The following is a 72089-nucleotide window of genomic DNA, read 5'->3' as shown; positions in this document are numbered from 1 at the left end:
TCTGGGATTCTTTTTGGAATTTAAGGTTCCTTAATTTGCCAGAATAAAATCTTATTGAAGCTATACAGTGCGAAGCAGATCTCCACTTGGTACTCTTGATCTTCTTTCAAAATATGTGACCACTCCAGGATGGAAAAATGAAGTCACTCCGTGTTTCTTGGGGTCTGAACTGGAAAGTCAATATTGAGGACTCCTCTCTACATCCCCCAGAAGACACACAGTCTCTCTTCCACATCTCTTGGCTTCTCTCTGGTTTATCTGCTTCATTCTCTCTCACCCTTTACAACTTTCCTTAGTTCCTGCCTCCCACAAGCTATATGGATGCTCCTCTCTTGCCTCTCTGTGCATCTTAAGGTCTCAGGTGGAGAGCTTTCCAGTCACTCTTTATACCTCTGTGTCTCCTAATTAGATTTATTAAGAGGGAGAATCTGATTAAGACAGCGGATCAGCTCAAATTGGCTGTCCCCAGGTCAGTTTCCTTTCTGGGTTGTACTAGTAATTGCCAGAGTTCGAAGGAGTAGTTGGATGCCGGACCTGTCTTTTTTCAGGTACTGTAGTCAGCAAACCCTGGTTAAGAAGCAAAGGACCAATCTACGTGTACAGAACAGTGAGCAATGGCAGCAGTGAGGGCTCATTTATTTATTGAACGATAAGATTGAATTCATGTAATTTGAAGGTATTAAATCAAAGTTTGGGGATAAGGCAGTAGACAAGAAAGCTGTCATGCCCATCCCATTGAACCACGTCACTCAAAGATTCTTACAGGAAAGGCCCATCCTACAGGGATAGAGCTAACATTCTAGAAGAGTCCTTGAGATTAAGAGGTTTTGTAAATATTTTTATATAATAATACATCAATTACAGAATACATCATTGAATTTATTTTCTCTTAATATGTTCACTTTAATGAATTGTGCTCAGCACGCTTAGAGGAGAAGTGTTTTCCCCCTGTAGTTTTGATAGTAGTTTAAGCCAAGAGGAGTCTGATAAGATTCTTAAAAAAACAATGATTGTGAAATGCAGCTACTTATGGTTTAAAGTGTGGAAAAACATTAGAACATTGTATCAAATTATATATATATTCAAATCAAAGTTTCACTCATTAGATACGTGAATTTGTGAGAGTAATCTTTTCATTCAGTGAAGCCTACTTATAACAACAAAAACAATAATAATATGGTAATAATGATAAGAACAATGCTAATAAAGGACATTGAGGTCTTAGCATGTACTAAAGACTGTCGTGGGCACTTTAAGTGATTTATTCATTTAATTTTCACTACAGCTCTGCGACTTAGGTCCTCACACTCATGAGCATCTAAAAATTAACAATGAGGGAACTGAAGCAGAGAGAAAGCAATCTGTTACAGCTCGTACAGCTATGGAGTCGCAGCCCAGCAGACCGACTATAGATCCACCAAGTTTGATTTGTCGTACACAGAACACACGTAACTATATATTATCAGATAATTTTTAATTCAGTACTACAATTAATAATTTGCAATTCCTATTCTCTATGGTCAGGGTAATAACCCAGAGAATGTGAAGCACAATGAGAGGAAAATGTGATATTTTCCACGAACATTCACTGCTTTCTGCAGACATGATTTATTGCAGATCCCTTTATAGAAGTGCCTTTAACATAATCTATAAGTATGTTAAATTGGTATCATGTTATTGTATTAATGTTTTTTGTCTGCAAATTTAATTATATAAATGGCTTCCCTGAAAGTACAGATTTGATTTTTAAACACAATGGTAAATGAACCCATTCTACAAATAGAATATTTTCTTGAGTTTTGGAAGACTCTTTTCTTTTAAGTTTTTTTCTTTGGCCAAAATGAGGTTGTGGGACATCGTGCCTTTTTAAAGTCTCATGATTTATTAAATGTAATACTCACTAGTCAACACTTCTTTTTAGATAATCTATCTTCTTCAAGAGTCTCTTGGTATAAAATGATTATTATTGAAAATCAATACTTGTCTAATTCGGCCATAAAATTAATTACTAGCTTAGTTGTTCAGATCTTAAGAGAATTGAGAATGAAAACTGTCTGGAAGGAAACCCACCAGATTGACAATAGTTGTTTCTACAGATATGGTGAAGAAGGGGCTAGATTGAGGCTGATGAGCAGAGGTTATAGCAATATTATTATTTTTTTAAAATAAGAATGCACTGATCTATTACATGTGCATTTATAAGCTGGTTTTAAGAGGACATTATCTTTTCATCTCTAAAGATGATCGTGACTGGAAGAGATAAAGTTTTTTCATCCTAAAAAGTCAGTGCAGTGAAAAAAGTAGTTAATTTGGGGCCCCAAATTTTGAATATGCAGTCGGCATCTACTGATGGCATAATTTAGTGATATATGGTTTTTTAGATCTGGAGAGGACCTTAGAAATCATTAATAATTTGTTTTGTCATTTGGTCTATGTGATTTCATTAATTAGCTGCGACAAGTGACTTAGATCCTACCAATCAGAAGACAAGCTGGATTTGGAGGTGAGAAATGAGAGCAGGGGACCAGCTTGGGAGAACTGACCTTCTGACAAATGTGATGGCAGATACATTTCATTTGTTGGGGATGCCAGGGTGGAGATTTTTGTGATTGGGTCTAGTGTCATAGACACTGGGCAGTAGGGCCAGGCAACAGTTCACCAGAGCAGTGTCTGTGGAGTGGCTGTATATTGTTCCTGCCTCAGAGCACTCAAGTCTGACTCACTGGTGCCAGGGGCCAAGTGATTTTATTTGGTAACATTTTCTTTTGTATCAACGAGACAGACTGGATTCTGTCTTTTAGTTCTTTTACTAAAAACCTGGAGTGATACAGTTAAAATTTTTATTTCTAATTTACACACCTTTATGATGTTCTTCTCATTGGAAGAACCAATTATAATTCTTTACCCTCATTTCATTTTTTCTCTAGAAGTACAGTGTATATTAAAAATTAATGCATAAATGAGATAACTTAAATGTCCCATTGAGCACCTGTGTAACAAGTGTTAACTTTTGTGAAATGGTCATAATTCAGTTTTTATAGGTAGGATTTGGGAGTTTATAGGAAACCATAGAATCCAGAGCAGTTTTAGTTTCTCTATTGGTCATGTAATTTATCTATATAAGAGTCTTTGGGCAAAAAACAGAGGCCTGAAATAGAAAACTCTATTTCAAATATAAGAACCTAGGAGGTATTGAGAGAAATTGAGAACAAATATTCCTAAATTCATAAATCCTTGTATTTTATGAGCAAAAAAAATTTTAAGCCCAAAGTAATTAATGCTTATTACACGGTTAAGGACCATCAGAGCTAAAGCAAAGCCTCTAGTGCTTGGTTTCCTTCTGATGCTCTTTCCATTTCACTCGATTCAGGTTCCCTGAGAACATTCTCGGTCTTCTTTGCATTGTTGCTGCTGCATCCTCTGAGAGCAAATCTAGGAAATTTCAGGCTCAGGCTTCCTGTATTTGCTTTCACTGCCTCTACCACAGTTCTTGAGAATCCGGCCTCTTGGGTTAGTGCATTCCCCTTTCTCTCTCCAGTTTCCATTATCAGGAGAAAGATACTAACAGTTTGCCTAATTGAGTTGCAGTTATTTCTAAGGTGTGTCTGCCTAAGACGCTGAGTAATTCCAAAATCTCTCATAAGTTGATCTCTCACTGTCCGATCATTATTACCCAAAGTTCTTCTCCTGAGTGGGAAAATCTGTTCTCTCTCATTCTTCCCAGTGTAATCATCATCCCAACCTTTCCTAATTACTGAACAAACAGGACCTTTCTGTTGATTTTCCAGTTTCTTGTCCATTAAAAAAAATGTCCTTTCTATATTGATTCATTCAATGAGTATGTAGGAAAGGTGTCTATTATGAGCCTGGCAGTGTTCTAGTCTATAGAAATATATTCATAAACAAAATGGATGTTGTTTACAAAATTCCTGTCCCTGTGGAGCTCACATTCTATCAGGGAAGACAAACAATATGCCTACTAAATAAGCTCATTATATGGCAAGTTAGAAGGAGCCAAGTGCAGAGGAAATATTGAGCGGGCAAAGGAGGACAGATTCTGGGGCCTGGGTAGGGATCACAACTTCAAATAGCATCACAGAATCATCATGAGGAAGTTGACACTGGAGAAGAAATCTGAAGATGAGTGAAGATGGCAAGGATATTTTGAAATTTTCAGAGAGGAGGGTGTAAAATTTTGTCTGGTTGAATGGAGAGTGAGGTGACTTGGGAAATGCACTAGGTTTGCTGGGCCCTATTAAGGGCCCACTGGAGATTTGCGGGTGTTAATTTAGAGTCAGACAAATCAGACTACTTGTGGCGCGTGTGTGTGTTGTGTGTGGGTGTTTTCATCCACATTCAGTCACACAGGTGCAGACATTCATGGAGTAGGCAGAAAGTTGGATTTAACAAGAATTGTGGGCATAATGAAGCCAGAGATGGTGAAAAAAAAAATGAGAATAGAATGTGATTCTATTGATTGCCCATAAAATTTATACTAGTACAGAGAGAAGAAAGGCTCATTATGAGGATGAAGATGGTTAGAAGGTGGGAGAAACAATTGATTTAGTGTCCTGATAAAGTCAAAGGATTACTGGAAGCTTTCTAACTAATATTGATAACCACACTGACATTTATTGAGAACTTGATATATTCTGGACATGGTGCAACATGCTTTAGATGCATTATGCCTTTTAAGTCTCACTATAGACCTATAGGGTAGATACTGTACTATAATCAACCTCATTTTGCAGAGGAAGAAACTGAAAGTGAAGTTAAATTGGAGGTAATAATAATGCTGGCCCTCTAACTCTCTGGATCATCACATTAAGATAAGGCATCCTTAATACATTTGAAACCTCTATGCTGCTGTACAAATATAACTATTAGTCAATGGATAGGGGACTTGAACATACACAACACGTAATTTAATTAAATAGCTAAAGGCAGCAATGGTGACAAGTCTTCGGTATCCTCAAACGCAAGCCTGGAAATATTCTATGGATTTAGGGATGTGTTTTTATTTCTATGTTCAGCAATATGATCTTCATACACATTAAAGAAAGCACACTGTGTATGAATATAAGGAAAATTAAACTCTTAAGACAGCAATGTTTTAGTTTAGCTCATTGTTTCTCTTTTAAAAGATAATAGATCTTGATATCTTATTTCGTGAGTTTTAAAACACAAACCAGCTTTTAACTAAAATTTCCCCATATTTCTGTTCAATTTCAGAAATAAGATAGCATGAAATATCTTTTGTATAAAAGTAAAGTGGTAGGATATGTATTTATCAGTGACTACAAAAAGCCTAGCACAATTACCAAAGGCCAACATGAATTAAGTAGTTTCTCTAGATAAGACTCTGAAAGAAGGAAATTAAAACTCATCAAATGGGTTCATAAAATTAAATGATAAGCTGATAAAGAGCTGCCTCCACCTCAGATGTCTTTTTCAACTATCAATCATTTGCAATCTATCTGTTCAATTGAAGAAAAATGACTCAGCCCTCCCTGTGCAATGCACCTTGCTGAGAAGAAGCCATTACCAGAGAATGAATCGTTTAAGTGTTGCCTCTGAGACTTAAAGCCCTTGGGCCCCAGATATCCCAGTTGTCATTGCAGTGGCTGTAATAACCAGAGCTGCACTTCTTTGATAGTTCTTTTCTCCCATTTTCCTTTCTTTGAGTTAGTGGACACTGTATAGTCACTAGTTTGGGTAACTTCTCTTAATTACCCATGTAATTGGCAGCTTTAGAAAGGAGTTTTTAAAATAAATGGATATGGCAGCCAAACCTCTATCCATGAGTATTTAAATGATGACAGTGGACAAGTGAGAAGAGCTTTATTCTGTGATCATGCATGCCATGTTAAATCAGCGCAAAAAAGCAGAAAGTATCATTTGAAGCATCTAATCCATTCCAGTAGTAATGAGGGGCCATCAGTTACACTTTATTTCTCAGTGTTTCTTTCAGTGGAGGCTGTCACTTTTAATTGATGCAAGTGATAGAGGCTTCTGAACTCGGCTGGGGAGTCAGTTCTGGGCTAATATACCTCACAGTTTTTTTCAACCTCATTTCATCTTAATTGTGCTTAGGAAAGACAACAATTTTATTTACTTCTTTCTTTCCCTTGAAAATCTCTCTAGAATCTCTATGCAATTCTATAGAAGACTTGATTTTAAGTTAAAGTCATTCTCTCTGTGAAGCCAGATGATATATTAATATAGGAAGTACTCCTACTCCTGAGAACTCTGTATACTGTAGAAACTTTCATGTCCTTAGGAGCACCTGACTTTATCTCCCTTTTTCATTTCTTTGCCCCAAAGTTGCTTTGTCTCACTGTCAGACTTCACTAAATAGCAAACAGGAACCTCAGTGGAAAAATGAACAGATGATATGAATAGGCAATTTTCAAAAGAGGAATCTTAAAAATTCCAAGTAATCAAAGAAATGCAGATTAAAATGACTGTGAGCTACCAAGTGACGTGTTATTAGCCAGCCTAGATGCTGCCAAGAGTTGAAAGGGATGTACTGTTATAGGGTCCTCATCTGCTATTTGTGGCAATGGAGAAGGCCCTACCCATCCTGGAGAACAACCTGGCACATCTTAATGAATTAATTATCTATATCCTTCAAGATTCAGCAAGTCATCTCCTTGACTTATATTCAAATTAAATTATTTTACAGGTCCATGAAGAAACTCGCAAGAGTATGTTCATCACAGTGAATTTGTGATGACAGTGTTGAAGGCAGTCAGAGTGCCCATCAGCGGGTGAGTTGGCTGGGTTAAATCTGGTGGATTCCCATCGTGCAGTACTCTACAGCAGTTAGAAGCAACTGACTAGATAAAACCCTGATAACAAGGATGGATCCTAAAAGCAAATTGTTGGTTGAAAAGAGTAAGAGTGAGATAGTGAACACCATTTAAGTAAATTGAATCTACACTCATACAACATAAAATTATACGTTTTTTAGAAACACATAAAAATGAAACAGTATATATTAAGCACTTTAGAATGGTAACCTTTGGAGAGGGGAAAGAATGTGTGTGGAGAATGGGGATAACAGGGAAAAAATGGTATAGATAAGCACATACACCGATAAGATTGCTTTTGTGCAGTTTTGCTTACTCTCCTTGAAACCCAAAGATAAAATAAATTATTCTTACCAACTTTGACAGCTTTTCTGCTCAGCCGTCTCCCTGATTGAGGACACTGAATTTTCTTTCATGATATCTCAGCTAAAACATGTTCATTCATTTTATTATTATAGACCCCCAAGATCCAAACATTCTTTGGGTTTCCTATAGCCCTCCCATGTCAGTGCCCTGATTTGGGCCTGGTACCTTACCTGGCGTATGCCCTTTTTACTAAGGAAAATGGCATTTGAGTTTCCTATCCAGAAACTTCATCCTCTGTTCTCAAGGTCAAAGGAAGGGAGAGTTGTCCTTGAGGCAGAGCTAGAAGTTGCAGCTGCCTTTGCAGAGGCATTTTGAGGTCTTGGGGGGGATTGCCTTGAGAGGTCCTCCATGTTCCCTACTACTCCATTTAAAACCTTTCTAAGGTTGTGGTGCCCCAAAGCCACATTTTGGGTACAGAGGAGTCATCCCAAGCCCAGGCCACACTTCCATGCTCTGCTTATGCGCCGCTACATCCGTAGCACCATTTTTCTTCTCCCAGACCCTATGTTCCTTCACTCCTACTTTCATTTTCCCCCCAGCTTTATCGAGATATTATTGACATACAACGTACATAAGTTTAAGCCTATCTTCATTTTTAGCCTAGCTCCTTCTTACCCCACCTTATTTCTGATTCTTGCTCTGTCCTCCCAGTTAGTACCTCAGATTCATAATTCAGCTCTTGCCAGAAACTTCCTTGAATTCTGCCCTCCCACATGGAATGGATTCTACCAGTGGTTCCTAATTTGGAGTTTCTCATCGATTAATGTCAAAAAAATACTTAAGTTAATTTTAGTAAGAATAATCAGGGTCTCTAAAATATGCTTTTAGGGTTTTGACTGGACTTATTTAACTCAGTGTAGTGGATTGAATAGTATCTCCCGAAAATCCATGTCTACCTGGAACCTCAGAATGTGATGTTATTTGGAAATAGGGTCTTTGAAGATATTATAAAGACAAGGATCAAAAGGAGATTACAGTGGATTGGGGAGGTCTTAAATCCAATGAGAGTCCTTATTAGAGACAGAAAAAGACACACAGATACACACACTGATAAGATGGCCATCTAAAGATGGAGGCAGAGATTGGAATTATGCTGCTATGAACACCTGGCACATCCATAAATTGGAAGAGGCAGGAAGGAGTCTTCCTTAGAGCCTTCAGATGGAGTATGACCCTGCTGACACTTTGATTTTGGACTTCTGGCCTCCAGAATATGAAAGAATAATTTTTTGTTATTTCAAGCTACCAAAGTTTGTGGTATTTTGTTGAAGTATCCCTGTTACCTAGCAATGGGTTCGCTCTGCTCACAGAGATATGAGCCAATTAATCACAACGAGTTAGAGGTTGAGAAAGGAAGCTTTTATTTTGATTAGCCAGCACAATTGGAAGATGGCAGACTAATATCTCAAAAAAACATCTTAAAGAATTAGAATCTAGAGGCAGTTATACAGGGAAAATGGGCAGTAAGGAGGGGGTTTAGAGATGCTGGCCTTCACACACGATGGACTCCAGGGTCCCTCATTGTTCTTTTCTTCTGTCCGTGATGATGAATATCCTACAGGTGTTCCTTCTTCCTGGAGGTCTTCTTATTCCTTGGGGACATTTGCTAAGATTGCTAAGAACAAAGCTATCAGAGTACCTCAGCTGGGGTGTGTGCAAAGGATCAGGGCCAGAAAATCGTGAAAGCTTGTAGCAATTTATAATAGTTACATGCTAGAAGGGTTTTAACTAGGAAAGCATCATTAGTGTAACAAGATGGCCTTACTTATGCTCACTTACATCCCTAGGAAACGAATATACTCAATATAGCACACGGATCATTATTTCATGACACTCAACATCTCAGATTGGTTTTATGTATGTAGATATGTGTATATGTGTAGCTATGTCGTGCATTAATAAAAATGAGAAAACATTGCCTATTATATTAGTATTGTTATATATGATGCTTGGTGGTTTGTCTTGTAGTAGGACTGAGAAGTACAGTGTCTTATAGTGGTTAAGAGACCAGAGTCAAGAGCCAGATGGTGTGGGTTCAAATTATAGTTCTGCCAGTTACTGGCAATGTAACCTTGGGAAACTTATTTTAACCCCTCTGTACCTCAGTTTTCTCATCTTTAATGGATAATAACAGTACCTACCTCATATGGGTGTTGTAAAGATTAAAAACTGGTTAAAGTATTTTAAACACTTAAAACTGTGCCTAGCATGTAGTAATATTCAAGTAAATGCTTGCTAATATTACTTCATGACGATAACTGTCTTCAACCGATCATTTCCTTTTCATTAGATCTATATATAAGTTGGGTAATAGCTGTCCTGTATGGAGTGTGCAGATGATATGGACTGTGGGCAGGGACCATACTGCCCCAGGTAATTTCTTTCACTGTGATACACGAAAAATAGACTAAGAGATGCACAGTTTCATTAAATACATAGGTTAAAACAAATCTTTATTTATCCAGGAATAATATTTTCTTCACTGTTTGTAATTTAAGTGGCACTGTTAAAGTTTTCATGACTTTCTGGAACAGTAGATGACATTCATAAACAATATTTTTCCCATTCATTTTGCATGTCAATGCACTGTGCAATGAGAGTGACTTTGGAAAAAATATAATTCCGAGGGAGAGGAGAAGAAAATCCTCTCCTTCAGATCATGTGAGTCTATTGTGCTGTATAATACTCCCAAATGTAATATACATGTTCTTCTTTTTGTTCATTTTTGTTTTAACTGGTAAATTTCTTATTGTTCCTGACTAGGAATCATTAATGCCCAACGCTTCATCTCATTTAGCTCATGTTCGCTTTTTGAGTTTTCTAAACCGATTTTCCCTTTCTTTCTATCTAGTTCTGATTAGTTTCACTTACGTAGTTAAACTTCTATGCGATCTTTACTGTCCAGAAGCCAATGTCAGACAGCAATGTTAGAGAGCCTGCACTTCAAATACTTCAGTTCCTGGAAACTGCACACCGTAGTTAGTAATCTGTGAGCACCTACCACATTTTAGCACATTGTTAGTTCCTTTATATATTTATTGGTAATTGTGATGGTTAATTTTATGTGTTAACTTGACTGGGCCACAGAGTGCCCAGATAATTGGTCAAACATTATTCTGTGTGTGTGTCTGTGAGAATTATTTCTGGATGAGATTAACATCTGAATCAGTAGACTGAGTGAAGCAGATTGCCCTCTCTAATGTGGGGGCCTCATCCAATCTATTGAAGACCTGAACAGAACAGAAAGGCTGAGTAAGAGGGAACTTCACTATCTGACTGCTGAGCTGGAACATGGGTCTTCTCCTGCTTTTGAACTTGAACTGGAATTTATACCATTGCCTCTCCTGATTTTCAGGTCTTTAGACTCAAACTGGGACTATACCATTGGCTCTCTTGGGTCTCCATCTGGCAACTGCACATCTTGGGACTTCTCAGCCTCCATAATTATGTGAGCCAATTCTTGATAATAAATTTCTATTGGCTCTGTTTTCTGGAGAAGTCTCGCTAATAAAGTAATGCAATGTTTTTGCAAGTTTGATATTAAAATCTCTCTTACAGATTAGAAAATTGCAGCTTATTCAGAAATGACATAATCTTAAATTCATACAGAAAATGGTGGTGGGTCTGGAATTTCAGCTCAGGGTTGCATGATTCTAGAGCTCATGCTGCATCCACCTCATATTAGTAGACTTCACGACCATTTCTCAGACAGAGTGAGGAGACCTGAAACCAGTGCAGAATTCACTCCAAGACATATCAGCTCAGAAAATATTTCCCTACAGAAGATTGATTGGCTTTGAGAAGTCACACATTTTCCTCTAATCACACTCACGGGCCACTCCTTCCTCCATGGTTCATGCTAACTGCATTTCCTACAAGTGTACTCCAGTTCAAGGCTAAAAGAACAAAATTAATTTATCATTTATTGTGTTTTACTCATGCAAATTATTTCCATCCCCAGAGATAGATAAAAACTAGTACTATTTGTTGTTCTTAAACAATTCCATTTAATTCTTATTGAATCTGCAGTATTCGACTTCTTAAATAGTTACACTACGTAATGTGAACCATTGTGGTAGAGCCTTTTTATGAAAATTTTATATGAAAAAGTTAATCAAGATCACCTTTCTTCCAACTGATTATTATGGTATACAAAATACTCGGGAGTCTAAACACTGTTTCAAGATCGATGAATCTTTTCTCTGCTTTTCTGCTTAAAATTCTAAATCAATTAGGTTTAGCACAATTGATCCATTTCCTGTTTCTTTTTTCTTAACGGAACGTGCATTTTTTCATTGAGGAGAAGTTATTGCTACTTTCTTTTCTTTCGTTTAGTCGGACGAATTTAACGTCTTTAAGTAGTTTTCATGTCCTTGCATACTGGATCTTCACTTATTGGGTTTTCATGTTCAATGGACTAGATTTGAACTCTGCCTTGATATAATCTTGCATTTGTTACTGGACTCCCTTTTGCAAAGTTTATCTAATTTATTTTTGGCTGGCTTCCAGGACAGCAATTTAAGCAGCTTATTGGCTAGGTTTTATTGCCTCCTGGGCTTAATTCATTTTCATATAGATGCTCTCCAGTTCTGTTTAAAAGAGATCAAAAATATTTTCAAACTAAGAATTCCCCTCTGTAGAAACCCTGTCACTGACTATTATATATGGCACCCTTTCATCTGTAAAAGTAAAAATAAACCAAAAAAAAACACCTAAAAATGCCTTTTTTTTTCAGCACAGACTCACTCTAAGAACCATTTCCACTCAAGTCAGATCTATGAAGCTCTTATTCTCTTCAATTACTGCTTTTTCCTCTTTTTTTTTTTTTTTTTGGTATACTCTTGCTGTGTCCTGATCCCACTCTTAGGGATGTTCTGTCAGGTCTCCTGCTTTCTGAGTTCACTCTTTCAACCTTTTATGAGCTAGCAGGGCATGACAAGGGGAAGCCACTTAATAGTTTTGCTACCTAATCTTAACACCTTATTTTTCAAAGGGGTTTCTTACAAATGCTCCCACTTCTTATCAGATCTCAAAGAAAGAGTATCTCAAAGGGCAGCCCTTAAGCACTTGCCAATTAAATCTGGGTTATTTCCTATAATATTTTTGAGCTCTCTTTGCAAAAGGATTTCTCTATGTCTCAGATCTATTAAATTGCAGTCTTTATATCGCCATTTATGCCACAAGAGGTTTGTGACCTCTGAATACATTTTTTGAGATGGGTTTTCATAGCATATGTGACTTCAATTTTGAATTTGTCAGTCTTTTCTCCTGTACAAGAAAGAGGGCAGAAAGAGTATCCCATTTTCCGAAAAGAAAGCTGATATATAACGTATAGTATTACAACTACTCAAAGCTTATGGAAAATATAGAAAAAATTATGTAACATGTTTGAAAGAGCCTCAGCGTAGGAAAAGGACATGCGGAAGGAATAACTGAATACAGCCCTTACTTCCTAAAATTGTTTTAGACTCCTAAACCATAGAACATGTCAGGAAATTTGTATATAATATAGTGTACTAAGTACTCACTTTCTGTTAACTGAATGAGGTGATGATAAGGATTCAATTTTTAAAATCCCAGAACAGTATGTGATTATTTCCCATTCTTATAAGAAAGTATCATCAATCTGTTTAAACAAAGGAAAAATAGTGAAATTAATACATTGAAAAGTAGTGAAGAGAAGACCTCCAGTTCTGGGAAGAATGGAGTAGATATATAATTTTCCCTATTCTTCCTGCTAAATACAACTAAATATTCTGGATAATATACATAAAACTAACATAAGAAAACCTCTGGAGAGAAGAAAACAAACCAGCTAAGGACCTTGGGACCTAAGGAATGACATGATGGTTACTTCCCTAGGTTTTCTTTTTGTCTTATGTATTCTAGACTTGGAGCTGGCAATCCAGAAAAAGTCCCAACATAAGCTTGCTCTCTTTAAGCAAAGGAACATCTTTGCAAGACAAAAACTTTTAGATAATAATCACTGTGCTTTAGCCAAACACCGTAGAGAAAAACTGTGGCCCTACCCCTACCTGTTTCATTAAATGTCAAGTGGGTAGCCTAGACTGCCATCCTTGTCAGCCTGTAATGAAGTGCCCCAACTACCCCATGGAGTGGTGTCAGAGAAGGCTGAGTAGGGAGCAGAGACTTTCTTCCCCACAGATTAGTAATAGTACCCCTCCAATAGCAGTATTATCAGAGACCACTTGGGGAGTCTGGACTTCCTCCCTCACCAGGCAGTAATCAGGTAGCCCTTTCCTGAGGTAGTTTCATAAGACGTAGTGGAAAGTAAGGATTTTCACCACTGGCCAGTGGTCACTGGGTAACTTCCTCCCTGCTTGTGGTGTCAGAAGAGGATGTTTAGGGAGATAATGAAACACTTCTGCCCCTCCCAGCCAGAGAGTTATCAGTGGAGGCCTAGCAGGTAATCAAAATTTCCTTTGCTGCCTAGCAGTAATGAGGAACACCCCCTACTTTTGTTGTCAATGAAGGCCAAGTTGGGAATCTAGACTTCTACCTGCATCTGACAATAATATAGTAGCATCCTCTTTTCATCTGCCAGAATAGTGTCAAAAAAAAAAAAAAACCAATTAAAACAGAGATATAGTATCCAAAATATCTATAACATAGCATCCAAAATGTTCAGGTTTTAATAAAAACTCACTCACCATTCCAAGGACCAGGAATGAAAAAGAGATAATCAATAGATGTTCACACCAAAAAGACAGAAATGTTAGAGTTATTTGACAAAGATTTCAAAGAAGGTATCATAATAATGTGTCAAGGAACAATTGTGAACACACTTGAAATAAATGAAAAAATGGAAAGTCACAGCAAAGAAATAAAAAGTCTCAACAAAGAATAGAGGGTATAAAGAAGAACCAAATGGATATTTTAGAACTGAAAAATACATTTAACAGAATTTTTACAGAAACAATGGATGGGCTGAATAGCAGAATAGACGGGACAGGTGAAAGAATAACAGAACTGGAAGACAGAGTAAGAGAAGTTACCCAATCTGAACAACAGGGAGAAAAACTGAAAAATTATATTGGATAGAGCCTCAGGCACCTGTCAGACTGTAACAAAAGATCTAACATTTGTGACACTGAAGTTCTGGAAGGAGAAACAAAAAAAGGCAGGACTAAAAAAGCATTTGAATAAGTAACAGCTAAACAATTTCCAAATTTGGCAAAAGATGTGAACCTGAGGTTTCAAGAAGATGAGTGAACTCCACATAATACGAATTGAAAGAAACCCACACCAGGACACATTGTAAACTTCTGAAAACCAAAGACAAGGAAAAAGTCATGAAAGCAGTTAGAGAGAAATGATACCTTACCTATAGGGGAAAAGCAGTTGAAACAATGGAGAATTTCTCATTAGAAACCATAAAGACCAGAAATGGAAATGGTACAACATTTTTCATGTGCTGAAAGAAAAGAACTGACAAGAATTAGATATCTAGTGAAAGTATCTTTCAGGAAGAAGGGGGAAATATCAAGGCACTCTCAGGTGAAGAAAAGTGAAGAGAGTTTGTGGTCAGCTGAACTGCCCTAAAATAACAACTAAAGTGGTTCTCTAACTGAAAGGAAATGATAAAAGAGGGAACCTTGAGACATTAGGGAGAAAAGAAGAACATAATAAGCAAAAATATGGGTAATTACAACTGACTTTCCTACTTTAAACTTTTCTAAATTATGTTTGGTGATTGAAGCAAAAATTATAACACTGTCTGGGGCCAGCCTGGCGGCGTAGTGGTTAAGTTTGTGCATCTGCTACAGCGGCCTGTGGTTTGTGGGTTCCAATCCTGGGCATGTACCTACACACTACTTGTCAAGGCATGGTGTGACTGTGTCCCTGTACAAAATAGAGGAAGATTGGTACAGATGTTAGCTCAGGGCCAATCTTCCTCAGGCAAAAAGAGGAAGACAGGTAATAGTTGTTAGCTCAGGGCCAATCTTCCTCAACAAAACCAAACCAAAACAAAACAAAACAAAACCCCCAAATTATAACATTATCTAATGTGGTTCTAAATTTGTATTAGAAAAAATACTTAACATAATGATTTTATAAATAGGGGGGTGTAAAAGAACATAAAGGGAAGTAAATTTTCTACACTTTACTTAGACTGGTAAAATGACAAGACCAGTAGACTGTTATGGGTTGTGTATATATAATGCAATACTTACAGCACCCACCAAAAAGCTATCAAAGAGATGCAATAAAAAATATTACACATAAATGAAAATGGAATTCTAACAATGTTCACATAACCCACAGGAAGGCTGGAAAAAGAAAACAGAGAAATGGAAAACAGAGAACAAATATTGAGCAAAAAATAAAACGGCAGAGTTAAGCCCTAACATATCAATTTTACATTAAGTGTAAATGGTCTAAATGCACCAATTAAAGGCTGAGATTAGCAGAATGAACTGAAAAACCTGACCCAAATATATGTGTCTGTAAGAAACTGACTTCAATTATAGTGCTTTGGCAGGTTAATAAAATGATGGAAAAAACATATCATGTATTTATTAATCAACAGACAGGAGTGGCAATATTAATATTAGATAAAGTAGATTTCAGAGCAAAGAAAATCACAAGATATAGATATTATATGATGATAAAAGAATTACTCTACCAAGAACATATAGCAATCCTTAATATGTATCCACCAAACAGTAGAGCTACAAAATATGTTAAGCAAAAACTGATAAAACTGAAAGAAGAAATAGACATACTCTCAATTTTAGTTGGAGACGCTAATGCTCTTTTCCCAATGATTGAGAGAACAACTCAGCAGATAATCAACAATGATATAGAAGAACTCAACATCATCAACTAACAGAATCTAATCAACATTTAATCACAGCAAAACAAACATTATTTTCAAGTTCCAGAGAATGTATACCAAGATTTACCATATCCTGAGCAATAAAATAAAACTAAACAAATTTTTAAAAAATTGATATTTTACAGACTGTGTCCTCCAACCTCAATAAAACCAAACAAGAAATCAATAACAGGAAAATCTCCAAACACTTGGAAACAAAATAACTTCTAAAATAACCTATGGGTGAGAGAGGAAGTGTCAAGGTAATGAAAATAAAAATACAACACATCAAAATTTGTGGGACACAGCTAAAATAGTGCTGAGAAGAAAATTTATAGCACTAAATGCATACATTAGAAAAGAGTGAACATATTAAATCAATAATCTAAGCTTCCACTCCAGAATGTAGAAAAAGAAGAGCAAAATAAACCCAAACCAAGCTAAAGGCAAAAAACTAATAAAGATAATAGCATAAACCAATGAAATTGAAAACAAAGAAAAAATAGAGAAAATAAAAAAACACAAAGAGTTGGTTCTCTGAGATCAATAAAATTGATGAAATTCTAGTAAAACTGAGAAAAAAAAGAGAAGACACAAATTATCAATATCAGGAATGAAATTGGATATCACCATAGACCCTGAAGACATTAAAGGATAATAAGGGAATACTACAAACCACTCTACACACAAAAATTTGACAACTAATAAAATAATCCAATTCCTCAAAAAATCAAACTACCATAACTCACCCAATACAAAGTTGATAATTTCCATAGCACCATAACTATTAAGGAAACTGAATTTGTAATAAAAATTTGTGGAAAAGAAATATGCAGACCCAGACGGCTTCACTGAGAAATTCTTCCAAGTGATTAAGGAAGAAAACACCAATTCTACACAATATGTCTTGAGATAAGTGGCTTTGTGTGTGTGTGTGTATGTGTGTGTATTTCTTCCTCATCTGAAAATGGAGGCTACTGGATAATCCCTAAGGATTCTCCCTGAAGGTAGTCTGTCTTGCAGAGAGTAAAACCTACTGAAAACATATGTTAAATGCATTACTAAATATACATCAGAGGAGATGTTGGTAATGAAGCTACACTAGCCTAGGTGTTGGACTTTTCCTACAGGGTAGAACAACACATGGGCATAGCAAGTTCTCATGTCAATCAACGTTGCTTCACTTTTTCCACATATTATGAAGCTATATTAAAATAGCATCTATATTAACTAAATTCTTATTACATGCATTTTTCTATTAAAATTAATATGAAGAGACCATTTCACACAATATAAATATATAGAAGCCATGGTTTTAAATAACATAACTCCTTGACTTAATAGCCTCCAAACTGGCATTTTTCAAAGGATGTATATAAGATATGTGTGAGATGAGACTTTCCTTATGTTTTTCACCTGCTAGCGCATAATAACAAACTATTTTGCTTACACTATCACAAGTAAATATTTTAAAGAGAATCTCCATTTTTTCTAAAGCTTTATTGACGTTTTACCTGCCACATCCTTTTTTGCTTTCCATGACATCCACACTCTTTATTCGCATAACTAGGATTATGATTTTATAATTGAGCAGAAAAATAACCTCTAACAATGTTTCATTAGTTGTATTTGATTGATTTTTGTTTTGATTTTTTGATTCATTCTCAAAAATTTTATTTCAATTTTAGCTTCCTGAGTAATGAGCAAATTCTGCCAATTCTGGAGCACATTTTTCAAAGAACTTAATTACATTTTTAATTGGGCTGATTGAATTGCTTTTTGATATGTGGAAGATGAATTTCAAAATTTAAATTGTGGCAAAATGTAACCTTTCACATACTGACAAAGTTCTATTTAGAGTTACACAAAGCATCTTTATAGTTTAAAGGCTCTAAGGGGCATTATGAATAACACTGTCTATTTCCTCATTTAACTTACTTAATATATTCCCATGAAGTACACCAGTGGGACAGAATGTTGAAGATACAAATAAACTTTTAACTTGTCAGTGATTTAATTTAACACAAGTTTCTTCGGTATTTGCATACACAGATTGTCTTATTTATAATTAAGTTCCCTAGTCGTGTATATGCAACTTTCTAAATCCCTCCTTATCCTTCTGCTTCATTGAAAACTTCAGTCACATTTGACAACAGCAATCTGGCATTTAAATGTGACAAATGTCGGCACCACGCTCATTTTTCAAATAACACATACAAAGTGACATTCAAGGAGACCATCCAGCTCATCTCCCCTGTCATCTCCGTCTATGGATCTCATAAATCAGCGGTTTCAAGGCTGAGCATGCAGTCTATTACACTGAGAGCACCTGCTTTGTTCCGAGTAATTTTCATATAAAAAGAGGAAAAGACAAATGATCCCATTTTAAATGTTTGTTGTTCCTAGAAAACATAGTAGATAATTTACTGTTTGTTTTGATTATGTTCAATGAATCTGTATAAATCTGGAATTCACTCCAAATGTGGCTTACAAAAAGAAAAGAAAAAGAAGAGATTTCAATGGCTCCAGTCTCAGTAGTCTTCATCGGATGTTGTCTCAGTGTATTGTGACTCCCCATTTCATTATAAAGCCATAAACTTGCTCTATAAAAAACTTTGTTAAAAATACCAAATATAGTCAACTCGTCTCTCCCTAAATACATGTGTTCCCCTGCCTACACATAGCTCAAATCTTATGTTGAATCAAGCTGGAAATTTTAAGTTTTCCTTTTTCACTATACTGATTAGAAAATACTTTCATTGTCTTTTTCCTCGTGTCTTGTTTCAGGGCATTCCTGTTATTCCTTCTCTTTTCATTTCAGCTACCATTGTGGATTCTAAGAGCCAAGTATATCAATAACGTTTTCCATTTAATTATTGCTTGCAAATGGTATGAAAAGGTATGAAAATTTCGTCTTCTTAGCTTGTTTCATGCTAAGCTATTTTTATGCCGCCAACTACTCAGCCATGAATCCAGACCAAACTGAAACTTTGGCCAATTAAGAGGTAGATGAATCACCTGCATTCTGTTAAAACCTGTTTGATGGGAATGAATATCCGGATTTTCAAGTCCTCCAATTGTTTCAGTGACTATTAGTAAAAGCAGAAAAGAAAATAGGAGCAATTCAGGCAATCAGGCCAAAACCTGATACCAAACTGAAGCTTGAGCAAATTGCAGTCTCAAAGAATGGCTATTGGGATCCCATAGGCCCAATTGTTAGTGTTAATTTTTCACTCTTACTTAGAAACTTCATAATTAAATAGACTACCAAAACAGAGACACCACACAGTCTCAAAAAAACGTTAAGGGAAAGTGATACTTGTTATGTACAGCGAGTTTTAGTGATCAAAAGTCCTAGTTTGCCTGGATTTTACCAGTTTTAGCACTGAAAGTCCCACATCCCTGGAAACTCCTCAGTCTTAGGCAAACTGAGGTGTTGGTGTCCCTATAATGAGGTCATTATATTTTCTATTGCTTTATTTTCATTTCATTGTATTTGAATAAATGCAATTATGTTTTAAGATAAATAAGAATATTGAATGCATATTACTTTAAAAATATTTGACTAGGGACTGGCCTGGTGGTGTAATGGTTAAGTTCGTGTGCTCTGCTTCAGCGGCTCGGGGTTCGCAGGTTCAGATCCCAGGCACAGACCTACACACCGTTCATCAAGCCATGCTGTGGTGGCATCCCACATACAAAACAGAGGAAGATTGACATAGCTTAGTGACAATCTTCCTCAAGCAAAAAGAGAAAGATTGGCAACAGATATTAGCTCAGGGCCAATCTTCCTCACACACACCAAAAACTTTGCTAAATGGTCATCAAATTATCTATTTTAAGTAGTAATTTGTCAATCAACAACTTTCCTTTGGGCATATTGCAATTAAATCTGAAGTTGTAACTAAAATAGACTTTTGAAAGACATTTTATGTAGTAAAATAACAAACATTAATTAAGACTTGTTCTAAACCCTTTGTTAGGCCCTAAAATAGTGAGATGAATAAAATGCAATCCTTTTTCTCTAGGAGCTTACAGCTCCAAGTTTCCAAGTTTCTATGGAAACAACTTTGCAGTTTTAATAGAGTAGATAATTGCATGTGTTCGTAAGGTTCATAACTAGCTATAGTTACTAAAGGTTGATGTAGTTTTTTTCATCATAAGTAGATAGTGCATAAATATAGGCTGAATTTTGGTCCTCTTTGTCTTAAAGTTGGCCTGTTCTTTTGGAAGCAATAGTTACTTGGATCAATTAAATACTAATTTTCAAAAAAGTAAAAAATACTTGTATTTGTGTATGCTGGAGTCAGGACCGCTGTACTGTTGTACTATAGTACTATTTGTACTATTGATGAAAGGTCATAAAACGTGATGAATATACAAAGATCTAAAAAATAGCCCAAAGGAATAGCAGGTGCATTTATAGGAGTGGTTAGTTTCCTAGTCTTCTTAATAAGGTATTTGGTCTTTGCACGGCACTGTGTCTTGCAAACAATGCTAAAACCTTTGCTTAGATTTCTAGGCTAGCCTGAATAAACCAATTTTGGACATATATAGACAAAACTTTATATTCACAATCAAGAGAACATATTTTATAATGCTAGTCATAAAAAAGTACAAATTAATAAAAATTATTTTAAAAATTTCTCCACCTTGCAACCAATATGATCCTTTGGCAATGCAAATTTGAACATGTCACTTCTCTACATATACATACCACACATACAGCACATTCACACGTGTTCACAGTTAAAACTCTCCATTGGATTCTCATTGCTTTAAAGATTAAGACTAAAAACAAATATTTGATTAATGTCTCTTTCCTGCACTAGTCTGTTGCCTCCATTAAATCAGGGGCCACATCTAGTTTTGCTCACCACTGTATTTTCCTAGTTTTGCACAGTGCCTAGCTTCTAGTAAACACTAGATTTGGATAAACACACACACAAACACAGAAATAAATATTTATCTCACATCCTTGCATTTGAGTAAAAGCAGATTAATTATTAAAAGATGATAAGGAAGATGAAAATAACTTTAAAAGGAACTTCAGGGGAGTTTCATGGTTTTATAGGTTGATATTTTTTCCTTACTATATATGATTTACTTCAAAACTCACGACTTCTGTTTTTCTTGTTGCAGGCATATACCCATCACCCCAATAACATTTATGAGCCATAATTGAGGTGTTTCTTTCCTAATTCACAAAATGTGTGGAAAGAGAGAAAGAAAATATTTTCAAGTAATTGGATAATAATTGGAAGTGGTAAGAGCTGATTTAGCAGAATGTATATTTGAATATCATGAGAATTTGTGCAAATTGGTATTTACCAATCTGAGAGTGGTTGAAGATCAAAGAATGTAGTATGAAGGGGAAAAAATGATGCTGAATTAGATGACTGAGCCAGTTAACAAATAACTTAGTTAGTACTCCCTGGAAGAGCTGGAAGGAGCCTGCTGAGTTAGGCGGAAGCCGTGGATAGTCTGCTCTTCTTCATTTGTACATAATGAAAATAAATCAACAGGGGTCAAAATTTGTTTTAATAATCAGATGAAAGCTATATATAAAAATAAATATATATATATTTATTTGTAAACTGATTAAATTAACAAAGATAGACAAAATTGTTGATTGCTTTTTCCCATAAAATCGTAAGTACCATATCACATAAATCCTTAGCAAATTAACTGCACTTACACCAAATTGGAAATATTAACACATTTCTGCATTAAAAAATTGATTGCATCACTTAGAATTCAGCATAACTGTTTGAATTCCATGTAGTAAAATTTGATTTAATACACAAATAAATGAATAAGATAGAAAGATACTTAAGTGACAGCTCTGTGCCCCAAAGATAAATGGATGTCGATGATATTTTTAATGATCATCACAGATGGAAATTAATAGCTTCCCATAGAAGCCCCTTCCAGTGTTAAATTATGCTGTAGTCAAAAATTATTTGGAGCTTATATAAACCCTCTGGGGGCATTTTAAGCTCTATAATTTTATTGGTCTTTTGTGAGGATGGAATACAATTGTTCTGTGTGCTCTTTATGGTTCATTCTATGCATATTTGAAAAGAGGCTTTTGCAACCTTTGGCTTTATATTTTACAACCTTGTTAAGCCGATATGTACTCTTTGTAGGCATGAAATAGTTTCTGTTCTCTTGAATACATCTGTCATCTTTTATACAACTGCTCAGGTCTCTATAAAACCTCTTGAAACAGAAAAGAAGTTAACAACTCATCAGCCTAGACTGGCCATGAGATTATAATTATTGAAGCTGGGTAATAGGTATAAGAATGTTCATTTTACTGTTCTTACTTTTGTATATGTTTAAAATTTTCCATAGTAACAGTTTGAAAATATATTAAGAGTCTTTTAGCTAAGGGCCAAGGCACGTGTGTATATGTGTGTGTGTGTGTGTGTGTGTGTGCGCACACCCAGCTGTGCCTTTGATTTTTGGATTTGGGGTTGGTGACTGTTCCTTTGATCTCCTATTGCTCTGTGCTTCAGTGATTCTGGGTAATGTTAGTGAAAGTAACTTTGTTTGGTAAAAGTAACTAAATTTTACTCCAGCCAGACATATTGCTCAAAATCCCCTGGTTTTGTTATTTTTAATCTCTAAGTGGTTACTCGATTCTAACTAGGGCCTGAAGAGGTTGGCTTTTCACAGAACGATTTTTCTGGGAATTTGCGAGTCATATGCCTGTTTATTAACTATCTCTATGTGTTGTGTCATCCACCAGGGTAAAACAAGAGTCTGGCCTTTCTTGCAATACCGTTTCGGTAACCAATACTGTATATTAGTGCAGAAACCTTCACTAAGAATCAGGAGAGGAAGACTTTAATTCTTTGTTAGCCACTGATCACTGAGAGAAATTCACATAACACATGCTTCCTAGCTCACTTATAATTCATGAGGCCTAAACTCATAACTAAGGTCACACCTATTGCTTCTTATTAACCCTCTATCACTCCCCAAAGGCCTCGCATTCCAAACCTCCCTTCACATGAGCCCTCTCAAACATAGATTTCTCTTTTTATGAGAACAGAAAGTCCTGGAACACAAACGCTTTCAATTATCCACCTCCTTGTCTATCAATGTCTCTATATAATTTTCCTTTCATTTTTGTTTCACTTCTCTGTGACTTTGCTCACATTTTCTCTGCTAGAATTTTCCATCACAACTTATCTCTCTGGCAAAATCCTGGTTTTAACTCTAGTCACAAGCAAATGTCACTTGTTTTGTAATGTTTTCCCCTGTTCCTGCTGGCAGAATCAATGTCATCTCTGTTCCTGGAGTGCTTGACTCATGGTTCTATCACAGAGGAATTTTGTAAGTGATTATTTTCTTTGCTTAATTTAACGGGCTCGTCCTCTCACTGAAGTGTGAGTTCCTTGGGCGGAGCCCATATTTTCTCATTTGTATCTCTAATTCCAGGATACAGAGCGTGGAACCTGGTAATAGACACTTAATAAATCTTAACTAGAATTGAAATATTTCTCATCTGTGTCTGAGGAAAAAAAAACCATAGTGCTTGCTTACCTGAAAGAAACATCACTCTATTTATATTTTGATTCTTTCTCTTTCCGTCTTTTAAAACATGTTACTTTCATAGGTTATCCTTTCCTATGCTTGCATTTTCTTCTTCTCCACTGGCTTTTGTTTTCCTCAGGAAATAGAAGCTTTTAGTGAGTGTGAAAAAAAAGGGAAACATAAAAATAGTGTAGATGTGCAAGTGTTCTGTCTTTGGATTTATAAATAGTAACGATAGCTACATTCTTCTTGAACTAATAATGGTTTTTGCTCTTCTGACTTTTGTATGGGAAATTTATTACATATATATATAATAAATATACATTGTCTATCTACCCATCTTTCTATCCATCTATCTATCTATCTATCTCTATCTGTCTATCTGTAATACATTTGCTTCACTCTCTCTCCACCCTAGAAATTACTGTAAGAAATAGGGCAGGACTAGATATTCACTGATACCTCTTTGCTAAGGAGAAGTATGGACTAGAGATTGGGTTTATCATCTTAACCTAGTTATTCAACCTCTTCATATTACCTACGATCAAGATTTGGTAATAACAGAAATCAAAATATTTTCTAGTTTCTCTGTTCTGGCAAAAATCTAATTATCTCTGATTTAGTGAAAGTTTTATACTGAGTATACTTACCATAGCTTGTATCTTTCCTGGTCAAGGCAGGATGGAGCGGCTGAGGTGGAATGCAGTAGTATTTTGCAAAGAAATATCTGATACTCCAATGCCTGCAACACTTCCTCATCCTCAAAAGCCTAGATCACCACAGGTAGAAATTTAGGAAATATTTTCTACTTTTAAAACATTCTCAAATTTATATAATTCTGTAAAAAAATTTAATCATGCTTGCCATTTGACAGTTTATAAAGTTTTTGATTTAATATTTAATAAGCATGTGTGAATAAGCATATGCAGTGTTCAAAGTGCTTTTCCTGCTCAATACTAACTCATAAAGATACAGTATGATTGGCGTGTGGTAGGTACTATTATTAAAACCTTAAGAATATTAAATACTTACCAAATTCTGGGGTAAATATTAGACTTTTAACACTTATATTATTAGTAATAACTAAAATTTTTTGAGCTACTTTAGGCCAAACTTTGTGCTAAGTATTCTGCATGCATTAACTTGTCTAAATCGTGCATTTACCCAATGAGATGGGTACTATTTTCATCTCCGTTATATGCATGTCAAAACTGATGCTAAAAGATGTTTTGAAATAGACATAATAGTTAGTAACAGCATCATGATTTGAACACATCTGTTTAACTCCAAGCTGGTGGTCTTCAATATGTTATATGCACCCACTTTGCCTATCAAGAAATGTGTAATATTAGACTAGTTTTATTGTCTCCACTTGTTTACCACTCTCAAATAGTGTAGGCCTTCAACCACTGACTGCTTTGCTAGTCAATGTTTTGAAACTCCTCTAGCAAAGATGGACAGGGACTGTCCCCTCAGCACATTAGATTAGCTTTTTCTGTCCTCATCCCTGATCTTGTTGCAATTTGCTTATGCATAAAATGTGTATAATAATGATTATCTTACAGTATGAATTTAAGAATTAAATAAGATATGTGTGTAAAGTGCCTAACCATTAGGGCACCTGGCCTGATTCTCATTAAAGACTAGAACCATTCTCGTGAGAAGTGGGTCCTGTGTGGTCTGTGCCACAAAGCTGTACAGAATGAGCACAGATCAGCATCAGATTGATTACAAAGAAATTCTGATCTCTAATTATGTTCCTCAGAGAACATTAAAGGTGATTTATTTGTAACCCCACCTAATACTTACCAGGTACAGGCCCCTCTCTCCAAATGCCCCACCTCTGCTGCTCTGGATTGTCTCCCTTTCCACACTCAAAAACTCTCCTTGGCCTCAGTTGTGCAGTATCTCACTATTTTTTCTCCCATTCTCTGGTTCTCTGTATGTTCTTCTAATGCTGCCTCAAAAAATGTGTGACCCCACGGGGGCAGATGCAGTTCTAGGAAAGATGGAAGCGTGTGAAGAGAGGGAAGGGCAAACAAGCAAGTGTTACCACTCACTTCTCGAAATGTCTCCTCTTTTGTACTCTGGGGAGCCTCCCCTTCACTTCTCCAAACGCACTGTGTTTATGTCCTTTTCTGACAGTTCTTCCTTCTGCTATAAAAAGAGATTAAAGAAAGTAATCCCCAATACTTTTTCTTCTGCTATCCTCTCCTTTAGCTGTCTGTTTTGATATTACCTACTCCAAAAACTTTACCATCTCCATGCGGATGACTCCAGAATTTAGCTTTCACAAGCCTTCTATCTGCTTTTGCCAACTCTGTGTAAGTTTATGCTCACTGAAATGAATGGAATCCATTGTCAATACATCAGCCTAAGGCCAAAGACTAAACCAGCCATCTTTTCTCTTCAGATAAACATTTTTCCTGCTATTGGCCTTATGTACTTTTGTTAAAGTCTCTCCTTTTTCCTTTTATCTTTGACCTTTGTACTCTCTTAATCCTAAATTCAATATGTTGCCAAACACAATCAACTCTGCTGCTACTACATTTCTTGTTTCTTTCCACAGGCCCTGTCAATATGCTAGAAAAACTATATGTTTCTGATCTATATTACAGTTGAATAAACTCATCCACCCAGTTCCAGTTTCTCTCTGAGATAAATCATTCCTCATGGCATTTACAGACCCATCTGCCTAAACCACAGTTTATATAAAGCAATTCTCCTGATAAAGTGTCTGCAGTCTTCTCCTCAGATTTCTGAATCATTTAAACTCCTCTAGATGGTGTTCAAGGCCAGCCATAGTGCAACCCAAACCTTTATTTATACACTTCTATCTGATTTTTTATAATTTCTGTACCCAGTGCACTAATCACATTGGACAGCTCTATGACCCCTAAATTTGTCCTTAATTTTCTCCTGCTGCCTTTGCTTCTGTTGATCCTTCTACCTGGAAGGATCATCGTACCTTTCATCTCAGCATGGTGAAAGCTGAGAGAACATTCAAGGCTCATCTATAAGTTCACTTAAAAAAAATCCTTTCCTGTTTTGCATCCAAGCAGAAGCAATCTCTTTTTTGATCTACCAGGGCACCATTATTGCAACAGACTGTGTCGTGTATTCTCATTTTTTAGTTTTATTTTTTTGGTGAGGAAGATTGGCTCTGACCTAACATCTGTTGCCAATCTTCCTCTTTTTGCTTGAAGAAGATTGTCCCTGAGTTAACCTGTGCCAATCTTCCTCTATTTTATATGTGGGATGCCGCCACAACATGGCCTGATGAGTAGCCTGTAGGTCTGCACCCAGGATCCAAACCCACGAACCCCTGGCTGCTGAAGTAGAGTGTATGAACTTTACCACTACACCACTGGGCTGGCCCCTCTATTATCATCTTTTGATACTTGTGTTTTCTCCTCTCCCATTGCTGTGAACTACTTAGAGGCAGAACTTATGCCTTATTTATGTTTTATTCCTTTTAACAGCAGGCAGGTTACCTTGTGCAGAGTAAATACTTAATAGACATTATTGAATTGAATGAAAGTAGTTGTAGGACTCTTGGCCAATGGCTTAACCTCCAAGATGCACTTTCCTCACCTGTAAAACCAGGAGGTTGCACTATAAATCCCCATTCAGCTTCATAACTCAATAATTGTAATTCAATTATACTCATAATGTTTTGGAGTTTTGGAGTATGAGTTTGGAAGAAGAGTTTTTACGGTTACTATAAATTTTTTAACGGACTTCTCCTCCTAAGGTTGTTACTTTAAGGGAGGCTGAAAGATGGAGCGGGCTGGTGCTCTACTGCACAGCACTAGATCTGCGTCGCTGACCCAGCGTTTGAATGGAGACTTCAAGGCATGCCTGGAATCAGAAGATCACAAACTCTCAGAGCTGTTAGAGCTATACTTCATGTCTGTTTTTTCAGATTGCTGAAATGGTTATTAATAACGATATTTATTGAGCACTTACTAAACTGTCAGGCAGTCTGCTAGATTCTTCATATGCATCTTATTTTTCATCAGAACAACCCCCAGAATAAGTGCTATTATCCTTATTTCACAGATGAGGAAAATTCAGGAGAGAGTTTGGTACTTTATAAGCCTCTAGTATATTCGATGACTACCATCCTTATGTGTAGTTTGAATCTCAAATCTCAGAATCATTTATAAAGCTTCTAGAAATTTTTTTGAAACTTCTGTCTTTTCCATACCATTTTAAGACACTTAATCTTACTGTTTTCTAAAGTTTTGCTTATCTTTCATATGAGAAAGATAACATAGAAATTACTGTGAAAGTCCCTAATTTGGCACTAATAGAAGTTTGGACACTTATTGACCTGAAGTCAAAATTTGCTCTACAAAAGTGTTTATCTGGGCCAGCCCAATGGCCTAATGGTTAAGTTTGGTGCACTCCACTTCAGCAGCCTGGGTTCGGTTCCTGGGTGCTGACCTACACCACTCATCTGTCAGTGGCCATGCTGTGGTGGTGGCTAGCATACAAAATAGAGGAAGGTTGGCCACAGGTGTTAGTTTAGAGCAAATCTTCCTCAGCGAAAAAAGAAAAAAAAGTGTTTGTCAACGTGTAGTTCATGGCCCACTGGTGGTCCTTGGAGGGAGTGGACAGTGTCTATGAACTCTTCAGAACTTGTTAAGCCTGTCAGGTACTGTTAGGGAGCCACTGATGCTTTTGCGCCATCCATTTTCAAGCAAAGTGCAGTAATCTGCCCGGCAAACTCATTGAGTTTTTCCTAGAATGATAAGAAAATAATGTTTTCCTATGTGTGGTAATCTAACACTGTTGCTAATAGTACATAAGAATCTGAAACTGTAGTGATATTATTCAAAGTAGTATTCTTCAGAGAAAAACTAGGGCCATTCGCAGGCCATATTTTACATCTGTTATGTGCCTAAGATTATTCTAGATAATAGGAACACAGTGAAGAAATCTCTGCTCTCATGGAGTTTGTATTCTTCTTGGGAGGAGGCAAATAACAGCCAAGTCAAGAGTAATTTCAGATAGTGGCAAATGCTCTGAAGATACTAGAAGAACTTAATGTTGTCTGGGTAAATGCTCAGCGGTTGCATACCAATACAGCCATACTTGTTGTCCATAGCCCACTTCCCCTCTGATTGGTGTTCATGCTTACAGATCGTTAAATAACTTTTGGTATCCCTTCTGGATGTGATGGTGAGTGACTGGGAGTGTGGTAATACAGATTGAGAAGTTAGGACAGATTTTACTGAGGAGAGACTTTTAGCTGAGATCTGGATGATGAGAAGGAAGCAGCCACGTGAAATAGAGGATAGCAACCCCTATTTATGTGGGGATAGAGAGACAAGCTCATGCAGAGGTACTATGGCAAGCAAAAACTGGGCATTTCCATACAAGAGAAAAAAAGCCTGTACAACTAAAACACAGTATGTAAAGGAGACAGTGGAAGGAGACAAAATCAGATGGGTATTAATGGCATACATTATGGAAGAGCAATTATTTGTGCTTCTGGTCAATATTTTGCCAAACAGGTAGAGGATCATCCTGACATGAATCCATTCTCAATTAGTATATGGGGAAACACACAACAATCCTTTCAACTATGATTGGATAATTGTGTTTGGTATCAATAACAAGTAGCAATCACTATATTTGTCACAAGTAGGGTTTTGATATGCAAATAAAAACTATACATTTAATGTCATATATTGTTTTTCTTCAGACAATAGTTGGCAATATGCCCAATCTGGATTGAATTTTCAAGTAAATAGAAAACATTGTGAATGTGGGTAATCATGGCCACTGAATATCTGAGTTTTCAGGTTCCTATTCATAGATATAGGTGAAAAGTGAAAAGAAGACAATTTTTCCCTCAGAAGTATGCTAGTTATCAAGGGGAAGGGTGCTCCTGGGAGCTTTTCAAATGAAGGCTAAGAGTTCTTTAAAGATTCTTAGCACCAAAAAAAGATTGAGATCTGTTTCTCTCATTTCAGGGACTTTTTCTCTGTGACATATCTCAAAAATATGTTTGGTGACTTGGATAGTCTGAATATATTACTTTAGTGACAACATGATGTTAATATTGATGCTGAGACGACAGAATTTCTGAAGAAGTCTAAACTGGTGCATACAGCTCAATTGCCAAGAATGTGATTCTTTTTCAGTCCGCATATTTATTTTTCACTTGTCAGATAAAAAAATGAATGACACACTATAATATATTTTAAAAAACAGGTTTAAATGTTGCAACAGAACATGAAGAAATATTTTTCATGAATAAATACGAAAAAAGAGAATTAGAAATATATTACCACTATATCCTTTCCAGATCATTCAAATGCTTTTGAATGTATTGTAGTAATCAATTTAGCATCTTTTAGCATACAGGACATGGGATTCAATATGAAATCTCTCAATAACTTAAAATGTAATTTCATATTTGATCCAAATATCTATCCAGAATTATAAGCAGAGACACAAAACATTCAAACTCATTTTAGGTGACTTATATTTGCTAGTTAAGAATTTCTAATTTGGTAGAAATAAAGAATAAATGAAGTAATCAACTGTGTATGGGACAGTATACATAATTCACAATATTCATTAGTAGGCCTAATATAAATAAGTTGGTGAAAAATTTCAAATAACATCATCCATCTCACTGACACAAAATATTCTGAATATTGTTCATTTCAAATCTTGTTATTAATTTTATTATTTAAAACCTTGTGATAATCCTGTTTCTCAATTTATCTAGAATCGGCACCCCATGAATGCAATGAGGCCACATTAAGTGGTCCACAAATAAGAAACTCTGCTCTATGAAATACGGGATTTGTGCTGCAAATGAGACTTTCCGAGTTCACAGAGAAGATTGATTTAGGGTTTAGGAATGATAGTTAATTGGAAAAGAGTTCATTATCCTAAAAATAATGAGCTCAAAAGTCCATTAATTTTTGTCTTTTCTCTAATTAGATTTAGATATATTGTAATGCAATTATTATTGCATCAAATAGATGGCTTGGACCCTACCACTATCAACTGAATGAGTGTTTTTGAAAGTGATCTTTATTTCTTTTAGGGTGTTAATTGAGTTTTCATGTGTACTCCAGCAGGATAATGCTGCCACAGAAAAGCGTTGATTTCTGCATATGAACACAATGGTATCAGGATTGCGAGCTATGTTTGTATACTTCCAAAAAGAAAAAAAAAAATAGGCAGCTAAAGGAAAAGAACTTATCAACACTACAAGGAAACAGTCAGTCAAATCCAGAAAATCAGGCATTTTACAGTGCAAATAATCTGGATTCTATAATAGATCAATGACAGGAAAGGAAATGGGAGAGAGCTGCTAAAGAACAGAGAGGACTTAAGAGGCCCAATGGTCAAATGCAACATGTGGACCTTATTTAGACCCGGATTCAAAGAAACAACTATAAAAATCATTGTTGAAATAATCAAGAACAATTAAACATGTATTGATAGTAAAAAAGTATTGAAACTTTTAATATGATAATGGTGGCATGGTGGTGATGTTAAAAATCTGTTTTTGTTTGTTAAAACGGAATACTGATATATTTACAGATGAAATGACATGATATCTGGGTTCTCCCTTAAAATCTTCAGAAGAATTAGAGGAGAGTAGGTAAAACTGGATGTGAAAAATATTGATAAATGTTGATGTTGGATGAGTGGTACATACGTTTTCATTACACTATTTTGTCTACTTTTGTGTGAATTTTGTATTTTTCAAAATAGGTGATTTTTTCCATATTTATTAAAATGACCCATTTAACAGACCACTGTATACATTCTTTTGCTTTACAGAAGCAGGTATCTCAAGAAGCTCAGTAAACAGCATATTGTTAGACAATTTGTTGCCGTAATAGCATGCAATTCAGAAACATAATGAAAGTCTGTAGTTAAACGGAACTATTATCTTAATCCTCTTTTGTTCAGCTAATACCCATATGTGATCTTTCCTATTTCATTTTTAAACTTTTAAAAAATTTTGAAGTGTATGCAGAAAAGTGCATAAAAATAAGTGTATAGTTAAATGAATAACTAAAAAGCAACTACTGTGATTTTCACTCATATTAAGAAATAAACTATTGTAAGAACAACAGAATTTTACCTTGTGTACCTTCTTCATCATGGCCCTTGTCCCTCACCTTGAGACAATTCTTAATTCTGACTTAGTTTTGCCTGTTTTTGAATTTTGTATAAATGGAATGAGATGGTGTATATTATTTTCCCTTTGCTTCTTTTGTACAACATTATGTTTTTGAGATTTGCTCATGTTTTTCTTGTTGCTGTAATTCAATCATTTTTATAGCCATATAGTATAATAATGCTGCTATAGACATTCTTGTACACGTAACTTTGGGCACATGGGCACACTTTCCTAAAGGCTATATAGCCAGGAGTAGAATGGCTACATTATCGGATGTGCTATCTTTAACATAGATGCTCAGATCACTTAAATTTGTCTTATCTATTTTTCTAATATTTGCATTAATGTATTATCTTAACTTCATTTCATTTGCTTTGATATATAGTATTTTCATTATTGTTGAGTTTAAATTGTTTCTATCTTCTTTTTACTTGTGCTTTGATCTGATTTAGAAGAGCATTTCTTAAAAAAATTTGAAATTGAAATACAGAAAATTGCACAAATTATAGGTATTACAGCAAAAACTAACAGCTTCATATATTTACCACTCAGAAGAACCTCTCATGCCTCCTTCCAAGGCCAAGATGAGAGTGGGGCAGGAGAGTGCCTATGGATTAAATTTAAGAGGACACACTCTCAGGGTTGGGCAAGTGCCAAATTGGCATTTGGATGAGACTAAGAGTGAGTACGTCCTTAAATTTTGCCTCCTAGGTGTCTTATTCTCCTAATCCCAGTTTGAGCCCTAGAAGCTTTGGACAATAAAAAAATGAATGATCATGGCCATGTTCCAATAAAACTTCATTTACAAAAACAAGGAGTCAGCCAGAATTTGCCTGTGGACTATTGTTCCCTGACTTCTCTCTTAGATTCTTTCTTCTGACTTGTATATCAGCTCACTAATTCTCTCATCAAATTCATCTAATGTGTTGTTAATCTCATTTATTTGCTTTCTTTATCATTTCCAGAATATCTATTTGCAACTTTTTTTCAAATCTGTGATATCATTGTTTATAATTTCCCATTTTCCAGGATATTTTAAGCTTGACTTTTATCTTTTTTTAAACCATGGATGTTCAATTAAACATATAGTTTTATCATCTGTGACTGATAATTCTAGTATTTGAAATCTTGAAGCTCTACTTTGATTTTTGCTCATCATACTTGTTTCCTTGAGTGCTTATTTATCTTTATCATATGCTTCTCAATATCCTTGCAAAATTTTTTTTGTGTGGAAATAATTTGAGGCCTAGGATAAAGGTATGCTCATCTACAGCAGTGGTTCTCAAAGAGTGGTCCCTGGACTAGCAACATCAGTATCACCTAAGAATTTGTCAGAAGTGTAAATTCTTGAGCCTCATCCCAGACCTGCTGAATCAGAAAGTCTGGGGTCAAGGTCCAGCAATCTGTGTTTTAACAACCCTCCATGTGATTCTGATGAATGCTCAAGTTTGAGAACCACTTCTTTAAGGAAGATTTTCAATGTTTGTGCTCAGTACCTTGTCTATCTGGGATCTGGTCAAATTCATGTCTTGAGTTTTTTGAGCCTCTTTAGATGATGTCAATTTGAGGGGCTAATCTGGCTGACTGAGTGGTAAATTTACCTTGAGGGTGTATCCACCATGGCCTCAGCTTAATGTGGGGAGAGTCTCCTGTTAGACCCTCCACCTCAAGCAGACCCTGAATTTTGATTTCTGTTCCCCTTGTTCTATATCCCTTCTCCAACCAAAGTTTGAAGTTTCCAAGAGAAGCAAAGGCTTCAGGTGAAAAGCACTTCAGTGCCCCCTTTTCTCTAGGTTCAAACTTGCCCTTTAGATCTGGCTAGTAATTCCTTAATATCTTGTTTGCTCCTTGATGCTTTTTTTGTTTTTTGAAGGGGGAAGATTCTCCCTAAGCTAAAATCTATTGTCAATATTCTTTTTTCTTCCTTTCTTCCCCCATAAAGTCTCAGTGCATAGTTGTGTATAGTTGTAAATTCTTCTAGTTCTTCTATGTGAGCCACAGCCACAACATGGCTCCTGACAGATGAGTGGTGGGGTTCTATGCCTGTGAATTGAACCTTGGCTGCCAGTGCAGGGTGCACTGAAATTTAACTGCTCGGCCATTGAGGCTGGCTCTCTTTAATGCTTTTACAAGATGTTTGTATATGTTATCCAGCAATTTCAGTTTGTTTACAGCCAGAGAGTTAGTCCCAATTTCCTACCACACTATTATCAGAAATGACTTCATGCAGAAATTTCTAAGATTAGTTTGTTTTAAATACAAGAGAAAACAAAAATGTAAAGACAATTTACCTTAGTGGGGACATGACACATATGAACGCTTCCTAAAATGCTTACCTTGTGTTTTGAGATTTATACTTCAAACAAAACAGATTTACTCTCCAATAAAGCGTGTTGACCTTGTTAAACTGCTCTCTTTGGACCTGAAAGTTCTTTTGCTTCATTCCAACATCACAAGTCTTTGAGAGTGATGTAGCAATCGCCTGAGACTTAAATTTAATCTTTGACAGTTTCTATTCATGTCCTTATTATGAAAAATATTCGTATTTGCAGAAAGTTGATGGGTTCTATCATTCTGAGGTGGAATGTTGCTGTAAGGAAGTGAATTTATCGACTGTTCGATGAAAATAACATATTTATGCAAAATGTTTCTGCAAAGCAACATCTGCTTTTTGCTTTGAGGGGCATTTTCACACAAGAGTGTAGACAGAGAAGTAAGTGAAGTTAATTTAAGCTCCCAGATCTCTTTACCAGGACCTTTTCATAGATAATATGAAAATATTGCCTTTGCAAGGGCAGATATTGAAATTTCATAAACCTTACAGTCTGTGGCTGACTTAATGGCATTTAAACTAGCTGATGAGTTCTAGAGAAAGGCAGATGGATTTTAGTTAAAGGAGACCAAATATAATTCTCTGGAGAAATTTGGATTAAAATTAAATGTGTGTGTATTTAAATGACTCTTCTGTCCTTTGAACATAGTGTGTTCAGACAACTAAAGTAGATGCCAAAGGAGTCTGAAAATCTCACGTACAGTCGCAATAGAAACAGGATGTGGAGATTATACTACGAGAAGAAAGGATTTAAAATATTATCTCAGAAAATTTACCAGGATATTGTGATTAGTAAGAGAATCTGTTTCCTTTTTCAACCTAAATTGAAATCTGCATCTTCAGATAGTTTCTGTTAGTTGTGGCAATGAAGGTAAGCATGGCCAAAAAGGCTGGTTGGTCTTGTATGCAACACATTTGTGGTAATTTCTATAAAATGAATCTGTGAGTGAACTTGTGTATGAGCTTGGGTGATATGATTTCCAGATCTACCAAATTTGTTTCTTCAGCTTTTTCTCAATTCTATAGCAAAAGTGGATGTCTGTGATATGAATTGCTGTAAGACTGTTCGAGAGCCTAAAATTCCCATAAGGTCCTACTATTTTGATGAGTAATTTATCTGAGAAAAATTAGACCTTCTCAAAGCTCAAAAACATGTTCACCTTCAAGATTACTGAAATTCTTTATGTTAGGACACATTTTCAGGACCTCAATATGTCATTGACCTCTTTCAGATGTTTATGTGCCTCTTATGCTGCTCACTAAAAGTACACGAGCTGATCTGTAGGAGACATCGTCCAAAGGCTTTTAGCCACATTCCCTGCTTAATACTACCACATGAAACTATGGTTTTCATTCATTTCTTATATACCAAAGTAAATATGGTTAAGATGGAAAAGAGGGTATAAAATCAATTTTTTTTTCTATTGAATCTGTATAGCTGGACTGTTTTTAGCCAGTTATCTCCTTCTGCCTTGAGTTGTTTTGCCTTGCTGTTCCCTTCAGAAACCATATATTAAGCGCCTATTATGTTTGCACCTCTACACAAAACATCTGAACACCCTCATCTGTGCCTTTGAGGAGCACAACCTAATAGCTACTTAAATAACAAATGAATATGTGGTCTAGTTTTAAAATAGAGGTATAAGCAATGATTTATGGAAATTTACATAATTGGAGTGAGAATTTCTTTCAAATTTTTATTTGAAAAATATTGTTTCCTTAGAAAAACAGTGGAATCATCAATATAATTCATAATTTATATGTAACGAAAATCAGACAAAGGGACACAGAATTACCTGGCAGGTTAACTGGAGAGCTGGTCCTAAAGCGTTGATGAGCACTCCTTCAATATAGCTCCCAATTTACTAACCAATACTCTCAGGTGAGTTCTGAAGCTGTTAGTGTGATGGGGAGTATGGCTAAGCAGCTAACTGAACAAGATCACATCTGCCCACCCCTCGTGTTGTGATATCTGCTCATGTGTTTGTCCCAACACTGGGCACCACAGAATGAATGTTTGGTAAACATGAAGTGATATTGTTAACAAAATTGTGATAACAACTGTTATAACTCTATATTTTACAAAGGTATTTAAAATAGTTGGGTGATGGAAGGTGTATTCAGAATGTGACTTCTGAGTACATGAAAACCCCTTTGAGCCTCTGTTTTTAAGCTTATTTCTTTGTTCACTTCGGATCCTAGAAGAGTGAAAATGGCCCTGAGCAGACTGAAAAATAACACCCTGTGTAAGCTTGAGTTATTTGTCAATGACTTTTGTCAGCAGTTACATTAAACTAGATCTGTTCTTACTATAAATCTAAATTACAGGTGTGCAATCATACATGAGTTTTGTTCTGTTGTTGCAGTAAAACTACTATGTTATTTAACCTTTGGAAGGAAAAGTTGATAGTGAGACATATGTAAGAGAAGATTAGTGTTTGAATCTCTTGATGCATTATGGCTGTGCCTGACTCGATGCATTTAGGCATTTGCACTCTGCGGGCAATACTTGTGGGATATATAATAGTATGTCTGGAAAATCCAAGGCAAGTATCTGAAAATCTAACACAGTTAAAAAAAATATGTGAGTAGTCCAGTTTAAAATTATTTAAAAATCAATAACTTTCCTATATGCCAGCAATAACCTCTTAGAAAATGTAATAAAAAACAGATCCTGGTAATAAACAGAAAATATTTTAAAGGACCTATAAATAACCTTAACAAGAAATGTTCAGGACTTATATGAAGAAAACTATAAGATATTATTGAGGGTCATAAAAAAAGAATTTAATGAGAGAAAATCTTTTTTCCTAGAAGGCAAAGAGAATATAATAAAGATTTTATTTCCTCTAATATTGTGTAAATATAAATACAATTGCAATAAAAATTACAACTGAACTACTCAAAAATTTATAGTAAAAATATTGCATAAAGTAGCTAAGACATTCTTTAAAAGAGGAAAAATGATGTGGGTTTGCATTAATAGATAATAAAATATCATAATAATGATTTTCAATCAAACCATATATGGGTAAAATTCAGTAAAAACTACTTTAAAAAGCAGTTCTAATAATAATGCATTATTCAATATATAGTCATGTGTTACTTCACAACGGGGATATGTTCTGAGAAATGCGTCATTAGGTGATTTTGTCATTGTGCCAACATCATAGAGCACACTTACACAAATCTAGATGGTATAGCCTAGTACACACCTTGGCTATGTGGTACTAATCTTATGGGACTACTGTCATATATGCAGTTTGTCATTGACCTAAATGTCATTATGCAGCGCCTGACTGTATGGTGTTAGGACTATTGTTTGTGTATAAGAAAAAAAATTGAATGAGAACGTAAAAATAACTTCACACTCATTTCTGATATAGACATGATTCACTGTATTAAGAAAATAAGAAGCAGTTGTGTCCATGAGAACTTAGTCTTCACTTCTGATGGAGCAACTCTATAAGCCATTTTTGACAGAGTGAACTTGAAGAAGGTGGAATGTCTCAGTGTGTTGTTGTTAACAAAAATGACAAAGATGAGAAAAGACCCAGACTTCTAATAGGGCGTGGGACTTGGCAAGCAAAGAGTGGCCCAAATTTCTACCTTCCCACTCTCCTATTCCCTAAGTCTCTTTTTGGCCAGGAAACTTTGTGTAGTGCACATAATGCACTACTGTGCTGGCCAGCCGTGAAGGAGGTGAAGTATCCACTCAGACATTCTAGAGGGCAACTTGGCATATCACAGGTACCTATTGTTTTTTTCAGAACTTCCAATTATAGAGATGATAGGAAAAGTACAATAGGGAAAATTTTTAAACAAGCAAATTATCAATATGGTGTTGGCCAAGAAATTATATACATTTATAAAATAACTAGTTAAAATTACTTTTAAAAATGTAATATGATAGGCTAAAAAGCAGCATGTTATTGGAGCTATAATTTACATTTCTTCCACTGCTAGCCATATTAAGCATTCATCTCTCAATGCTAATTGGCAGGTTCTACTTCTCTGATTTAACGATCTGTCTCCTTGGAATATTTTTCTTTTCTTTAGTTTTGTCATTTGCTGTATATATTTAAAACTTCTTTTAGACTGAGAAAAGTTTATAATCAGAAAAAACACATTCTTTTAAAAAAAGTTCAAAAAGATTATTTGAAGAAAAGTCAAGAGATTGCTTTGTTATTTGTGGAGGTTTTCTCTATAACTAAATAATGAAGGTCACGGCTAGAAATATTAAATAGGAACATGTTTGCAGTGTGCCTTGAATCCCAAGCAGAGAAAATTAAACTTTTTCTTATGGAGCAATTGGAAATTTTGAGTAGGAATGTAGTGAGATAAATGTTGTGTTTCAAGTATTATTATTTACTTCATAAAGGAAAATAATACGGAACTGGCTTGTAAGTCTCTTCCCTGTCACCATGTGGCACTCTGCTGTTTTCTCCTAATGTTCTCTTACATTTATACTTCCTTGGTGTGAAAAAAGACAGCTAGATATAATAAAAAGAAATGGTCTGACACCAGCAAAAGAAAATTTTAGGCTCCAGATTAGAAATTCTGCTGCAGGTGAGGATATTAATATGAGAAACAGTTTCTCCAAAAAAGTGATGAGGTGGGGCGCTGGAATGATTTGAAATGAGATGGGTCAAATCCTGCTAATTATAAAGTTTGAAGAGTAATTGGGATGAACAGCTGAAATTACATGGCTTTTAAATATTTTTCTCTCTCTAATTTCTACAATTAATCTGCCATTACAAAAGAAGTATGTCCTTTCTCGTAAAAATCGTATAAATTTGAAATAGCCGTAAATAGCCTTTAGTCTCTGATCTTGATTATTTATTTATTTATTTATTTTTGTGTGTGTGAGGAAGATTGGCCCTGAGCTAACATCTGTTGCCAACCTTCGTCTTTTTGCTTGAGGAAGATTGTCACTAAGCCAACATCTGTGCCAATCTTCCTCTATTTTATGTGGGATGCCGCCACAGCGTGGCTTGAGGAGTGTTGCTAGGTCCACACCTGGGACCTGAACTTGCAAAACCCTGGCTGCTGAAGCAGAGTGTGGGAACTTAAGCACTATACCACCAGGCCAGCCCCTCGATCTTTTATTTTTGATGCAAGAGTAAAAAGAGCATGGGAGGACGCCTTTGTAGTCTACTGTCCCACTTTACTTTTTCTATTTTCGGCACCCAAGTTGGAGGTGTGGGGCATTTCAGTCTGTGGTTCCAACAGCAATTCATTAGCCAGCTCGTTAGTAGAGAGCATTCTCTGAGCGCTGCTATTTCTGGTCTCCTTGCCAAGACCTTGACTGCCTGTATGTGTTCTGGACATTCCAACCTCCTCTAGGAAGCTGCTTGTACATCATCACACGCATGCATTGAGGGAATATGGTACTGACCTTGGAAAGGTGAACAAGCTGAACAATGGTGAAAGAAGTAAATCCATTATTGTTCAGAAAAGACTTGAAGAAAGTGGTACATCTTTTTCTTCCTCCTAAAGTGAAAAAGGATTTCAAAATTTGGAGGAGGGAGCTATTCAGAATAGGAACATACAAAGTCTAAAACCAAGAACATTAAACCAACCATGGCCTTAGCTTTGGGGAAGAGTTTTCTTTTGGACTTTTGGGTGTTTGGGGCCTCCTTTGGCCCTGGAGTGGAGGAGCTTGGTTTAAAGGACACCTTTGTTACTGGTTCAAAAAGTGTGAGGAACCCACTGCTTCAGGCTTGCTCTATGGAAAAGGTTAGCAGGCCTTTAATGTCCCTTTTTACCTTCTCTGGTCTAGTAATGAGCATAGAAAAGGCAGCCTGAACCTAAGGACAGCTTCGTGACCCCTGAGGACAATTAGTGGCTCCCTATGTTCCTGGCACTTGAGGACAATGGATCCTGGAAAGAGAGTAAGGAACTTCAACACCCTCTTTTATTTATTTCTTTGTTGAGATCAAATGTTGACAACAGACAAGACTGCTTAATGAGATAAAACATTTACTACTCAGAAGTTATTCAAACAGTATTGAGCACAAAATTTAAATGCTCACTATCACTAGATTTTGCAGAGCAGAGGGTCTAAAGACGCCATGATATTTTTTCTTGAATAAAATTTTTCCTAAATCAAAAAGAAGATTGAGCGCTCATTGAATTCCCAGGTATATCAGAGTAAAAATTAAACTGCACAACCAAAATAACATGACTCCAACAGAAGGTATATTATAGAACACATTTATTGAGCCTTGACTATATTACTGCGTTATGTTGAACACTTTGATGTACACTGTCTCATTTACTCCTGACAATAACCCTGCCAGTGAAATACCAGTATTTCCATGTTATGCTAAGTACCAGGAGGCTAGTGGAGGCCAAGTGGCATCTAGAATGCATTGAATTTGTGATTTTAACTTAGTTTTTCTAACAGTGAACCAGTGATCTTTCCCCTGTACCAAAAACATATGGATGAACTTTTAGAACTTACAAAATAGTTTACTGATTTTGGTGGGTCCAAAAGAACCAAAATATCCTTTATTGTTAGTTTGTAACTGGATGAGCAACTCTATTCTTACACATTTAATTTTGGATTTGCAACATTTTGTCAAATAATTTAATTTTTATATTTAAAAATAAACCTTTACATTTGTGATCATTAATTGAATGTCTATATTCCTATGTCATAGCTGAACTTTTGCTAAGAATGTTGATTTGTTTATTTTGGGGAAATTGTGTATGAATGACACTTATACTTAATAACCCTCTAACTTCATAACTTTGAGTATGGTCAATAATACTCATTGTCTCTATAACAAACCTCTAAGGCAGATTTGATTATTATGACTTCACATGAGAAGGAATGAGGCACAAAACAGTTAAATGACTACTTGGATTCATGTGGCTAGTGATATAGTTCAAACAAAAAGATGATTTTAACATAAATCAGATATTACTCACCCTGATGTCTTCAAGCTCCTCCTGAATTCTGAGGCTACACTTTGCTTTAATAACTAAATAAAACGCCTTGAACTCATATCTCATGTATTATGAGGAGGCTACATTCTTCTCTAACATTCCAGATTTTTTTTGGCATTTATGTTTCCATGGTTACGTCTTTCTTTGACTTCCTGCCGACTTCAAATTCTTGCTATCCCAGTTGCTTCTAATTGTTTCCTTTTAGAACCAGCACTATTGAGTATGAGGCATCACTGTCTCGATGTTCTCCACCCATACTCTCACAGAGAAAGTATCACTGGGCATCTTTTTCCTCAGAGCCGTGCATCTGCCTCAAACTTCTCTCTCTGTCCTGAGGACCTTCTCTTCCACCCCTTCTTGCTTTTCTCTCTGTCCACAAACCTGTTTCCCAAACTTGCAAAATGAATTTAATTATTCCTTTTATTCCTTATGCAAATAAACTCTGATTGAAGGTCTCCTCTTTAGTCTATGCATGTAGGTCTTCCATTTTATTTATTTATTTTAATTAACCTACTACATTCTTTTTCCTAAACATACAAAACATACAAGAAGTTCTCCCCTTATCAGGAATTCTGCCTATGGACTAGACATAGGTTCAAATTGCAGCTCTATTTTTAAAGTACTGATTTTTATCTTTTGGTTACATTGATTTCACATTTGGATAGCTAGAGAATCTCTGATGCCCTTTTGCCTTGATTACCCTCTTTGTGGCTTATGCCTTTAGTTCCTACCAATTTGCATTCACTTTTTCCTCCCTAACATCAAAATGACGACTTTTTTGTGGGGAGTGAGGGACAGTGACAGGCTGTTTTGAAATACTAATCTCTGTCTCCCTTTTAGCTAGCTGTAGACTTGTGGAATATTCTGTCAGTAACTTTCCCAGGTCTAGGCATAGGGACCTCTGCCCTGGCCTCCACACTTCAAAGGACCCCAAATACCACAAACAGATAAAAGAAAAGGTTATTAAGGAACACAAGTGCCTTGTCATTCAGGATCTGTCATTGAGCATGGTAACATCCTAAACATCTACTCTCACGACTGACACTCTTCAGGCCCATGAAATGGGGAATACTTCATCTCTCTTAGCCACTGTATGCAAAACGAAAGCTACATATTCCCAAAAGCTACATACACCCACGTTGTAGGGAGTATTGTGTGTCCTGCTGCTGCTGCCTTTGGAGGTGGACCTCACTTTGAACTCAGGGAGCATTTGAGCAGCAGAAGGGCTGAGATAAGAAGAAAGAAATATTAATTTGTCAAATCCTTCCTTTCCAATGCATAAATGAAAGAGATTCTTCCACAATAAAGTACTGTTTTAGAGTAGTGCCAAACTTCCATTTTCTTGCTCTTTTTGTGATCCTATTTGCAATTCTAGAGGCAATTGTAAATTAGTTGAGTATTTATAAAAGATGCTAATTTACATTTTATAACATTAAACAATTCATATTACACTTAAGTTTGAATATCTGTAAATCTAGCCCTAATGTGTGGGGCATAATTACAGTTTTTAATATTGGCAACAAACACTAAAATTTTGAGTAGTTCTATTTTTGTAAATATATTTAATGTAATTTAATCAATTTTTTTAAAAATTCAAATTTTTCAGTCTAATCTAGATAACCGAATCTAATTTTAATAAGTGGGTAAATAAAAAAGTAAATAGAACATTTTAAATTAATCTAAAACTTAATCTAAATAACTAAGTAATAGTCTTAGTCGTGTGTACCTGGTATGTATAACCACTTATACAAGTAGTTCAGTATTCACATGGTTCCCTGCCAAACTCATAAGAATGGAAGTTGTTTTGGACCAAATGTTCGTGTCCCCCTAAATCCGTATTTTGAAGCCCTAACTCTCAATGTGATGGTATTTGGAGGTAGGGCCTGTGGGAGATAAATAGGTTTAGATGAGTTCACGAGTGTCTTTGTAAAAAGAGGAAGACACACAAGAGCTCTCTCTCCATCATGTGAGACCAAAGCTAAATGGTGGCCATCTGCAAGCCAGGAAGAGGGCTCTCACCAGGAACCGAATCTGCGGCACCTTGATCTTGGATTCTAGCTTCCAGAACTGTAAGAAATAAACGTCTGTTGTTTATGCCACCCAGTCTATGGTATTTTGTTATAGCAGCCTGAGATGACTAAGATAGAAATAGTTTGAGATCAAGGACTATGCATTACTTCCATTTTACCAAAACTGTAGAAGAAATATATAAAATCTACCTACCTGTGTTCTCTGCTACAAGTCCTGCTTCAATGGAAACAACGCTGTTGCTCCTGTGGGTAGCCTATCTCTCTCTTCTTGATCTGGATCTCGTTGTCCACCTGTCTTCTCAGGGATATACACTTGGAGTTATCCCTTCTCATGCTTTTATCATCAATAGCACGCTCTATACTTGAAATTCCAGCAAACTTTCAAATATTTTGTTGTTATATTACATGTTAAAAATAGAAACAAGACCTCAGACAAATCGTTCTACTACATTCCCTCACAGCCACTATTTATGTTTCTACTTCCTTTCACAGCTAAATTTCTTGAGTTACCTTAGATTCCTAGTTCTGCTTCCACAGCCTCCACTCACTCGTTAAATAATTTCACTTTGGATTCCATCTCCACAACTTTTGCTTTTGTCAATGTTATCCATATTACCAAATCCAAGCAAGAGTTTCTGCCTTTATCTTATTCAAGCCATTAATGGCATCCTCCCCGAAGGAGTACTCCCTCCTTCTTGAAACATTTACTCTTTTTATGGATTTCTTAACTCTCAGTTTTCTTCCTATCTTATTATTTATTTTCAGTGTTATTTTCCTTCTACTCCTAATTTCTAAATTTTGGCTAGCCTCAGGGTTTTATGTTCTATATGTAATCTGATTTAATTGATTTCATCTGGCCTTGTGACTGTAAGGATAAAGATAACACAAAGAATCAGATGGTAAAATCAGGTTCAAAAGAATAAAATACCTTATTCACTATCAAAATTTACTGGTAATTTCAAGGATATGTGTAATTATCAGGCACAGGAAAAGTAGGAAGTCAGGAACAAACAACACAGCTCTCCAAGGAAGACTAGGATATGCTTGGGCTCAGATTTAATGTATGAGCGATCTAAGTAGTGTGTGGATGTGTGTCATATATACAAAAAGGAGATGTTTTGGTCATGAAACATCTCCAATTTATAAGTAGACATTTATATAAATTAAAGAACATTTTCCGGAAAGCCATTCTCTATAAATCTATAAATTCCAGTTTTGTTTGCCCTAAGCAATCCTAGATAACACATATATATCCGAGAAAATATTCCATAGATAAGTACTCTCTTACGAGCAAGTCAGTATATTTGTCAGGAGTGTTATCATAAACATGTTCCCAAGGAGATTGGCTATATAATCTCCTCTCTTTCCCAGGGACATGATCTAGTAAAGGGAGAGAATGGAGTACAAGCCTGCTGCTAACCCTTTCCTGCCAAGTTGATGTTTATATGTTGATGTTGATGTTGATATAAATATGTTGATACCTCCTAAGCTTAAATCTAGATCTCTATGGCCAATGCCTTATGCATATCACATATTAAATGCTAGGCACTCTCACAGGTGCTGGATTTTCAAACTAGATTAAGACATACTCTAAGCCCTCGTTCCTTCTTCATGAATGTGGTTTGTATGAAAGATTCTGATACAAAGTAGGACATTTAAACCAAGATTCTGAAAAAGTTACATCCAACTCACCCTGGTGATATTCTGAGGAGAGGGTGTAGACGCTACTCAATCTGTGGCAGGAAACTGCTGTCTATAAGAGGTCCAATGGATTTACAGTATCCTCACCTCATGATTAAATTAGGGAAATTATTTTGTTGTCTGTATTTTTGCAGTTGCTTTATGTCTCATTATTTTTACATGAATAAACTTGAATGTTTTCTTGTATTCCATAGCTACCTTTACCTAGAACCATGTGGTGTAAAAGAAATTTTATAAATTTATCATGAAGAAAACATCATGATACATTTTGCCTGTACCAAATTGTAAGATCCTTGAAGCTAGAAACATTTCCTTTCATTATTTAACCTCCAAGACTACTAGCAATGTGTTACAAATAGTAAGGCAATTCTTCATAGCTGTTCTTTGACCCTATGAGAACACATCATCCATGATCTTACTAATTTTTCCTTTTGTTCTTCTTGCCACTCATGCTTTTACTACGTTCTTTACACAGATCGATTCCATGACCCCTTATCAGAATCTTTTCCTTGCATACATTCTTAATACTGCTCTTCCTTTGTTCTATGCCCCTGGAAAATCTTCAAACCTGGTTGAGTTCAACTAATCCACAAACTTTGTACCTGTACCTATGAGACCAAATATATCTAAAGAAAGAATACATACCTGGTCCACTTTAATCTTGTAAATACTAGTATTAAGCAGATTCTTAGTGTCTCCTGGCAAACTTAGTATCTTTTCCAAGTTCAATTGCTATCCCACTCTGTTGGACAACTATTTCATACCTTTTGTCTTCTCAATCCTCTAATGCTGCTTCTATAATTTTCGCTATCAGCTCATGATAATACCTCAATTTTACTGAGAATGTAGAATCAATTAGAATAGAACTTCCTCTACTTCCCACACTTACCTACCTATCTGCACCTGTGCCTGCATACTCTGCCTGCCCTCTTCCAATCATAGGTAAATTATCCATGATTCAAAGTCAGAACTTCCACCTCTGGAATCTAGTGCATCATCAATTTTTTCCTTCTTTATTTGATCATTATCCATCAGCATAGAAACAGAATGTAAATTGTTCCACAGTAAGAAAAACGCATTCTTGACTTTCCTCTTTCCTTTAGCTCTTGCCCCGTTTTTCCTCTCCCCTTTAGAAAAATTTTCATTAAAGCTGTTCCTGCCCTTTGATTCCAGTTCTCCTCCCCCTATGATTCCTCTCATAGATTCACTCCATTGAGAATTTATATTAATCATATTTTTTATTTTCTGTATTTTATGATGCTTTTAAATTTTGGGGGCTTGCAGACCCAAGGAGGAACTTGCCCTTCCAGGGTTAGCAAATCCCTAGAGATGGCAAACAACGTGCCTGTGAGCATGTCTTTCAGGTATAGACCAACCTGGCAAAGCCCATATTCCCAACCATCTCGTTTATCAAACTCTCACGCACCAAGCCAATATTACCCAACCCTGATCACCCCAGGGCAGGTACTGGACAACTAGAGTCCATCCCTATACCCCAGAGTCCACCAAAATTATTCAAACTATTCAATCCTAAGCGTGCTCAATGAACCTACCTAGCCTCACCCATTCCTTCCTGAGAAAACCCCCCTAAAGACTCTGGCCTATGCTTTCCTTTCACACCTTCTGCCTCCTGACTGACTCTGGTACTCACCCCATGTGACCCTGCATGGTGTGGTGTATCCCCGTCTGTTGGGGACTGCGAGTAATAAAAATTCTTTCAATGGCATTGATCTCTCTATGTTGTCACTCAGTCACCTCTATAAATTAAATCACGGATACAATCAAAATAGGCTTTCACACATATTCCTCTACCAAAACAAGTTTTAAAAATATAACTAGACATCAACTTGCTAACATTTCCAACAGAAAAATTTTAAGTTCTCATACATCAGCAGTGTTTCTTCAAGAGCCACTTTCAAAATATGGCTTCTGGACCACCACATTCTCTTGGTCTTCCTCCAGGGCATTTGCTTAGTCTCCTTTGCTGGTTCTTACTGATCACCTGGACCTTGGAAGTTGGAAATTTGGAAATTTGAACTTTTAAGCCCTTGGATCTCTTATCTTCTCCACCCTCTCTTCTTGGTTGATGTTTGTAGTTTCAAGACTTTAATTTGCATCTCTGAACTGATAAATTTATATCTCCAGGCCAGACCCGGCTTTTGAACTTCATGCTTTATACCCAACTCCCGACTCAACATCTCCACTTCGAATTCTAAAAGACATTTCAAAGTAATATGTCCCGAACCTAGTTCCTTAGAATTCACCTTGGAATCATCTTTGATACCTTTTCCTTTCTCACTCTAATACAATCTGTCAGTGAATCCTGGCTCTTCTTAACAGAATAGCTAGAGTTATCCCTTCAATACTGAAATCATGTCATTTCTCTGCCTCAGATCATTTCCCATCTAACTCAGTGATGGGAGGCATTCCCTGACCACCATATATAAAATAGCATGCCATCTCCACTCCAGCAGCTGCTATATACCTTCTTTCATATTTGTTCACAGCATTTAAAGTTACTTCACTTATTACACATTTTTTACCTTTCCATTTGTTGAGTATTGTCTTTCCTCCTCTAGGTCAATCTTCTCTGTCTAAAATGTAAGCTCTGTGAAGTCAGTGAATTTTGTTAGTTTTGTTTATGATATGCTAGTACCCAAGAGAGTGTCTGTGCATAGTAGGCATTCAATTCATGTTTGTTGAATAAATAAATGCATTCATTTTTATTTCAGTAAAATAATATTAAGTAAAACTTTTGTAAGATAAAAATGGTGAAAAATAATTTATTAGAAATCTGACAGTAACTAATTCAGCTTTGATAAGAGGAATCTCTGCCATTTATAATCTTTTCTCCCTGAATTCAGACTTCTGATACACTTCATGCCCCTGTTCCTTACGGTGGTCTGATTGCAAGTCAAGAATCATACCATTGAGATTAAAAATAATAAAATGCAAATATGAATCTTGCATATTTCAAATCCATTTACTTTTCAGTTCCCTATGTAAATAGAGGAAACTGCAGATTTGATTATTAATCTTAAATGCAAGGTTATCTTGCAAAGGTTAAGAAAAATGCTTATGATTGCAGTAGATTAAAAATCTAAAGCCAAGACTTGAGCCCAAATACTATAGTACAGCCCTAAACTCAGTGTATTAGCTTGAAACATACAGCTATACTAATTTCAATGTGAAATAAATTATTCCTTTCTTCTAAAATTAAGAATAATTGTTTTGTACCAAATTAAGGTTAGATTATTTTGGAAATAAGCAGCTGAATTACATTAACATTATTTTTAATTCTGTGACTCTCTTAACAACTAGCTTTGGATGTACATACAAGCTAAGGAACAGACTACTGCCTTCCAGCCCTTACTGAATGATTCTGTCACCTTCCCAAAGGATCTGACTGGCTCATATATCACAAATTTCATCCTCTCAGGAAAGTGTTTCTTACTTTCAAGCTATAATTGACTTACTCTCTTACTGTTTACTCTGTAAAACAAGCTGATCTTCCCAGATTCTCATATCCACTGGGGATGAGATAGAAAGATGAATTTAACAACCAGTTAAAATATTAATTTAAAAACAGCGTTCTATTCATAATTTAATGATTGTAACTTTATTTATTTATTTTGCCATAGGTTTATTTGCTTTTTGACAGAAAAGGAAAATCCTTTTGCTCAAGCATTTGATTAAAGTCAGAAGCTCATTATATGGCCAATTATGGTTGATAACTTGACAGATTTGGAACACTCCCAGAAAATCCGTCACTTTCTCACCACAGACAGGCTCTATTTAACAAGTCCCTCTAGCACAGGTTAAACTATTCGATTTTCCTAAAGTGTTTGACCTCTTTCCTTGTACCCTGCAGGGGAAAGCATTAACATTTAACCAACAGTGAGGAGTCCTTGCTGAGGGTGAAAATATTCTTTTTTCCCTAGCTAGTTGTCTGTTCAGCTGACTCATGGTTGAAATATTCTAGTTTAAATTTAATAGCTATGAAAAAAGAATAATTATTTTTCCTTGATTCCATGCTTTCCTGTGCTTCATAAATTCATTGTAAACACTATTAAATATATTTCGATATTATCTCTAAAGTGTAAAAAAAGATCTTCAGTGTTGTCTCATCTGCAAAGTGTCTTTAACTGCATTTGCTTCAGTGGTTTATTGTTTGTCCAATATGTGAAATAAAGTACAAGTTCACAGGAGTATATGAAAACATATGTTACAGTTATAGAAAAATAATAAAGTGAACACCCATGTGCTCACCACCTAGGCTAAGAAGTAGAGCTTGACCTATCCAAGCAGACTGATTAGATCTCACTCACTCCTCCCCAGAGTTATTCTCTTCTTGAATTTGGTTGTAGTCATTTCTTTGCTTTCCACTGCAGTCTTTGCCATCTATATGAATTCATTTCTAATCAATATAGTATTTAATTTTGTATATTTCAAACATACAAAGAAATCATAGTGTATGTACTCTTCTAAATAACTTACTTTTTTTTTTTTTTTTTTCTGGTGAGGAGGATTGGCTCTGAGCTAACATCCATTGCCAATCTTCCTCTTTTCGCTTGAGGAAGATTGCCCCTGAGATAACATCTGTGCCAGCCTTCCTCTATTTTGTATGTGGGATGCTGCCACAGTGTGGCTTGATGAGTGGTGTGTAGGTCTGTGCCCGGGATATGAACCAGCAAACCCCGGGCTGCCAAAGCAGAGCCTGCGAACTTAACCACTACACTACCAGGCCAGCCCCTATTACTTACTTTTTTGACCACTAATCTTCTAGGTCATCCATGTTAATACTAATGGATGTTATTCAAATTTATTCACTGCTGCATAGTATTCCATTGAATACGTGTGTTACCTATTATTTATCCACTTCAGTTTTGACTCATTTTTGGATTGTTTCCAATTTTTGCTGCTCTGACTGATGCTGTTATAAAAATACGTGTACCCTGGGGCACAATGTGTGCACTTTCTCTCGGGACTGCTACTTAGGAGATGAACTACTAAATTGTGAGGTGTGTATGTCTGACTATTCTACACAATACAAATCTCTTTCAAAGTGTTTTCACTTATCTACTCACCCAACAGCAGCATATGAAAGTTCTAGTTGCTTCACATAATATTATCTGAATTTTTTTACAGTCAGTACAAAATGATAGCTTATTATTGTTTCAGTTTGTAATTCCTTTATTTCTATCGAAGTTAAACATATTCTCATATACATATAAGTCATTTCTTCTTCCTGTTAATACTTGTTAATGCTTTTTATCTATTTTGTAAAACCATTTTTAATATATTTCAATATCTTCTATAGCCTTAATGATTTTTATTGGCTTATGCTATCAATTCTAGAGAGAGGGTTGTTAAAACCTTCCACTCTGATTTTGAGTCTGTACATTTCTTTCTGTAGTTCTACCAATCTTTTTTCCCGGCTTTATTGAGTTGTAATTGACATATAACATTGTGTAAGTTTAAGTTGTACATGTTGATTTGATATACTTATATATTGTGTTGTGATTATCTATCTTTGTTTTACATGCTTAGAGACTAATTAGATGCACACAAACTTAGTATCATTTTACTTTCCTTATAAATATTGTTATGCAGAAAACTTGAATATTTCTAGTAATATTTTTGCATTAGATAGTACACTTTTATTCCTGGAAACCTTTTTTGAATGAAATTCTCATTGTTTGACATTAATATAGCTACATTTGTTCGCTTTTGATTAATAGTTGCCTATATCTATATATTTTTATATATCTACTTTATATCTATTTATATATGTATAGATATGTATAGATACACATATATACACACATATATAGATTTACATAGATATATCTAGATACAGAGATATATAATATATACAGTATATCTATATATGAAAATATATATATGTATGAACCTATATACATATTTATATAGTCTTTACTTTCAACCTTTATCCATGTATAAGTTTGTGCATCCCTAAAACATAGTATAGCTGAATTTATGTTTTTTAATCACCTGAAATAGTTTTTTTAGCTTTCAGTCCTTTTACCTTTTTAAAAATAAATTTCTTAAAGACTATTGTTTTTGAACGGTTTTTGGTTCAGACCAAAAACCAAAGAAGATAGGAAGATACATATACCCGCTGCCCCCACACATGCATAGCCTCCCCCATTAACAACATCCCCACAAGAGTGGTACATTTGTTACAATTGATGAAATTATATTGGTACATAATAATCACCTAAAGTCCATAGTTTACCTTAGAATTCACTCGGGGCATTGTACATTTTGTGGGTTTGGATAAATGTATGGTGACAGGTATCCATCATTATAGTATCATGTGGAGTATTTTCACTGTCCTAAAATTCCTCTATTCTCTACCTATTCATGTCTCCCTCCCTTCAACCCCTAGCAACCACTGATCTTTTTACTGTCTCCGTGAGTTTTGTCTTTTCCAAAATGTCATGTAGTTGGAATCACACAGTATGTAGCCTTTCCAGATTGGCTTCTTTCCCTTAGTAATATACATTTAAGGTTCTTCCATGTCTTTTCGTGGCTTGATAGCTGATTTCCTTTTAGCATTGAATAATCTTATGTTGTCTGGATGTACCACAGTTTATTTATCCACTCACCTATGAAAGACATCTTTCTATGTAAAGTCAGTTTCTTGTAGACAACGTATAATTGAGTCTTGTTTTTTGATCCCTTTGACAACCTCTTTCTTTTCATTGGTGCATTTAGACAATTGATGTTCAAAGTGTTTATGGATACACTTGCATTAGTAAATCTACCATGTTTGTTACTGTTTTCTATTTGTTGCTCTTGTTCCTTGTTCCTATTTTTTGCCTTTCACTCTTTTCCTGCCTTTTGTGCTTTTGAGCATTTTATATGATTCTATTTTCTTTTTCTCCTTTCCTAGCATATCGGTTATATTAAAAAAAATTTTCTTAACTTTTTTTAGCGGTTGCCCTAGCATTTGCAATATACTTCTACAACTAATTCAAGTCCACTTCCAAATAACACTATACCGCTTCACAGGAAGTATGAGTACCTCATAATAACAAAATAATCCTAATTCCTCCCTCCTTTCCCTTGTATAATTGCTATTGTTCATTTCACTTACGTATAAGCATACATAAGCATATATATATATACATAAAATATATGTGTAATCATACATAATCAAATACATTGTTGGTATTATTATTTTGAACAAAATTAGATAACTAAGTGACAGATCAATTAAGAATAAGAAAAATGAGTCTTTATTTTACCTTAGTTTATTCCTTCCTCAATGCTCTTTCTTTCTTTATGTAGGTCTGAGTTTCTGAACTATGTTATTCTGACCTATGTATATTGTTTTCCTTCTCTCTAAAGAACATCTTTTAACACTTATTGCAGAGCAAGTCTACTGGCAACAAACTCCCTCAATTTCTCTTTGTCTGAGAAAGGCTTTATTTATCCTTCACTTTTGAAGGATTAATTTACAGGGTATTGTGGTCTAGCTTTGTGGGTTTTCTCTCTCCACACTTTAAATATTTTACCCCACTCTCTTCCACTTGCATGACTTCTGAGAAGTTGGGTGTAATTATTTGTTCCTCTTAGGTAACGTTTTTGTTTTTTTCTGGCTTCTTTCATGATTTTTCGTTTATCTTGATTTTCTATAATTTGGCAATCATATGCCTAGGTGTAGGTTTTTTGTTGTTGTTGTTATTCATCCTGCTTGGTGTTCTCTGAACTCCCTGGATTGTGGTTTGGTGTCTGACGTTAATTTGGGAAAATTCTCAGTTATTATTGTTTTAAATATTTGTTCTTGTCTCTCTTCTCTTTTCTGGTATTCTCATTACATGTATGTTACCCCTTTGGTAGTTGTTCACAGTCCTTGGATATTCTGTTCCATTTTTTTTCGGTCTTTGTTCTCTCAGCTTTTTAGTTATGGAAGTTGCTATTAATATATCCTCAAGCTCATAGATTCTTTCTTCAGGTGTGTCTAGTCTTCTAATAAGACCATTAAAGGCATTCTTCGTTTCTGTTACAGTGTCTCTATATGTAGCATTTTTTTTGTTCTTTCTTAGGATTTCCATCTCTCTGCTTACGTTGCCCATCTGTTCTTGCCTGCTGACCACTTTATCCATTAGAGCCCTTAGCATATTAATCATGGTTGTTTTAAATTCCTGGTCCGATAATTCCAACGTCCCTGACATGTCTGGTTCTGATATTTGCTCTATCTCTTCAAATGGTGTTTTTTGCCTTTTGGTATGCCTTATAGTTTTTTTCTTGATAGCTGGACATGATGTACTGGGTAAAAGGACTTGTTGAAAAAGGCCTTAGTAAATGTGGTGGTGTGGTGGCGAGTTATGGGAGGAGAGTAAGCATTCTATAGTCCTAAGATTAGGTCTCAGTCTTTTAGTAAGCATAGGCCTCTGAACTGTGAGCTTCACAAATATTTTCAGTTTTTCCTCCTCACTTGGTTGGGACAGGATGGCTAGAGTGGGCAGGAGTTGAGTATTTCCATTCTCTCACGTGGAAGAGGTTAAGCTGACTACAGTTGCGTATTTTCCTTTCCCCAGGTCAGTTATACTCTGATAAACCCCAGCAGGTTAGGCTCTGGTTAACTAGTTTCACCTGAGGGCAGGCCTTATTAAGAAGAACAGAATTCTCTGGTGTATTTTAAAATGGTTTCTTTTCTCCTCCCACCCCTCATGAGAAGCCTGAGGGGATTTTTCTCTAAGATTTACAGGGAGAACATCATCAAGCTCCTGTAGGTAAACCCCACTCTGTGACAGGGTCCCCTTGATGTTTTTATATCTCAGGCTTGTCTACACTGAGCTTTTAGTAATTTATCAATTACAGCCAGGTTTTCCTACCCCAACACTGATTCCTGCAGCAGTTTCTACTTGTGAGTCTGCTGGGGTAAGCCATAACTCCCTATATATACCTAAGTGTCTTTCCATGCCTGGGGACACTGGTTTCCCTGTGTCCTCCACTTCTCATGGATCTGAGAAGAGTTGTTGATTTTTCAGTCTGTTCAACTCTTTTACTTGTTATTAGGATGCCTTCTAAGCTCCTTACATGCAGAACTAGAAATTGAGTCAATCCATTTAGTTTTATTTTACTTACTAATACATTTTGATTTATTCCTATTTATTTAGATTTTACTTTGTTTTCATCCTGTCTTTACCATGGTTCTTTTTTCTTCATTTTCTTCTTTGGTTTGGAATTGGTGGGTTATTTTTTCTCATTCTATTTTGAAGGTTTTTGTACTTTCCCTACATTCTGTAAATATATTTCAGCTGGATATTGAATTCTTGATTGATAGGTTTTTTTTTTTTCTCTTCATGGCAGGGAGAAATCAACTGTCTGTCTTTTAGAGAACTCAGCAGTAAGTTCATTGTCATTATTTTGAAAGCAATGTTTTCTCTCTGGCTACTTGTAAGATCTTTTGTTGGTCATAGCTGTTCTGTGATTTCACTATGATGTGTCTACATGAAGATTTTATTTACTCTAGTTCAGATTTCTTTGGCTTATTAAATATGTTAACTGGAGTCTGCCACCAATTCTGAAATATTTTTACCTGTTCCTTTTTAAAATGTTGCCTCTGCCACATTTTCTCTATCCTCACATTCTAGAATTTTGAATGAACATATGTTAAATATTTTCATCCTACCTTTCATGACTCCTAAATTCATTTTCATAGTGTTACTTCTTTTCTCTCTAGGCTACATTCATGATAATTTCTTCAGTTTTATATTTCAATTGATAATTTTCTCTTCATCCATGCCTAGGCTGCTCTTTAACACAAATAGTATTTTATTTTCAGTTGTACATTTTCATTTCTAGAAGTATGGTTTTGTCACATGTTTTCAAATTTTCTTCTATTTACTCATTTTTTCAAAGCTTTTATATCTTGAAATACAATAAAAATTCTTATTTTATATTGTGTGTCTGATGATCCTGATATCTGACATTTTCATGAGTCTGAATTTTCTCTTTGTGGTTTCAGTTGACTTTCACTGATATTGTAGTGTTTCCTTCTTGTATTAGAAACATAACCAAAAGGATATATTGGAGACAGAGGGTGATTTTAAGAAATTGGCTCATATGTTGATGGAGGCTAAGAAGTTCCAAGATTGTGTCAAAAATTTGGAAATAGCAGAAGTAAAACCACTGGATCACTGAATAATAATTAGTAAAAGCTTACTGTGCACACACAAAAAATAACAGTTTATAAACTGGGAACTCTTAAACTGAACATGGAATGAGGCTCAGAGTTATACTGTTATTATGCAGATTATATAGTGAGAAAGCAGTGGATGTTTATTCTTCACAGTGATTGGTTATAACTTGAGAGTTTTCCTACTAAAAGAGAGCTGGTTAAAAGTAGTTACCTCATATTAGTTTTGGAGGACAATTTAAGTTCTGTTTATGATTTTCAGAGGCATTAACAAGAAGTGGCCCAAGTTAAGTTTCCCTTGTTTTGCAGAGTAAGCCAAATTAAGTTTTGTGTGTATGACTAAACTGATTTGTCTGCCCAGGAAATTTTAAGTCTTGTCTCCATTTGTGTTTGATTTCTAACTATCTTCAGTTGGCAAACTGGAGACCCAGAAGAACCAATGGTGTAGTTCCAGTTGGAATCCAAAGGCCTGGGAACCAGCAAGCCAATGCTGCAAATTCCAGTATGAAAGTCAGCAAGCTTGAGACCCCAGGAGAGCTGATATTTTAGTTTGAGTCTGGAGGCAGGAAAATGCCAATGTCCCAGATCAAGCAGTTAAGCAGGAAGAATTGCACCTTACTCATGGGAGGGTGGGCCTTTTTGTTCTATTCAGTCCTTGAAATGATTGGATGAGGCCCACCTGCCTTGGGGAGGACAATCTGCTTTACTCAATCTTCCCATCAAATATTAATCTCATCCAAACACATCCTCACAGACACATCCAGAATAAGGTTTGACCAAATATCTGGGCACCCTGTGGCCCACTTGAGTTGGCACATGAAATTTATCATCACACCTCTGTATTTAATTATTTTTGGCAATAGGTACATAGTTTCCTTGGAAATTGATCCATGGAAATTCTTTAAAAATTGAGATGAAGGTGGATTCATCTAGGAACTATTTACATTACCAATCCAGAAACACTTGGAACATAATTCTTAAGTTAAATTGTTTTAGGCAACTCAAACAATATGAATACCCATTTATTGGATGGCTTATGGTTTGAAATTCCTGAGAGAAATTTTATCTCCCACATTGAGCATGAAGCTCCAAGACTGACAGTTTACCTGTAGATTTTTTGAGTTGGGGATTTAACAATAGTTCGCTATTTTACTAAGACTATCATCCTCTTCTTAGACTCTCTCTCAGAGGAAGGGATTGAGGCTCGATTTTTCTGTCCCTGAACACTAAGAGGTCAGAAAATTGATGCTCAAGTTCACTGGGTTTTGGAAAATGCTCAGAAGTGCGAGGGCAACTTGAGGTATTCCACTTTCCTCTCTGGATCTTGGTCTTTACTCATTCCCTCTCCTGACTTTCTCACTGTATTGCCAGCCCATGCGAACATTCATAATGCTTTTTGTATTTTTATCCCACATATTTTGTTATTTTCATGGGGATGTTAAATCTTGCTAGAAATGAAATTCTTCAGTGATTAATTTAAAATATTTTATTGATCTTTAATTTGTTCATTACTTACAATGCTCTAAAACAGACAATATATTTTGAGTTTACCCCACAAACCCAAATCATAGTTTGAAGTCCTGAATTCATTCTTTCTTGATATCAATACTACTAAAAGTGAAAGAAAATTTTTGAAAAATGAAGTCATGGAACAGAAATTTTGCACCTTCTTTTGAAGGTTCTGTGATTTTCCAATAAGCAAAACAAATGCAATTAGTTTCATATTATGGATAACTAAAGGATAGAACCACAAGACACATGTGATACATGTAAGCAAAATTTTAACAGGGAATTAAGAATGGGATGAAAAATGTAATGGTGGCATGCCCAAATAGGAAAGGCTTCATTCAAAGCTCTAGAGGAATGTTCACCAAATTAGTCTACTCAGGGCACAAAGCTGTTCAGATGTTGTATTTCAGATGCTTCTCTTTATTAATATCCAAAGGGATTGCTTTAATTAGAAGTTATTTGGACTCTGAAACCACATGTAAAATGAAAGTAAATAGATAATAATCCATTAAATTAAATGTTGTATACAACACAATAAAATAGACATAAATAACATGTGTAGAGCTCCGATGTGGTTTGGTCCCTTCCAAAACACGTATTGTGCAAATGCTCGATTAGCCTTCTAATCAGGTAAATGCTGCTATCCTGCATTTGTCTTCCTTTTCAGGCCAATTTTGTGTCATTCTCTATTTATCTTCTCTGACCGTGGCTGGTGGGGGCCCTATTTCAATCTGGTCATTTTATTTTTTTCATTAAGACTGGCGTATTAATTAAAAAGAAGCTGGGTGACTCTGTCAGCACTTGCTTCAAGCTGGGACTTTGAAATATCAATGATGATGAACTGGTTTTTACAAGTTTACCTCTTCTCTTCTGATAATCTATGCACAGATCCCTGTGATGAATCCCACGCAGTTTACTCTCCCTTCTGTCGCTGAGCCTTCTGTAGTTGCATGCTAATATTCAGGAATTCAGAAGGTTTTCTGATTAGTTTCGTGGATTTTTTAGAACTTTTAGGTTGAAAATAACCTTATAATGACTCTTTCCCTGTGGAAAAAAAATATTCTTTGACAGTGTTTCATTCCTTTTTTGGGTATGCTGTTCTTTGAAAAGATAAATTAGTTTATTAGACTTCCAAGTGAGAGTAGTTCTTCTTTTATGTCTTACTCGAGAAAATACAGAATGATTGAAACTACCTATTTAGTAACTCTTTAAATAAATCAATTTTTATTAAACAATTCAGCATCTTCAACCTGAAAAATAGTGGTTTATAATGCGAAAACATGATTTTTTCTGGTCTACTGAGAATGTTTGATGGGTGTTTGGATTCAAGAATTTCGTGAACAGAGTAAACCCATAATCATCCCAGCTCTTCATGCTCCAAACCTCAGGAGCAACCACTCTGAGTTTACCTCGTAAATCACGCTGTCAGATGGCTGATAACTGGAAAGACTGCACTTTTCTTCTCTTATTATTTCTACCTTACCAGACAGAACTCTCCTGCCAAAAATAGAAATTCTCACTAACTAAGCAGGAAATGAAATTATTGTAAGGGTTGTGACTACCTCTCAGATCAATAGGAAGTCTGGAGAAAACAGAAACTTGTCAGAACCCTCGTCATGTTCACACCACACATGCAGCTGTGGTCACCCTGTTGCTGCTGTCCTTACCTACACTGCACATTCAGTTTTGCAGTGCTGACCATCCAATTCTGCTATTGCAGCCTTGAGCAACCTCCCAAATTCCTGCTCTTAAGGAATGTGTAGTCTTATTAGGAAGGTATAACTTTAACACTTGTACCATTAGAAGGAAGCTCGAGATAAAATATACCAAATAATGAAATTGTTTGGACAATATGAGAGATCAAGAAGAGGTACATTATGGTTAAATTATTATTATTGAGGAAAATTCATGAAACAGGTTCAGTGATGGCTTTGGTTATATACAGTTTATTTCACGTTGTCTGCTCACCAGCTACTTTTAAATTTGAATTAATGAAGCACTATGGCCTCAATTAGAATTTGTCACTTCTGCCAGAATGGCAGTGCTATTGCAGTTTTCATTACAAATCCTCTTTTCTGTGGATGTGTATCCTGTGATGTTAATTGGTATAGGGATAAAAGTTGGTATTAAAAGAGCTGAAGAGCTCGTATGAAAATTTCTTTCTAAAAATTTTTTAAATCAGTGTATGCCACAGAACAATCAAATAAACCATAATTTATCTAAAAAATATTCTAAACAATAAAATTTTACCCACGGTTAGCCGTTCCTTCAGAATAGTTTCTATTGGCATTTAAAAATACTAATGCAATAGTTATTTTATACGGAGCACAAATGACTCTAAATAGTTCTGAAGATTAAAATTTTTCCCAATTATTATTCCAGTAATGAACAATCTAGTTGCTTATTTTTTTTTTTAAAGATTTTATTATTTCCTTTTTCTCCCCAAAGCCCCCCGGTACATAGTCGTATATTCTTCGTTGTGGGTTCTTCTAGTTGTGGCATGTGGGACACTGCCTCAGCGTGGTCTGATGAGCAGTGCCATGTCTGCGCCCAGGATTCGAACCAACGAAACACTGGGCTGCCTGCAGCAGAGCGCGCGAACTTAACCACTCGGCCATGGGGCCAGCCCCTCTAGTTGCTTATTTTTAATCTACTCTTTTTTAATTATTTTTCAGACAGTACTTCTGTAATGCATTTAGAGAGGTGCTTATAAACATTTGTAATAATGATGTGTATAAGAATGGTACCCACTTTCTATGAAGAGAACAGTTTTTAAAACTTTTATTTATTTTTTATTGAGAAATCATTAACATGCAACATTGTGTAAGTTTAAGGCATACAACATATTGGCTTGAAATGTTTATACTGCAATATTGTTACCATTGTGGCCTTAGCTAACTCCTCTGTCACATCACATAATTATCATTTCCCCTAATGATGACAACTATTAAGATCTAGCCTCTCAGGAAATTTAATGTTTCTTATAATACAGTTTTGTTGTCCGTAATCACTGGAGTGTGTATTAGATCTCCAAGACTTATTTATCTATTCGTTGCAGATATGTGCCCTTAAACATCATTTCTCCTATTCCCCCATCTCCCAATCCCTGGTAACCATCATCCCACTCTATTTTTTTGAGTTCAGTTCTTTTTAGATTCCATATGTGAGATATCAAATGAATAGTATTTGTCCTTCTCTATCTGACTCATCTCACTTAGCATAATGACCTCAAGGTCTACCCATGTTGTTGCAAATGGTTGCATTTCCCTTTTTCATGGCTTGATTGTATTGCATTATGTGTGTGTATATATATGTGTGTCTGTATATATATACCACATCCTCTTTATCTTCTCATCCATTGACAGACACTTAGGTTGTTTCTATATCTTAGCTGTTGTGAATAATGCTGCAATAAACATGGGAATACATATTTTTCTTTGAGAACCTGTTTTCATTTCCTCTGGATATATACCCAGGAGTGGGATTGCTGGATCATATGATAGTTCTATTTTTAATTTTTTTAGGGAAACTCCGTACTGTTTTCATAGTGTCTATACCAATTTACATTCCTACCAACAGTGCACAAGGATTCCCTTTTCTTCACATCCTCCCCTGCACTTGTTATCTCTTGTCATTTTTGTAATAGTCCTTCTAACAGGTGTGAGGTGATATCTCATTGTGGGTTTGATTTGCATTTCTCTGATGATTTTTGATGTTGAGCACCTTTTCATGTATGTGTTGGCCATTTGGATGTCATCTTTGGAAAAATTTCTATTTAGTTCCTCTGCCCATTTTTAAATTGGATTTTTTTTTTGTTATTGAGTTATATGAGCTTTTTATATATTTTGGATACCTACCCCTTATCAGATGTATGGTTTGCAAATTTTTTTTTTTCCCATTCCATATGTTGTCTTTTTATTTTGTTGATTCCTTTGCAGTGCAAATCTTTTTAGTTTGAAGTGGTCCCACTTCTGATTTTTTGCTGTTGTTGTTTGTGCTTTTGATGTCATATCCAAAACAATCATTTTCAAGACCAATGTCAAGGAGCTCCTTCTCCATATTTTCTTTTAGATGTTTTATAGTTTCAGGCCTTATGTTTAAGTATTTGATCCATTTCAAGTTAATTTTTGTGAGTGGAGTAAGGTACAGGTCCAGTTTCATTTTCTGAGTGTGGTTATATAGTTTTCCCAACACCATGTGATGAAGAGACTATCTTTTCCTGGTTGGATGTTCTTGGCTCCCTTGTCGATTTTTAGTTGACTGTATATGCAGGGGTGTAATTCTAGGCTCTCTATTCTCTTTCATTGGTCTATGCATCTATTTTTATGCTAGTACCATAGTGTTTTAATTACTATGGCTTTGTGGTATATTTTGAAATCAGGAAGTGTGATGCCTCTGGTTTTGTTTTGTTTTTTTTTCCTCATGATTGTTTTGGCTAGTCCAGGTCTTTTGTACTTCAATACAAATTTTGTCGTTTTAAAAAAATTTCTGTGGAAAATGCCATTGGGATTTTGATAGAGATTGTGTTGAGTCTCCAGATGGTTTGGGTAGCATAGACATTTTAACAGTATTAACACTTCCAACCCATGAACATGGGATGTCTCTCCATTTGTTTGTATTTTCTTTAACTTCTTTTGGCAAAATCTTGTCATTTTCATTGTACAGATCTTACACTTCCTTGGTTAAATTTATTCCCAGATATTTTATTGTTTTTGATGTTATTTTGAATGGGATAGTTTCCTTTTTCACATATTTCATTGTTAGTGCATAGAAATGTAGCTGATTTCTATGTATTGTCTTATCTACTCTTTAAATTGTTGTTATTTACAAATAAATGACTTTGAGGTTTGGATATGTATATATTTGTATGATCATGTCATTATATCATGTTAACTGCATTATAGATGGGGAGTTGAGTAAAGAAATCAAGACCATGTATTACTGCAAAGAAGAAGATTTTAAAACTGAATTAATTAAAAATTTATTTTTGAGGGGGTAGAGATAGGTCATGGTTGATTTTTTCCCAAACCTATATGTTATCAGTTATACTTATTATCATTGGCTATGGGTTTTTCTAGAATTATGAAGACTTAAGAAAGAAGTGAAAAAAGATGAAAGGGAGTCTTTCTAGCACCACTTGCCATTACCTAATCTGGCTAACATTTTCCCTTTCATCCTCTAGTTGTTCTGATTTCATGCTTTAAGGTAGCATCCTGTGAATGCATGGGTGGGTCTCTGTTTCACTACATGCCAGCATTGTTGGAGCTAGAAATGCCAGCTATCCTTATCCTTGAGGATTCATGCCCTCTGTAGCTATTAAGCACCTGTGTTGGATCAGATTAAGAATTCACATAACTAGAATCCAGCAGAGATGAACTGTATAGTTAATCCAGATCATGGAGACCCTAAATTTAACTTATTTTAATAATTTGACTTGCTGTCTAAGTACTAATCAATAGTGGTTTCATTTAGCTCTATACAATTGGGTTTAGGTAAGAAAAATGACTTTGTTATAGGAATGTTGGGATTTGAGGACCCTGAGTTTAAAAATGTTTATCAGGATAGATTTTAATACATACTACTTTTAGTTAGGACTGAAAGGACTGAAAGAAAAATAAATCATCTCTATTGTTTCTCTCCTTTTTTATTGTTGGGTGTTAAAAAATTGATAAGAAGTCAGTTGAACAAAGTGATTAGAAAGATATTTTGGTTTGATCAGGTCAGTGCCAATTATATGCAATGTTCAGAAATTTCTGGAAATATCCCAAGGAGAATCTCTCAAGATGACTTTATCTGCCAGAAGTATTAAAGAGAACCTCTGGATTTGGAATATCTGGTTCCCTTCTCTTGACATTATTGTCACTCCAGCCCTGTCAGCTGGCTAATGAACATAAAAATGCAGATTGATTCTATTAGACTAGCACAGTTCAGTAGAACTTTCTGTGAGGATGGACATAGTCCATATATGCACTATCTAATACAGTAGCCACTAGCCACATGTGATGATTGAATATTTGAAATGTGATGTGCCTAGTGTGATTGAGGAATTGAATTTTTAATTTTATTTAATTAAAATAAATTTATGAAATTATAATTTACTTTTTAATTTTAATGAATAAAAAATTTAATTTTAATAGTCACATGTGACTAGTAGCTACAATTTTGGACAACGAAGCATAATGTTTTTCAATGTGTGAAAAAAGTAACTTGTGTCATAGTTACTTGGAGTCAAGTGAGGCATTTAAAAATTGTAGGTTACTGGAACCCATATGAAAACTTTTGAGTCATAATCCCTGGGGAAACAGCCCAGGAATTTGCATATGCTAACAAGAACATAGAGAAGTTTATGTCAAAGATCATTCAGGAATTCAGGACTCTCCTCTAATGTCTATTTTCAGGAAAGTTTACTCTGACATGAAAGCATCCTTAGTCCCTCTCTAACCCCTTGCCATATACTCTCCAACCCTTTGCTTGTTTTTTCTTTATATACTTATTACCACCTGACATCCTGTTATTTATTTACTTTTTCAGATTTTCTTCTTCCTTACTGTAAACCTCATGCAGGCAGGAACTTGACCTCTTTTCTTGTTTTCTTCTTCTTCACCTCCTCCTCCTCTTCCCCTCAATCCTGTAACTGAAATGGATACTCTGGGCCTGAAATGAAGGTAGAATTCATGTGCTGGAGTTATTTTATTGCCATATCTTTTACTATTCTGAGATGAAATACGTCTAAATACTAAAAGTTGTTGCTTCCAGGGGACAGTATTAGGACTGCCTCTTTTTTGAAATAGTTTTCCATTCTTTATGAATTTTGTACACTGAACATGCGTTATAGTACTTTATAATGAGAAAAAAACCCATTTAAATCATGCCAAAACACATTTCATTTGAACATGCGTTGTAGATTTCAGTTATCTCGCGGTCTTGTGCAGGTGTGCTGACTTTTATAGGATAAGCACCATGTACATTCTGAAATTCTCTAAAATTACATAGGGAGAGGGAATCACAGATGGTTTTTCAATTCGCCACAAGGGAACATAAACTGAAGTGTAAGATCTTTGCAGATAATTAATGTAAGGTTTTATAGAGAAAATTGTTTTATGGAATGGGGAAAGAAGTGAGGATGGAAAAAACATTAAAAATTTAACTTTACTTTTATTTATGAGGTCTATGTTTGAAGAACGGGGTGACTTTTGGAAGCAAATTTTTTTTGTGGGGGGGGGGTTTTAGAGTCAATTTAAATGCATCACATATCTCCATCGCCAGTATTCACATTTCTACTCAACGTTTAACCAATTATACTCAGACATAATTTCTAAACACACACTGTGTATAATATTGCTGTTCTCACTCTCAATGCATGATTCACAGGGAGATAAGAGCACTGTTCTCTGCATTTAGGGAACTAGGTGGTTTGTCCAACTGTGCATAATACATACTTTGCTACTGGGTAGAGAAGTAAGATGTAGGCTACACTGATTGCTGTTTTGAAAGATTGCAATCACCAAAATGATTATTTTTATTTTCTGTAAAATTGGCAGTCAACTATAAGAGTGACAATGTGTGCACATTCCTACATAGCACGAATACCATTAAAAAGCTTCAATCACATTTTTATAATTTTTTCAAGTTAGCTGGTCAGGAGTTAGAATAAGGCTGTTTTTAATCTTCAGGATATTTAACTGTCAGAGACATTTAGAAAGTGGTAATCCAGTAGGAAGAAATCAAGCTGGAATTTCTTAGCTAGTAGTTTATGATAACACTTAACATTTTCAGAAGAGTGAATACGAAATGGAGTCTTTTTTCCTCCAGTAAAGAATCTGACCTTTGAAAGGACTAACTGTGTAAGTAATTCAAATGAAGACATAGGGGATTAACTCTAAAGTATATAGTTTGAAAGCCAAAAGGAAAAATATAAAAACTGATGAGCATTAGAACCTCTAAATTTTGGTCCAGAGAGTATAGGTGATACGACAGGAAAAATACTAGTCAGGGTGTCAGGTGACTAGAACCCAGACTCATCTTTTCCGGTCACTGGATGTGTGACCTTGGGCAATCCACCAAATCCTTTTGAGTGTCAGCTTACAACGCTAAAAATCTAGTAATTAGACTGAAGTTATAAACTCAAAAATCAATCCGCTCTCCTATGCAATTTGCTGTTACACTTTTGAGTGATTATATGTCAACTATTTTTGTTATGTGTCCAGCTGAGGCACAGTACCCTTGTGGATTAAGCTTGGAATTCACTTCTGCAGCTTTAATCAGCAGATTTGCTAAATGGCTGAGGAAAGCTCATAAATTTACACTCTTTTAGATATAATCTCCAAATTTGGAAAGAGTGATGATAAGAAATCTCTTCTCATGAAGAGAACTCAAGAGCTGAGGAGGATCAGTAGTAACTACTGCTGGAAGATGTGCCATCGGCATCTGTAGAGACAGCCATCAAATACCCTGCTCCATGGCTAGATCTACTGAAAACAAACAAAATCAATAATTTCTCATCTGACTTGCTTGTCAGCCGTACAAATTCATCAGAATGCTACTAACTTTTCTTTGCGACTGACTGTGTGGGAGATGGCTTTTCTGAAAGATAGCTTGATTTTGGAAATGTTATAATTTTGATTCCCTTAAGTCAAAATAATATGTTATGCACAGAGTAGGCTTTCTTTGAGCTTAATAGCTTTTCTTCATTTATTGTAAACTACTACATACAGACAACAAAATGAATAAAATACATGCAATTTACTACCTATAAAGTGAAAACCCGAGGGACAAAGATTTAAAACTAGAAATAAATAAGACTTTACCAGCACCCCAGAAGCCCACCCTTCTATATGGCCCTCCCCAATCACAACCCCATCTCTCACTGTTATAGCACTTCTGTAATAAACACTCAATTTCCTTAGCATTGTCCTTCCTATATTTCCATTACTAAAAATAGGTTGCCTTATTTTTGAACTTTGTATAAATCCATTAATAAAATATTGTGTTCGTTGTTATTTTCTGCTTCTTTTTCTCAACATTATTTAACGAATTCTATTCAAGTTGCTACATGATGCTATAGTTTGTTATATTTTTTTGCTATGCAGTACTCAATTAATGGAGTAGCTTTAGTCCATTCTATTGTTGATGAACATTCTATCGTTGATGAACATATATGTTTTCCCAGCTTTAGGCTATTATAAGTAATTCTGCTGTGAACATTGTTCTCCATTATACAGGTTGTACATGTATCCTTATACTCATCTGTATCAGAATCTTAGGAATGGAATTGCTGGATAAGGAGATGTAGAGAGATTTTGGGAGATCTAGCCAGTGAAGTCATTTGGGACTGGAATTTTCTTTTTGGGAAAATTTTGACTACTAATTCAATTATTTTATTGATTATAGACATATTCAGATTTTCTAGTTCTTTTTGAATAATTTTAGTAAATTATATTTTTTCTCAGAATTTGTCCTTTTATTTAAATCTAAAATGCAGTAGTATAAACTTGCTCTTGACATCCTCTGATGTAGCACCTTAAGTAATGCTGCTCTTTTTCATTTATGGTACTAGTTTTTTCTATCTTGATTTTCTCCCCTTTTAATCCATCTTTCCAGTGGTCTATCAATTTTTAAAACACTCTCCAAGGGTCAGATTCCAGCTGTGTTGAGGCTTTCTATTTTATATTTGTTTTCTGTTTCATTATCTTTTTTCCTTATAATTCTTTTTTTTTTTTTAACTTCTTGTGGTGTTATTCTGCACTTTCTTTTTAATATGTTAACAGAGGTGCCTAGTCTATTAATTTACAATGTTTATTTGTTATTAATATATGCATCTGAGGCTGTAGTCAACTGGGCTCAGCTCAACCACATTGCCCAGCATTCCTCTGTGTGTTCCCATGTAGAGTGGGCCACAAAAGATTCTTGTACAAGATTTCGAGGGCAGTCTTGCTTATTGTGAAATCTGAGAAAACAGAACTCAGAGATATAGAAAACAAGCAGGTGGTTGTCAGAGGTGGGGGGTGGGTGAAATGGGTGAAGGTGGTCAAAAGGCACAAGTTTCCCGTTTTAAGATAAATAAGTCATAGGGATGTAATGTACAACATGATGACTATAGTTAATATTACTGTATCATGTATTTCTAAGTTGCCAAGAGAGTAGATCTTAAAAGTTATCATCAGAGGTCAGGCCGGTGGCATAGTGGTTAAGTTCGCACACTTTGCTTTGGGGTGCCCAGGGTTCATGGGTTTGGATCCGCGGCATGGACGTACACACTGCTCATCAGGCCATGCTGTGGAGGTGTCCCACATACAAAGTGGAGGAAGATTGACACAGATGTTAGCTCAGGGAAAATCTTCCTAAAAAAAAGAAGAAAATATGGGGGCCAGCCTGGTGGCACAGCGGTTAAGTTCGCATGTAATACTTTGGCGGCCCGGGGTTCGCCAGTTCAGACCCTGGGTGCAGACCTACACACTGCTTGTCAAGCCATGCTGTAGTGGCGTCCCACATATAAGGAAGATGGGCACAGATGTTAGCTCAGGGCTAATCTTCCTCAAAAAAAAAAAAGAAAAGAAAAAATTTGTAACCATATGAGGTGATGGATATTAACTATACTCATTTCGGTAATAATTTCACAATATATACATATATCAAATCAATATGTCGTATACCTTAAACTGATACAAAGTTATATGTCAATTATATCCCAATACAACTTGAAAAAAATCAAATTCTCAAAAGAAAATAAAATGAAAACACTTGGGGGCAGGAGTGAAACAGCAGCTCATTTTGTAGCTCATCTGTATATTTTTTGACACCTGATCAGCTGACTCACCTCTCTCCGTGAGGCAGAGGGCCTGCAACTGCTACACTCTATCCTGATTACTCCCTCAGTTGCTTTGATCTCTGAGTCAGGTGTGTGCATTTAGTTTCATAATAAAGAGCCCTGGCTTCCACAGGCCACCCATGTAACCACAGGCAGAGGAAGCAAGAACTGCCCAGTATTGTCTTCTGGGTTCCAGCTTGTGCTTGTGAGTTCCAGCTTGTTTTCACTCTCCTCCACCTTTTGTTCTTTTCTCCTTCCCAATTTCCTGCCCTGTGGACATCAAGCTCTAACACTGAATGCTCGGACAACACTCTTACAGAGACAGCTTAACCAGTTTTCATAATTCTATGAGGTCAAATCTTTATATTAAACCTCTTAGTGTATAGAACCTATGGTTCTTTGATTGATCTTTGACTGGTACAGAGACAATACATTTTTCTCTAAGTTTTGCTTTATCTGACACCCACCAATTTTGTATCATTTCATTACACATTTAATTTTGACCATAACTCTTTGATTCATGAAATTTTTACATGTTTTCTAACTTCCAAACATGAAATATCTGTGATTTTGTCACTGATTTCCTATTCCATTACATTGTCTGAAAACATGCTGTATATGATTTAAATTTTTAAAAATTATTTTTATGGTTACTATCAGACGAGTCTCTATAAATGTTCCTTGTGTGTTTGAGAATAATATATACTCTATATATGTCTATTGTGTCAATAATTTAATCATGTTGAAATATCTTGTATTCCTGTTGATTTTTCTCTCTGTTTTGTCACTTGTGAAGGTAGTGTTTTTAAAATCTCCTATTTTCTGTATTTTTGTAAAGTTACTTAGATTTCTAACAATTTTTGCTTTGTGTGTCACTGCTCCATCTTGTATTCATCTACTATCCCTCTTGATCAAACCTCCTCATTCCTTAAAAATTTACCTCCTGTTTCACTGTCACTTTTAACACTATTGTTACATTTTTCAATGATCTCAGTATCCATGTAGACGCTCCTTCCAATATCCTCATTATTCTGGTAACCCTCTTTCAATGTCTTCTACTTTTCCTCAGGCAACTCACTTGTCTTAATCATCAGGTATAAGCCCTCCACAATATCAAAAGCAAACACTCCTTTCTTGGGTCACCCCATCATCTTCCCAGGTCACTTCTTCTAATAACCCTAATCCAATAATCTCTTGATACCTCTCCCCATCCCCATCCCAGCTTTTCACCTTCCTTTCAACTCCTCAAGTCTTGACTTCTCTTTTTACATAGTTTATATTCACATTAAATAACTCTAATCACTACTTGATATTTGTGCCACATTCCCTTGTCCTTCTCTTTTTTCATCTTAATTGCTTGGGCAAATCCAAGTCTCTTCCTACTGCATGCCTGAATGTATTCACTAAAAACTATTGGAGAAAAATAACCATACTATGGTGACTGGTCTCCCTTTAATTGTATGATCCTTAATCCCAAAGGAGCCTTTATTGTTGCTCAGAAACACTATATTCCCTCTCTCCCAACTTTTTCACACTTCTTCTCTTCTCAAATCTCCTTCATATTCATTCTCAGTTGATAATCTTGTTTCCCACTGTACCATGGAAATTAAAACACTTAAAAGTGAGCGTTGGGGCCAGCCCCATGGCCTAGTGGTTAAGTTTGACACACTCCCTTTCAGCAGCCCAGGTTCAGTTTCTGGGTGATGCCCTACACCACTTGTTGGCGGCCATGCTGTGGCCGTGGCCCACATACAAAATAGAGGAAGATTGGCATAGAGGTTAGCTCAGCACAAATCTTCATCAAACAAAAAAGGAAGATTGGCAACAAATGTTAGTTCAGGGCGAAACTTCCTCAGCAAAAAAAAAAAAAAAAAAAAAAAGAAAGAAAAACATCTCTGATCAATATAGTCATCACTATAAGCCTATAAGCAGATAAGCCAACTCCCGTATCCTTTGCTCTTTAGTTGTACTTACCTCACCAAAACCCAATCTTGGTCAAATCCACACTTCAAAGATTCCACACTGGTGCCAGAGAAGATTAATGTAGCTAGAAAAATACACATCCATGCTGACTAGTCTCATTCAAAATTCATGACAACAAACCAACTTCCGGCAGGATCTCAACTGTCTGACAGTCTTAGTGCTTTAAATTAGTCAGTTCCCCCTTCTCTCCCAAAGTCTGAGCTACTTATTTCACCTGTCCTTTCTCCTCAAATCTCTAACATGCTCTCCTTCCTTCGCAATCTCAGACAATGGTGCTGGTTTTTATTTCATGGGACAAATACTCAGAAGAAAACTTGGTCATTATCCACCACCAAATCTGTCAATGTCTCTGTACATCTCCTTTCCCTTAAGGCCAAACCTTCTATTTTTGCATAAGATCTCCATCTCCTCTCTATTTTCTCTTACTCAAGAGCCTAACTACTGTAATTATCCTTGCTCTCTCATGAAATGTCACTGTTTCCCATTCTATTGGATTATTCGAATAAACATCAAATTTGGTGGCCTTATGCTTCAACTATTACTTCTTTTCTCCTATTCCATTTGTAGCAGACTCTCAAAAGAGATATCTGAACTCACTTTCTCCTCTTTCTGGCTTCCCACTTTCCTGAAGCCTTTCCATTTAAGGCTTTCATTCCTACCAACCCATTAACACTGTTTTTTTTTTTCTTTTTTTTCTTTTTTTTTTATTAATGTTATGATAGATTACAACCTTGTGAGATTTCAGTTGTACATTTTTGTTAGTCATGTTGTGGGTACACCACTTCCCCCTTTGTGCCCTCCCCCCACCCCCCCTTTTCCCTGGTAACCACCGATCAGATCTCCTTGTCAATATATTAACTTCCACCTATGAGTGGAGTCATATAGAGTTCGTCTTTCTCTGACTGGCTTATTTCGCTTAACATAATACCCTCGAGGTCCATCCACATTGCTGCGAATGGGCCAATTTTGTCTTTTTTTATGGCTGAGTAGTATTCCATTGTGTATATATACCATATCTTCTTTATCCAATCATCAGTTTCTGGGCATGTAGGTTGGTTCCACGTCTTGGCTATTGTAAATAATGCTGCGATGAACATAGGGGTGCAAGGGACTCTTGGGATTTCTGATTTCAGGTTCTTAGGATAGATACCCAGTAATGGGATGACTGGGTCATAGGGTATTTCTATTTTTAACTTTTTGAGAAATCTCCATACTGTTTTCCATAGTGGCTGTACCAGTTTGCATTCCCACCAACAGTGTATGAGGGTTCCTTTTTCTCCACAACCTCTCCAACATTTGTCGCTCTTGGTTTTGGATGTTTTTGCCAATCTAACGGGTGTAAGGTGATATCTTAGTGTAGTTTTGATTTGCATTTCCCTGATGATTAGTGATGATGAACATCTTTTCATGTGTCTATTGGCCATATTCATATCTTCTTTTGAGAAATGTCTGTTCATGTCCTCTGCCCATTTTTTGATCGGGTTGTTTGTTTTTTTGTTGTTAAGCCGTGTGAGTTCTTTGTATATTATGGAGATTAACCCTTTGTCGGATAAGTGGCTTGTAAATATTTTTTCCCAATTAGTGAGCTGTTTTTTTGTTTCAATCCTGTTTTCCCTTGCCTTAAAGAAGCTCTTTAGTCTGATGAAGTCCCATTTGTTTATTCTTTCTATTGTTTCCCTCAACTGAGGAGTTATAGTGTTCGAAAAGATTCTTTTGAAACTGATGTCAAAGAGTGTACTGCCTATATTCTCTTCCAGAAGACTTATTGTTTCAGGCCTAAGCTTTAGGTCTTTGATCCATTTTGAGTTTATTTTGGTGTGTGGTGAAAAAGAATGGTCAATTTTCAATCTTTTGCATGTGGCTGTCCAGTTTTCCCAGCACCATTTGTTGAAGAGACTTTCTTTTCTCCATTGTAGGCCCTCTGCTCCTTTGTCAAAGATTAGCTGTCCATAGATGTGTGGTTTTATCTCTGAGCTTTCAATTCTGTTCCATTGATCTGTGGACCTGTTTTTGTACCAGTACCATGCTGTTTTGATTACTGTAGCTTTGTAGTATGTTTTGAAATTGGGGATTGTGATTCCGCCGGCTTTGTTTTTCTTGCTCAGGATTGCTTTAGCAATTCGCGGTCTTTTGTTGCCCCATATGAATTTTAGGATTCTTTGTTCAAATTCTGTGAAGAATGTTCTTGGGATTCTGATTGGGATAGCATTGAATCTGTAGATTGCTTTAGGTAGTATGGACATTTTAACTATGTTTATTCTTCCAATCCATGTGCATGGAATGTCTTTCCATCTCTTTATGTCATCGTCAATTTCTTTCAAGAAAGTCTTGTAGTTTTCATTGTATAGATCCTTCACTTCCTTGGTTAAGTTCATCCCAAGGTATTTTATTCTTTTCGTTGAGATTGTGAATGGGATTGAGTTCTTGAGTTCTTTTTCTGTTAGTTCATTGTTAGTGTATAGAAATGCTACTGATTTATGTATGTTGATTTTATACCCTGCTACTTTGCTGTAGTTGTTGATTATTTCTAATAGTTTTTCTATGGATTCTTTGGGGTTTTCTGTATATAAGATCATGTCGTCTGCAAACAGCAAGAGTTTTACTTCTTCATTACCTATTTGGATTCCTTTTATTTCTTTTTCCTGCCAAATTGCTCTGGCCAACACCTCCAGTACTATGTTGAATAGGAGTGGTGAAAGTGGGCACCCTTGTCTTGTTCCTGTCCTCAGAGGGATGGCTCTCAGTTTTTGTCCATTGAGTATGATGTTGGCTGTGGGTTTGTCATATATGGCCTTTATTATGTTGAGGTACTTTCCTTCTATACCCATTTTATTGAGGGTTTTTTATCATAAATGGGTGTTGGATCTTGTCGA

At 35.8% G+C, this 72089-nt stretch overlaps 1 long non-coding RNA gene across 1 annotated transcript; it reads right to left on the bottom strand.

Moving 5' to 3' along the window:
- Positions 1-12706: 12706 nt before the first annotated feature.
- Positions 12707-41116, bottom strand: LOC111772523 (uncharacterized). Its single transcript, XR_002806433.2, has 6 exons — positions 40995-41116; positions 39457-39551; positions 25623-25719; positions 24213-24331; positions 23572-23711; positions 12707-12804 (listed from the first exon to the last, which is right to left on the bottom strand). It is a non-coding gene; the product is annotated as an uncharacterized lncRNA (long non-coding RNA).
- Positions 41117-72089: the final 30973 nt, after the last annotated feature.

Source organism: Equus caballus, chromosome 2 (genome assembly GCF_041296265.1).
Source record: "Equus caballus isolate H_3958 breed thoroughbred chromosome 2, TB-T2T, whole genome shotgun sequence".
Classification (NCBI taxonomy): Eukaryota; Metazoa; Chordata; class Mammalia; order Perissodactyla; family Equidae; genus Equus; species Equus caballus.
Note: the sequence above shows the minus strand (reverse complement) of the source record. Positions and strands in the feature narration are given on the sequence as shown.